Source organism: Atractosteus spatula (assembly GCF_055471065.1).
Source record: "Atractosteus spatula isolate fAtrSpa1 chromosome 10 unlocalized genomic scaffold, fAtrSpa1.hap1 SUPER_10_unloc_7, whole genome shotgun sequence".
In the NCBI taxonomy this organism is placed as follows: domain Eukaryota; kingdom Metazoa; phylum Chordata; class Actinopteri; order Semionotiformes; family Lepisosteidae; genus Atractosteus; species Atractosteus spatula.
In genome coordinates, this window is record NW_028296627.1 from 581,028 (window position 1) to 646,081 (window position 65,054).

At 40.8% G+C, this 65,054-nt stretch overlaps 5 non-coding genes and 1 pseudogene across 5 annotated transcripts; 4 read left to right on the forward strand and 2 right to left on the reverse strand.

Moving 5' to 3' along the window:
• Positions 1-6,608: 6,608 nt before the first annotated feature.
• On the reverse strand, positions 6,609-6,680 carry trnai-uau (transfer RNA isoleucine (anticodon UAU)). The gene has a single exon. It is a non-coding gene; the product is annotated as a tRNA-Ile (tRNA).
• A 3,265-nt stretch (positions 6,681-9,945) lies between these two features.
• On the forward strand, positions 9,946-10,033 carry trnac-gca (transfer RNA cysteine (anticodon GCA)). Its single transcript is given in 2 exon segments — positions 9,946-9,982; positions 9,998-10,033. It is a non-coding gene; the product is annotated as a tRNA-Cys (tRNA).
• Positions 10,034-13,590: 3,557 nt separating this feature from the next.
• Positions 13,591-13,672, forward strand: trnal-uaa (transfer RNA leucine (anticodon UAA)). The gene has a single exon. It is a non-coding gene; the product is annotated as a tRNA-Leu (tRNA).
• Positions 13,673-23,855: 10,183 nt separating this feature from the next.
• Positions 23,856-23,937, forward strand: trnas-gcu (transfer RNA serine (anticodon GCU)). Its single transcript has one exon. It is a non-coding gene; the product is annotated as a tRNA-Ser (tRNA).
• Positions 23,938-52,703: 28,766 nt separating this feature from the next.
• LOC148811759 (5S ribosomal RNA) lies at positions 52,704-52,822 on the reverse strand (annotated as a pseudogene).
• Positions 52,823-64,902: 12,080 nt separating this feature from the next.
• On the forward strand, positions 64,903-64,976 carry trnan-guu (transfer RNA asparagine (anticodon GUU)). The gene has a single exon. It is a non-coding gene; the product is annotated as a tRNA-Asn (tRNA).
• The last annotated feature ends 78 nt before the right edge of the window (positions 64,977-65,054 follow it).

Below are 65,054 nucleotides of genomic sequence, written 5' to 3' on the forward strand. Positions count from 1 at the left end.
TCCGCTGTGTTCTGCTTTAGACAAAGTGGGGAAAAGACTTCTTTCATCACACGTCTTGCACTGTTTACGGTGTTTGCAGTGCTCTTTCTTAAATGAAAACCAGGAATCGGCACCATATGAGGTGAGACTACATAATATTGGAACAAGTAGCCTCGCCATTCCATGCGTGACGTGAGCAAAGTGTAATTCCTGTCTTTATAGTGTGCTTGTTAGAGACTTAGCTGGCACCCAGAGCGCTTTAAATCCGGGAGTCAGCAGCCCAAGACAAGAGAGCTTCCTTCGTCTATGTTTTTTGCGTTAAGGGGGGAAACCATGCGTGTGCTGCAAACGATCTTAGTATCGAAGTGCCGTCCCACATAACCAATCCGAACAATCTGCTTTACAGAGGAGCACTGCCGGAGCTTTTCGTTGGCAAACTGAAGACCAGGCCGACCTCTTCTGTGACTCTTGAACACTGAATCTCAAGGTTGTGAATTCAAGCTCCACGCTGGCGGGAAATTCCATAGGTAATGATCACATTTTCTTGCATGCTAATCAAAAGAAATATTAAGAAACATTTCCCGATACCAGTTTTTTACAAAAGTAAAGGCACACGGCACATGTGTGCCACATCACGTCCGAGTTTAGTGACAACTACCTCAGAGATTGTAAGCTGGGTACTTTCAGATCAGATCACTTTTTTTATCAAAGATTTAAGCAAACCCGTGTAGTGGCAATGCTTGTTAATAAGACAGAATTAAGTGTTGCGGTGCTTTCCCAAATGAGGCCTCATCTCTCTGTTCATCTCTGTGGTGCGGCCACAGAGAAACTATTCATGCAGGCTGATTTAAAGATATTTTCTTTTGATAAGGGACAGCTCCCAAAGGGGGATGCACTTAGCTAAGCCTGGCTATCATGATCAATGGTCAACCATTGGTGCCTATCTGTCTAGGGAGTGCTAGATGGACATCTGGACTGCATTCCTAAGTGTCAGGAGTAAGTGACTCATATCTCACCTTGATCAACCAATCAGGCACTGGTAGGGCCGAGTAACCCACGTGGGACTCTGATGCCCATGGAACTTTCAGCCAATGAACGAGCTGAAGTTCCTCCAGGTAACAACAGGCAACACAGAGGGCCTGAGAGAATTCTGTGAACTTTTTCGGACAATTCAAAGGAGAATTCCAGGGCAGGACGGCCCAGGGGCAGAAGGCTCCCAAGGGAAGGACATTCTCGCAGCGCGCCTCCTGACCATCCTGAGACTCAGCCCGGACAACCACGGAACGGCCAGTGGGTTCGGGTGCCAGAACTTTCCTTTGTTCTAAGAGTCTAGAGCGGAGGTTGCCAGAGAGTAACCAGAGGATCCACCCGAGGTTAGCATCAGCAGTAAGCCTCGTGAACAGGTCGGAACTGTGGACAGCTGAATCACTATTCAGAACTAGCGCTTCATCAGGAACGAACCGGTCCTCTTCCTGACTTGCTGGGACCCACAGTCATCTTTTCTCCTGTGCACAAACTTTGGTAGTTAAAGCCAACACTAACTAGCCGGTCAGTGAGCGTCAGCAGCTCACCATCGCAAGCCGCACAGCACAGCCTGGCACGGAGCCAGAGAGCCCGCAGGAGATCTGAATCCCCACAGATTGGATGAGAATTCAACTTCAATGCATTACAGCTCGAGAATTCAATTGTTATCCCAACCAATTGATATCAATTTAATTCCTAAGAGTTATGTACTTGTTTTGAGTATCCAATGTAGAAGTTATAACCAAGTTCATTTACGAAACGGTCTAATTGAATGATATACTGAACGTATTTCCTCTTGATATATGTAACTCTTCGTAACTGATTGAATATTTACCTTTTGTATTCTGTTAACCCTCTCGATAAGATCTGTTAGGTTTACATGCATATTCTATGTATTAATAAATGTATCCTCGTGTATTAGTACCTGTGTGTGTGTGTTGTTTGAGTTATATCGCATGGTTGGATTCTAAAGCCATTAAAAGAATCATTTTGTGATTTACTGCTACAATTAATAATTGTCCCAGTAAATGCCAAAACCCTACAGAACTGGTGCCTTCAGAGAGCACACTAAATTTAATTTGGCGTCCCTGGGTGGGCGTGGCAAGACTGAAATGAGTCAACCAAGCGGAATAATTCATATAAAACGCTGTGGGTTTCATACACGACAATACAGTGTGCTGAAAGCCGAAAGACAAAAAGTTCCTCTTGCTCTTTAAGCAGTGCTTGAGTGTTTTGTGATCTTTTGCGATCTACCGGGTTGATTGCATACTTGATCTTGTGGTTTTCTGTGGTAAAACTGTGATTTCGTACTAGTTTAATGATGGTTGCTAAAACACACATTTCAAGGGTTTATTCATTGCGAATCTCCACCCGTCAGTCAGAAAGATGATCTTAATGCATACAGATGCACAGACCATGAAAATGACTGATATTAGGAGATTCGTGCAGAAAGCCTGGGAGTATGATGTCCAAAGTCGCTCTGAGCAAAAAGCTGTTAAAGCGACTGTATTCGCCGTCAGAGCTAGAAGGGTTAACTCCCTCCTGCTCGAAGGAGCACAGGCTCTTGAGCTGGCTAAGCCCCGTTCCAAAGCAGGCACACATGACCGCACCCAGCGTCCTAAGTGCCATGAGAACACCGGGGGAGGGAAAGGGCTAGATAAAGCTGAACAGAAGGATTCAGTAGCCGCCCGCCTGGCCAGGCTTGAACAAGTTTTATTAGGACAGAGACAACCGCTCCCCAAGGCTGCCGGAAGCGTGAATGAGCTGATACTCTCCACTGGAGGAGGCGGAGACCCGCCCCCTCTCCTTCCCTCAGTCTATCTGATTGAGCGGAAGGGTTCCTGCCTGGATGAGGTCAGCCACTCCCAAGCGAGTGCTGACTCCACCCCTGAAGTCACAGAGCAGGCAGTAAAACAGAGAGGAAAAGCAAGAAGCTTTTACCTCAAGACTGCCATGGGAGATGTCTTACACAGTGAGACACTGATTGACACTGAGGTTGAAAGGTGTTTGATGTCACACGGCAACCTCAAACGGATAGAAAAAGAAAAGGGCATGCGACTCAGAGTGGAACCTTTGGTGGATCACCAGAAAGGCAAAGTGTGGAAACAGGTCAAGGCTCCTAAGCCTTCTGTACAGAAGGAAAGGGGGGCCAAGAGGGAGACTGTACTCACACAGTGCCCACCGAACACAGAAGCCCATGTGAAGATTCCTTCTGTTCACTCTGGACAAGAAATAAAAATATTTTATAATAGACCTCTAAAGTTATCCGTATAATAGACCTCTAACCATATACGTATAATAGACCTCTAACCATATACGTATAATAGACCTCTAAAGTTATCCGTATAATAGACCTCTAACCATATACGTATAATAGTCCTCTAAAGTTATCCGGAACTCCAACCATATATGTATAATAGTCCTCTAAATTTATCCGTATAATAGAACTCCAACCATTTATGTATAATGAACATCTAATCATAGACGTATAACTGACGTATAACAATAGACGTATATTAGAATTTCATTCTAGACGAATTGCGGACCACATTTAGACGTCTAAGGTATGCATTTAATAGACGTATACTATATGTCTTTTGTTCACTGGGAATGGCAAGATCGTATTTGGAGTCCAGCATTTCTCATTTCTTATGCAGAGCCATCGACTCGGAAAGCACTGCCGAGCGCAATAAGGAATTGTGGCTTCAGATCGCTGTAACTTAGAGCTGCCTTGGTCTGTTCATGCTGCCTACAAGCTTTGAATTGCTGCCATTTTCTGCAAGCGTTCCATTCTGAGGTTTCATGAAATTCCTTACATTTGAGACAACACTAAAATATTTCATTTGGGTTACCTAATACATAGTGCAAACTGTATCTGCATGGGAATCCTTTGGCTCATGAAGCCGTTTGTTATTCTGTTGTGAGGTGTGAGGGGCAGAATGCAAATCGAGTTGGTGAATAGAAAATGAAACAGGAGTCACTTCTTGAGCTACGAATTCCAAAAAGTATGAAAACCCATGGATTTTAACAGTGCAGAATACTCACAAATTGCACTGAGTTGCTTGCTTACTTCTGCTGCTTTTACAGTCATTCACTGTCAGCTAGCACTGGAACAATTCAAGAGAGGTAAAAATGGAAGCTGTCAGGAGTGGGATTTGAGCCCACCCCTCCATTTGGAGACCAGAACACCCAAGCCAGCTTGAAAGATGCACATCGTTGAGTTTGGCACCTTAGACCACTCAGCCATCCTGACAAGCAAGAGCAAAAGCTGTGCTGAATGCACCAGTAGTTGACTAAACTGAATTTCTTCCCTGAAATGATTTGCTTGTGACGAGCCAAGTTGCCTTGAACGGATCTTGGAAATCAAATATACGGATGGATTCAGAGTGTGCTTTCCAAAGTTTGTGTAACATTTTCCTTTGCTAGGGCGCAGTTGTCTTCCCAATCTTGATTACCTAAAACCGGGTCCCATCAGTGTAAAACAGCTTTTCTTCCTGGGGAACAAAGGTTGTTTTCAATATTTCTAATTTTGGTTTCAAGATCGCAATTTAGTGTGATTTTAAGAAATTATTTAATGTCATACGTGATCTAATTTTCTGGAGCAAATGCGTTTTTCTATTGTAATCTCTTGTGAATGTGTGCATAGGTTTCATGGTTTCAATATAAGACTATAAAATGTCTTCTTTGTATTATTCTGTATTAATTTGTGAAAAGACAATAAAGTTCTTAACAAATCCCATATATTTGATTTCTGCATTCTGTTAAGGCTTTAACAGATAACTTTGCACTACAATTTTGAGACAGAGTAACAAGTAGAGACGTTTTGCAAGTTACTTGATAGGCTAGATAAAATAACATGGCGGTGAATAAGGAAGGCACAGTAGGTTTAAAAGACCAACAACTTAGCTCTTGGCCACCATCCCATTGCATTCAAAGTCTCAGCCTACTATACTATGTTGAATCAACGCTAGTAATATTACTGTTGTAATAGAGGAGACCTGGCGACCCTTAAGTTCAAGATTGTGGATTCAAGGGTTTTTTGTGTCCTTTCTGAACCCTCTAAGCTTTTAGTTGGACAGTGCAAGCAGGATGTGATAGTGTACAGTGAAACGGTGCCTTATGACCTTTGCCTGATTCAGCTTTCTTTCCATTTTGAGGAAGATCTGCTCACAAGTAAGTATTAAATACTTCAGCGTTTACTGTTCGAATACCACACTTTGTTAAAACACGGCTGCTTTTTAAGCTAATGTGTAGCGGTTTTTGAGCACGCATTGTATAGTTAATGCTGTTATTAATAAAACCTTAAATTCACATAATGGAATTTGGACAGCGCAAAGTAGTCTAGCCCCTGTACAACTGTACATGCCCGCTGATTAGAGCTTAAAACTACAGTAGCAGGAGTAGCAATAATGGCAACAACGAGTTCGGCATTTCTCATGTCTTCTGCATAGCCATCTTATTGGAATGCACTGCCCGAGATAAAAGAGGACTTGTGGCTTTGTTTTTACAGACTGCTGCGTTGCTCTGTTCATGCAGCCTACACGCTTTAAATTTATGACATTTACTGCAAGAGTTGATTTTCCAGGTTTTTTTTTAATTCCTCGCATTTGAGCAGGCACTAAAATATTTCATTCAGGTTCGCCAAATACATTGTGGAACCGGTATTTCCAACGGAATGCTGTCTTACATGAAACCTTTTTGTTATTTGGTTCTGAAGTTTGAAAATGAAAATGAAAAGGGGTGACTCCCTTCGTAGGCTTGAAAGAAGTCCAAGCAGCATAAAAACCCACAAATTCTCACAAATTGCATTGTGTTGCACCTTTCTTCTGCTGCTTTTATAATTCGGGCTTCAACATTTGAATGCATACCTTACTTCTGCTAATCACATTCAAGCATTCACTAAGCTTTTTCCTGTCCATTATGTTCTTGCTAAGCATTTTCTCCGTTTGCCTCCTATTGTGATTGCCAGCGAGCACAAGAGGACTGGAACAGTGTAAGACAGGGTAAAAATGTCGGGAGTGGGATTTGAACCCAAGCCTCTATTTGGAGAGCGGAACACAAAGCTTAAAAGACACAAACCTATGAATTCATTATTTTAAACCATACGACTATCCTGAAGAAATGTATGCTGAATGCACCAGTTGCATCTGATTTTCCGTAACTTTAGGACGATTGACACGACTGGACGAAAACAATTTGTGGCGTTTAGCATGACATAGTCTTGCAGGCGGACAATGTTTTGTCCCACTACTTATATAATTTTATCGTTTACTTGTTTAAAGAAAAAAAACACAGTCTTCTCGTTCCTAAGTCAGATTTTAAGTGCTTTCAAACCTTACTTCCAACCTAGACTGACAACTCACTCGATCTGTTTGTGATCAGACTGTGGAGTGGGTCTATACCAAATGCACGTTCCTTCCCAATGCTGATGCGATCATTTGGAAGATGGGTGTGAAGAGAGACAGGCTTTGTAGAATAAAAAACAGGGCAGAATATGCAAGAACCCTAATTACTGGCGACAGTTATGTTCTTCTTACTATAGAGACTCCTACATTGCGAGTTTTTTTAAGACTTTGAAACTAAAGGAGAGTGGTGACAAATGAAGCAGACACAGGTGGGGCTTGAACCCACAAACTTGGGTTTATAAAACCAACACCTTACCACTTGGCCACCATGCCTTGAAAGAGTTTTAACAAGGAGATACTGTAATGTTTCATAGCCGTTCAGGGACGCCAAATATGTAACGTTGTGGCTCTCTGAAGGCACCAGTTCTGTAGGGTTTGGGCATTTACTGAGACAATTATTAATTGTAGCAGTAAATCACAAAGTTGATTCTTTTGATGGCTTTAGAATCCAACCATGCGACATAACTCAAACAACGCACACACACAGGTACTAATACACGAGGATACATTTATTAATACATAGAATATGCATATAAACCTAACAGATCTTATCGAGAGGGTTATCAGAATACAAAAGGTATATATTCAATCAGTTACGAAGTGTTACACATATCAAGAGGACATACGTTCAGTATATCATTCATTTAGACCGTTTCATAAATGAACTTGGTTATAACTTCTACATTAGATACTCAAAACAAGTACATAACTCTTAGGAATTAAATTGATATCAACTGGTTGGGATAGCAATTGAATTCTCGAGCTGTAATGCATTGAAGTTGAATACTCATCCAATCTCTGGGGATTCAGATCTCCTGCAGGCACAAAGAAACAGTTGCAGGCTTGTTGCTGTCCAATCCGCGCTCTCTGGCTGTGTGCCAGGCTGTGCTGTGCAGCTTGCGACGGTGCGTTGCTGATGCTCACTGTCTGGCTAGTTAGTGTTGGCTTTAACTAGCAAAGTTTGTGCACAGGAGAAAAGATGACTGTGGGTCCCAGCAAGTCAGGAAGAGGACCGGTTCGTTCCTGATGAAGAGCTAGTTCTGAATAGTGATTCAGCTGTCCACAGTTCCGACCTGTTCACGAGGCCTGCTGCTGGTTACTCTCTGGCATCCTCCACTCTAGACTCTTAGAACAAAGGAAAGTTCTGGCACTCGGACACACTGGCCATTCCGTGGTTGTCCGGGCTGAGTCTCAGGATGGTCAGGAGGCGCGCTGCGAGAATGTCCTGCCCTTGGGAGCCTTCTGCTCCTGGGCCGTCCTGCCTTGGAATTCTCCACAGAATCCTCTCCAGAATCTTACTGAATCTCTCAGGCTCTCATTGAATCTGAACCTCTCAGGCCATCTGTGTTGCCTGTTTTTACCTGGAGGAACTTCAGCTCATTGATTGGCTGAAAGTTCCATGGGCATCAGAGTCCCACGTGGGTTACTCAGCCCTACCAGTCCCTGATTGGTTGATCAAGGTGAGATATGAGTCACTTACTCTTGACACTTAGGAATGCAGTCCAGATGTCCATTCGGCACTCCCTAGACTGATAGGCGCCAATGGATGACCATTGATCATGATAGCCAGGCTTAGCTAAATGCATCCCCCTTTGGGAGCTGTCCTAGGACCTTAAATCACCCTGCACTAATGGTCTCTCTGTGGCTGCACCACAGAGATGAACAGAGAAATGGGGCCTCATTTGGGAAGCTCAGAAACACTTAATTCTGCCTTATTATTAAGCCTCGCCGCTACAATACATAGCAGCGGTGTGACTCCAACAGATGCTCATGAAGAGACTGGAGCTTTAATCCAGCTCCTTAGAGAGCTCGGCCGCGTTACTCTCGACAGCGGCTCTTCAGCTCTTGTTGTTTGACCTAGTGGTGTTATGACGCATGGAAGCAACTGCAACTTCGTTTTCTGAGATGCTTTCTCTCACGAGGTGAAACCTCGACTTATTTGGCACTTCTGGATATAGTTCTTTTGTAGAGCAGGCTTTCACACCTCTGCTTATAGCGCCCTTCAAATCATTTTATTTTTATAGAAAGATGCATTCCAAAACAATATCTCCTGTTTTAAAAATGCTTTATGCGGCGTGTTTGATTAAACGGACAGTTTTCTTATTGTAGAATGCAGATCTGTGCAGCAATTGTACTGGATTTGACTGGGATTCTGAAATATTTATTGCAAAGGTATGACTTTCATGAACCTATAACAGACCTGAAACTCCCTAGCTTCCAATCTCTGATGTTACTGTCCTGAAACTCGGACGTGATGTTCTGCAGATATGCAGTGTCCCTTTACTCTCGTTGTTTTCAAAACGACCTCCGTTGTCAGGCGCAGTTGAAGTGGAATTGGCCTGACTGCACAGGAAAGTACAGAATGATAAAATGTTTCTACGGCTCAAAATGTCCCTTTAGACCCTCGTCACATCTCTGTTAAGAGCGGGCAGGTAGAGAGCTTTTACAGATGCTCATGATTTTTCACACGGGGTGTTACCTGTTGTAGTGTCTCCCCAGTGGGCAAAAGATGTACTGTAGAATATACAGTACATTGATTAAACGCATACCTTAGACATATAAATGTGGTCCGTAATGGGTCTAGAATGAAATTCTAATATACGTATATCATTATACGTCAATTAGACATCTCTGACTATACAGTATGTCCATTATACATAAATGGTTGGAGTTCTATTATACGGATACATTTAGAGGACTGTTATACCTATGTAGTTAAAGGTCTATTATACATCAAAGATAGGTCTTACAGGTGTAGAAACTAGTAAATCAAGCCAATGATTTGGTTTAGAAATTTATTCTGAAAATATACAATTATTCACACCTGAAAAATATGTAGTTCAAATTATGCATTTTATACAATATTGTAATAAACATGATAATCATCATAAAAAACACAACTAGTAAACTTCAGCTACAAATTATAGTAACATGGGAATATATTGTAACGCTTACGGCCGACAGGTACTGTGTAAGAGCCGGCGTACCAGAGCAGGTGACGTCACCGCCCTTCCCTGTGATAGCAGGACTACAGCTACTGGGCTGAAAAGAGATCTCTCTTTAGCTCACCGGGCTAGGTCGCTGCAGAGAGACGCGGAAGTCCCGGGTTCGAGCCTCAGTTGGGATGGGGCCGACCTAATGCGGCAAGGGCGCCCGCCTGAGCCCCTGTTGCGTTACAATATATAGTAATGACAAACACAAACTAATTACATTAACATCCTAATATTTAGCTCAAAACCACATTTCGATTCAAATATAAGTTTTAAAAATTACAACTTCTATATTTCCACGAAAATATTATTAATGTAGCACAAACACTACTTTCTAATAAAGACAGGATGAAACTGTTCTGTGTCTCATGGTGATCCTCCTCTCGATACTAATGAAATGTTTAATATGATCCCTCGAGAAAAAAAGGTGTCAATATCCGCCTGGAACGATTGATGCCCCATCAAACATTTTGTAATATCCCTGGAAGTTCGTACTGCAGAAACCTGATTCGTGGCTTAAATTCAAGATAAACAGTATTCCCACCTTCCCATCGATAGCTCAGTTGGCAGAGCAGAGGACTGCAGTAGAAATGGTAAGGCATCCTTAGATCGCTGGTTCGACTCCAGCTCGAAGGAAGGTGCTTTCGTGGACTTCAATCAAAGAGTTAAAATAGCGAATCTTTTTCACTCAGACGTTGATCAAAAGCTCAATAAACCACGAAGCAGAGGCTCTTGTTCCGAATTAAACTCCCGTCTGAATGTCTTGTTTTGGCCAAAATCTGATCTTTGAATTAAGGGACTACTCTGTCGGCTTTGTAATTCAAAAGTATATACAAATGTCACGTTTTTTTTTTTGTAGATATAAAGGTGTTCTCTGTTTTCAAAGGAAAGGATATGTACTTAATTGCCTTTATGATTTGGTATTGATTTTGTATCGTTATATTATTAAGTTTGTGTTTTTTGTGTTTTTAACGTATTGTGGACTTATTTTTGAAACAAATGCTTACAAAGGCAAACAAGGCACACATCTGTTTATACCAGCGGTGAATTGTACATTTATATTTACAAGCTACTCTGCACTTTTGGGAGTATAACAGGTTCGATATAAAGTGGGAAAAATATAAAAGGGGAAAATACCCCGGACTGCGTGTAAAGCCCTCGTTGTGACTGTTGTTTTATTGTTAAATACGGCGTACTGTGCACGAAATTTTGCAGAAACACAATCTGATATTTTAATAATTATTATTTTAATAATTTGATAAGTATGAGGCCCCGGATCCAAATATTCAGTTCTGTTTTTTTTTTAAAGTGATATCTTCCCTTCCTCTCGTGGAAATCACACGATGTGAGCAATTGTTTTTTGTTCTTTTTTTTCACGTTGCGATCCAAAGAGCCTCAGACGCCCAGTCTGACAGTAACCAAACCAGAATGGATTCTGCTGGGAGCCGGACTGAGCTCATTCTCTGTGCTAAAAACAGAATCAGCTCTTCCCCGAATACCATCTACAGCTGCTGGATGGTACTCTGCGTCCTGCTGCTCCAGCAATTATTTTGACGAAAGACAGATCACTTGTGCGCTTTTAACCTTCTCGCAGCTACAGGCGAGACTGACGCTGGCGATATGAAGGCACCCGCTGGTACACCTTCTCTAACTTTCACAATCGCGATAAACATTTTTTTAAAAGACCTTTGAAAAACTAGATATAGATAAAACTGGATAAAAAACATGAGCTTTATCGGTTTTTACATTAATCGATTTTGAATCAAATTTGATCTTTTTACATTGCATTTTACATTAAAAAAGCGTGCATACCTAATCCACCAACAGACAGAGCAATATTTTATGTTGCCTTCCGGAGCTTTCAGCGTGTGATGGATTTGTATGAGCGTCTGTATGATACCACTCCAGCATTGGCGCAGGTGCAAAATCCACTTTCACAAGACTTTTTCAGTGTCTTCTCCTCTCTCAAATGGACCGAAGCACAGGAGCCAATATAAAAGAAAACGACAGGTGTTTAAACAGAGAATGTCCCAATGTCTGCGACAACGGATTGTGATTTTGTATAAACGCAAATGGTTTATCAATTAAAAGCCAACATCATTCTTTTAATACCCTACCACACATGCGAGCTGTTGTGTGAAAGAAAATTCATCTGTGCATAGGAAGGCAGAATAAAATCCAGAACTGTATTGGTGATATCGATAAACAGGGCTCATGTTCACAATAAAACTTTATTGTATAAAACGTTAAAATTCGTAAATATTTGTTTTAATCATACAAAGTGTCTGTTAAACCATTCATGAAGGATTCTTAGACAAAAAAAACACACCATTATATGAGAAAATATATTTACTATATGTGCATTTAACTTACTTTTTAACAATTTTAGTTTCAAGGTCAATGAAAATTGTTGCCCTGCTTTTTTGTCATAAATACACAAGCTTGTTATGTCTTGTGTCAGAAATAAACTGCATGAAACAAAACGTAAGTGCGACAAAGAAAACAAACATTTGCGTTTATAATGCAATGTTATCTCGAGCCTTTAAAATTACTTTAAACGCAATTTGTTTTTCTCTGTAGCTCTAAGGCTTTGTTATTTAGGTGTGCTGTTTTTTTTTTTTACATGTTGTAAAAAAGTCGCTAAATCATACGAAACATAAAAACTCCAATTGTAAACAATTGACCATTCATATTCCTGAATTTTAAACCTATGGAGTATGTATACCTTGTCTTTGTATTTGTGCATATTACAGAGCTCCTTTTCAAAAGCTGTCAGTATAGATTAGTGCTTAGGTTTCCTGTTTTTTTACCCAGGTGGTCCAGATAAGACTCTTGGTATAGGAGCACGTCTGTGTTGCCTTCTGGATTTCAAATGAGCAGCTCAGTGCAGAAAAGAACTCTGTAGATCAGCATGTACATTTGCCTGGACAGTAGATTTTTCAGAAAGTGTAATTGGATTATAGCACGTGCCCCTGACGATGTTGTTGATACGTCATATGTGCTCTTTTTTGTATTATATGTATTTTTGTTGTTCAAATAAAAAAATATAAAAAAAAACTTTCAGGATGCTTGCTGCTGTAAAAATAAAATGACATCAAGGGCGCTGTACGCAGAGGTCTGAAACCTGCTCCACAGAAGAACTTTTTCCAGAGGTGTTAAAGAAAATAGATTTATTTTCATGACTGCAATGTATGGTGAAGCATAAAATCTAGCTGCATAAATTTCTATTACGTGTCATTTATGAAGGCGTTTCAAATAGCAGCCACTGAAGGATTAACGCTTTTGGAGCATGTATTATATTCTAAATACTCTTATTTAAATAAGCTTAAATTCGCATACTGTTATTTAGACATCGCAAACCAGTCCGACCTCATACAACATTCTGTGCCCGCTGAGTAGATCTTAAAGCAGCTACAGCCAGAGTAGCAGTAATGGCAACACAGTGCTTGGAGTTCAGCTTTTCTTATTTCTTCTGCAGAACTACTGGTATCGGAATATACTGATCCGCATAAGAAGCGCTACCGGTTTCAGATAGTTTTTATTGAGTGCTGCTCTAAACTTTACATTTGCTTAGACTTGTTTTCCCCATGAAAAAAGACATTTCCCTAATTACATTTAACTTTTTTTTTCCCTTATCATCAAGTAGAAATAAAACATATCATTCCATTTAAGAGCCACAGGCAAGATGGCTGGTGGTCCAAGGCGTTGCGTTCAGGTTGTAGTTTCCCCTAGAGATGTTTGTTCATATCCCACTTCTGACAAAGAAGTTAGAGTGGAAACGGTAACATCCTTAAGTAAAAAACATCTCACATTTCATGTGTTTAATGTTAAGTGTCTTGGTGGTTTATGGCTCTTCTCTCTTGCAGGGTGATGGCAAAATTCTTGAGAGAGGGAGTCTCCTACGTAAGGCTGCTCTTCGTCAAGAGTGGAGACAACAGGAACAGACTTCAAACCGACATTAATTACTGAGAGCAGGCGAAAACGTCTTTTGAAATGAGGAAATGTCTGCTGACAGTAAACAGAGCTCACGCTGAGCTGCGGACAAGCGCTCCTCGTTAGTACAGTGCTGAGTACCCCTGCTTGTTGCGCGGGAGACCGCGGGAGATCGGGGTACGTTTCTGTGACAGGACGCTTTTTTTTTAATAGATGAATCATATTCAAATGTTAAACAACTGAGCAGCATATTGCTGTAGACCAGGATGGCCGAATGGTTAAGGCGTTAGACTTAAGATCCAATGGACGAAGTCCACGTGGGTTCGATCCCCACTCCTGGTAGTGTTGTACTAAGTTTGAAGTGACAAAACATTTTGATGATTTACACTCTATTTAAATATAAATTCACTAAATTTCAGTTCAGTTCTCTTCACTCCCACTCCCTGGCATAACTGAACTCTCACTATCGCATACTGAAGGCTTTACATCCATTAGCTGTGATACAGCTCCCAATAAAGACGGAATCAAACAGTTTGTTCTGTCTCTCATGGTGATCCTCTTCTCGATCCAAATGAAATGTTTAATATGATGCCTCGAGAAAAAAAAAGGAGTGAATTTCCGCCTGTAATGATTGATGCCATCAAACATTTTGTAACATCCCCGGAAGTTTATACAGTAGAATCCTGGTTTGTGGCTTAAATTCAAGGTAAACAAGACTAAGGAAACGAGTTGGAAACTTGATGTCGAACTGGAATTTAATCACCCGGAATATTTCACTACATTGGGCAATATGTGCCAGAGAGGAGTACTTTAGATCCCTTCGATAGCTCAGTTGGTAGCGTGGCGGACTATATTAGAAACAGTTAGGAATCCTTAAGTCGCTGTTTTCACTCCAGCTCGAAGGAAGGTGCTTTTGTGAACTTTAATCAAAGAGTTAAAATAGCTAATCTTTTTCACTCAGACGTTGATCAAAAGCTCAATAAACGATGAAGCAGAGGCTCTTGTTCCGAATTCAGCTAACATCTAATTGTCTTGTTTTGGCCAAGATCTGATCTTTGAATTAAGAGACTACTCTGTCTGATTTGTAATTCAAAAGTAGATACAAATGTCACTGTTTTCAAAGGATAGGTACTTAATTGGCTTTATGATTTGGTATTGATTTTGTATCGTTATATTATTAAGTTTGTGCTTTCTGTGTTTTTTATCATATTGTGAACTTCTTTTTTAAACAAATGCTTACAAAGGCAAACACAGCACACATCTGTTTATACCAGCGATGAATTGTACATTTTTATTAAGTACAATCTACTGTATTTTTAGAAAAAAATGGCGTACTGTGCACGATATGTTGCAGAAACACAACCTGATATTTTCATAATTATTATTTTAATCATTTGACAAGTACGAGGTCCCGGATCCAAATCTTCAGTTCTGATTTTTTTTTTTGTGATATCTTCTCTTCCTCTCGTGGAAATCACAAGATGTGAGCAAATGTTTTTTGTTCTTTTTTTTTCATGTTGCGATCCAAAGAGCCTCAGACGCACAGTCTGACAGTAACCAAACCAGAATGGATTCTGCTGGGAGCCGGACTGAGCTCATTCTCACTCCCTGTGCTGAAAACAGAATGATCTCTTCCCCGAACATCGTCTACAGCTGCTAGATATTGCTCTGCGTCCTACTGCTCCAGCAATTCCTTTGACCAAAGACAGATCACTTGTGCGCTTTTAACCTTCTTGCAGCTACAGGCTCTTTGATGGTTCATGCTGATCATCCTGTGGATCCAAAAGAAAATTTTAAAGCTGATACATTTTCGATTGTAATTTGCATCTAGCTACAACGTCCCTGGAAAAGAGATTTTATTAGTTGCGTGCAATCGGTATCTTTTACTTGACGTATGGTAGTAGAAATAGTTTGAAAAATGTTTTCTTAAGAAGATTGTATTGCCAGGACCTGCCTTTAGCGCTCAGTAGCGATTTCGCTGTTGATATAGATGGAGAAGAAATGTAAGATGAATGGATGATCTAAGCTAAAATAGCCCTAACACCCCTCCTGTAACAGTGTTTGTATTCATAGCAAGTAATATTCTTTTTCAAACCCGACCGTTGCTTTTGCATTAAGTGTTATGTAACCATTAGCGGTTTCGGTAGCTTCTGAAGAGCGCACTTTTCCAAACTGAAGCCTATAAGAACATTATTCAAGATGCACCATGGCCCAGAATCGTGCATCGGGACAAGGATTAACATCAATTGAAAGTACTCCCAAATAAAAGATTTGACCGAAAAATTATAAGAGTAGGCAAGTATTAAAACAACACCATAACTTCTTGACATAACTTCCAAACTCTTTCCTGGTTCAAGCCATGTAAAATGACATCATTAGTGGTCATGCCGAGGTTGTGAGTTTAAGCCTCACCTGGAGCAGCCTGGTTTTCTGTCTTGACATGTAAACAGTGTTTTGTGTTATTTGCTAAATGGAGAGAGGATTCTGTGTTAATTGTGCTCCTCCTTGAAGAGGTCAAGATGAGATGTTCACGAGGCTGGTGGTAAATATCCTATCCAGGAATATTTTTTGTTCTTTATTGGGGAATATCGAATATCCGGGCTGTATATCGGGGCTGTAGGGGGTCAGATATATAGATGTAGTAAACACATTAGTGGAGACGGTGTGTCTGCTCTCTGTGAGAGAGACTGGCGGGAAGAATAATCTGTGGTCTGGGAAGAAGAGACCCTCGTTGGAAGAGCGGCGCTCCTCACAGGAGAGAATGAAAAAAATCTTTTTCAGGGACGCTGATTTTTCTCTTTGGGGGAGTTAAAAGCACTTGTGGCGAGTGACCTAGTGGTGCAACGGTGGCGTGTCTGACTCCAGATCAGAAAGTTGTGTGTTCAACTCACGTCGAGATCAGCTGATGTGTTTGCAGGTGCTGTGTTGCATGTGTTTGCCGAACCCGGAAATTACACCACGCAGTTGGGTTTTATCTGTACACCACTTAAGTAATCTGAATGAAATAACAGAGCAGTACAGAACACCCAGTCAGGAGCTTATGCAGCGAATCATCTTGACCACGACAAGAGAAAAGGCACACTGCACAAAAAGCCTGATTTAAATCACAAAACCCCGGGAGAAGTCGAATCGACAATCTTATAAAACGAAATCAGACGCGTTATCCATTAAACCACTAGCCCGTCACGTAAATGAATTGCACAATGGTGAGTTCTGCGCCGCTACTAGTAATACCCCACCCCCATCTTAAATTCTAAGTGAGAAACGTGTTTTCTACATTTTTGTCAGTTTTAAAACTAGGAGTATATGGCACTCTGCACAGTGTACGAAGTAAATTATTTTCGCAGTAATTAATTTATTTATTATATTTATTAATAAAATAATAAAATAAATTTACTTCGTACACTATGCAGAGTGCCGTATACTCCTAGTTGCGGCACACACGATATATACAGTAAAAAGCCTCAGGCACTGTGTTAGATGTGTTTTCGACGTTATATATGCGTTTATTAATGTCGTCAATTTTACGGTTGCAATTCGACGTTGATTATACGTCGCAACGACGTATATATACGTATAGCCGTAGTTTCGCTGTGAATATACGTATATTCGACGAATCACCGCCCACTGGGAATAGGTTTATTCCATGCTGAAAAGAGAAGAGAGAAAACATAACGTTTCAGCTGTGAAACCTTCTTCAGGTTTGTTTTCTCTCTTCTATTTTCAGCATGGAATAAACCTACAGTATTACTTGTTCCTTTGCAGATTCGAATGCTGACGTAGCTACCCACCTGAATATATTAAACGTGTCATCTATATGATTAACATAATGTTCTCCTGAATAAATACTCGAAAGAAGCCGCATCTCAGGTGTTAGAGATATTTGAAATTGGATCAGTGGATTTAGAGTCCAGACTGTGAACTGACAGCTGACACAGGTCTTTTATAGAACCGTTTTGATTTTCTCTACTTTGTCCCAGTAACGTCATTGTCCTGCTCGCAGCCGAGCCCGACACACGGTACCGTCTGGTTTCTGTCGCTGGGCGGGTCTGTGTGGGTTCTCGACACACGGTACCGTCTGGTTTCTGTCGCTGGGCGGGTCTGTGTGGGTTCTAATGCCCCAGTATTATGAGGGGGACACTGGACTGTGAACAGGCGCCGTCCTTTGGCTGAGACGTAAAACCGAGGTCCTGACTCTGTGGTCATTAAAAATCCCAGGTCGTCTCTCGAAAGAGTAGGGGTGTAACCCCGGCATCCTGGCCAAATTTCCCATTGACCCTTACCAGTCATGGCCTCCTAATAATCCCCATCTCTGAACTGGCTTCATCACTCTGCTCTCCTCCCCACTAATAGCTGATGTGTGGTGAGTGTTCTGGCGCACTAGGGGAGTCCCCATTACCTCTAAAGCGCTTTGAGTGGAGTGTCCAGAAAAGCGCTCTATATGTTTAAACAAATGTAATAAAAATATCATGTTTGATGAATGTAAAAACTGATAAAGCTAATGCTTTTTTCAGGGCTATATCTACTTTTTTTTAAAAAAGAGAAGTCTGTCGCGATTGTGAAATTTGGAGAACATGCACCAGCGGGTGCCTTCACATCTCCAGCTTCAGTCTCGCCTGTAGCTGCAAGAAGGTTAAAAGCACACAAGTGATCTGTCTTTGGTCAAAGGAATTGCTGGAGCAGTAGGACGCAGAGCAATATCTAGCAGCTGTAGACGATGTTCGGGGAAGAGATAATTCTGTTTTCAGCACAGGGAGTGAGGATGAGCTCAGTCCGGCTCCCAGCAGAATCCATCCTGGTTTGGTTACTGTTGACTGTGCGTCTGAGGCTCTTTGGATCGCAACGTGAAAAAAAAACAATTGTTCACATCGTGTGACTTCCACGAGAGGAAGGGAAGATATCATTTTTAAAAATATCAGGACTGAAGATTTGGATCCGGGGCCTCATACTTGTCAAATTATTAAAATAATAGTTATTAAAATATCAGATTGTGTTTCTGCAACATTTTGTGTCACAACGACGCCCTTACACGCAGTCTGGGGTATTTTTCCCTTTTATATTTTTGCCACTTTATATCGAACCTGTTATACTCCCAAAAGTGCACAGTAGATTGTACTTAATAAAAATGTACAATTCACCGCTGGTATAAACAGATGTGTGCCTTGTCTGCCTTTGTAAGCATTTGTTTAAAAAATAAGTTCACAATACGATAAAAACACAGAAAGCACAAACTTAATAATACAACGATACAAAATCAATACCAAATCATAAAGCCAATTAAGTAGCTATCCTTTGAAAACAGAGAAAACCTTTATATCTACAAAAAACTTGACATTTGTATGTATTTTTGAATTACAAAGCAGACAGAGTAGTCCCTTAATTGAAAGATCAGATCTTGGCCAAAACAAGACAATCAGACGTGAGCTGAATTCAGAACAGGAGCCTCTGCTTCATTTATTGAGCTTTTGATCAATGTCTGAATGAAACAGATTCGCTATTTTAACTATTTGATTAAAGTACCTTCCTTCGAGCCGGAGTCAAACTAGCAATTTAAGGATTCCCAGCTGTTCCCACTACAGTCCTTCACTCTACCAGCTGAGCTATCGAAGGGATGTCAGGTGCTGCTCTCTGTCACATACTGCCCAATGTTGTGCAATGTTCCGGATGATTTAAATCACAGATCGACATCGTTTCCCACTCGTTTCCTTAGTCTTTTTTACCTTGAATTTAACCGACGAACCAGGATTCTACTGTATAAACTTCCGGGGATATTACAAAATGTTTGATGAGGCATCAATCATTCCAGCCAGGCAGAAATGGACTCATTTTTTTTCTCGGGGGATCATATTAAACATTTCATTTGGATCGAGAAGAGGATCATGAGGAACAAAACTAAGTTTCAGTATGTGTTTATTAGAAGCTTTATCACAGCTAATGCATATAAGCCTTTAGTATGCGACAGTGAGAGTTAAGTTATGCCGGGGAGTGAAGAGAACTGAAATTTAGTAAATTCATATTTAAATAGATTGCAAATCTAAGTGTTCTGTCACTGCAAAATTACAGGAGTCTACCAGCTGCCAGACGTGCTTGTTTTGGGACTATTTCCAATAAGTATCACATTAGTAGTTGTGTGTCCTTTCTGGTATCTTTTAAACTGTGAGGGACAAACGAGACAGAGACACAGTAATAATCCTATTTTACAGTGTCCTGCATTTTAATTTACTGATCAGATAAATTGAAATGTTCTGATTCAGAACCCCTGCAGTTCGTACTAATTAGAACTCAACAATGCTCCTGAGTCCTGAGCACTACACTGAGTTCAGCTGGGCTCTGACTTTGTTCAGCATGACATGTTGTTGCATTTGAGCTCAGAGCTGGGGATGATCTCCATATTCTACCACACTAACTAGTCCGAAACTTAGAACACAGTACACACTTTCTAAGTGAAGTCAGGTTGTTAAAAAATTAAACCAGCGCCCTGTCACAGAAACGTACCCCGGTCTCCCGCGCAACAAGCGGGGGTACTCAGCACTGTACTAACGAGGAGCACTTGTCCGGAGCTCAGCGTGAGCTCTGTTTACTGTCAGCAGACATTTCCTCATTTCAAAAGACGTTTTCACCTGCTCTCAGCTTTTTATAGACGGTCATAAACGCTCAAGAAGTAATTCATTTCAGTTTGAAGCCTGTTTCTGTTGTCTCCGCTCTTGATGAAGAAAAGCCGTGCGTGTGAGACTCCCTCTCTGAAGACGTTTGCCGTCACCCTGCAAGAGAGAAGATCCATCAATCACCGAGGCAACCACTGAGACAATTAACATTAAACACGTGAAATGAGAGATGTTTTCTACCTAGGGATTTTATCGTTTCTACTCTAACTTCTTTGTCAGAAGTGGAATTTCAACAAACGCCTCAAGGAGAAACTGCAACCTGAATGCAACGCCTTAGACCACCAACCATCCTGCCTGGGGCTTTTATATGGAATTATATTTTATTTCTTTCTACTTGTTGATAAGAAAAAAGTGAAATCATGTAATTAGGGAAATGTCTTTTGTTCATAGGGAAAACTAGTACGAGCAAATGTAAAGTTTAGAGCAGCGCTCAATAAAAACGATCAGAAACCGAACGCGCTTCTTATGCGGATCAATATATTCCGATACCGCTGGTTCTGCAGAAGAATAGCCGAACTCCAAGCACTGTGTTGCCATTACGGCTACTCTGGCTGCAGCTGCTGTAAGACCTAGTCAGCCGGCACCGAAAGTTGTAGGAGGTCAGACTGGTTGGCGCTGTCTAAATAACAGTGTGCGAATTTAAGCTTATTTAAGACTATTTACAATGTAATACATGCTCCAAAAGCAAAAATCCTGCACTGGCTGCTATTTGAAACGCCTTCATCAAAGACGCGAATTAGAGATTTATGCAGCTGGCTTTTATGCTTCACAATACATTGCAATTAGGAAAATAAACCAATTAGAATTATGCAAAACAACGTCTGTTCTTAAAAATGATAGCTGTTTTACACTGACGTCGCTCTTTATGAGATAATCCAGATTGTGAAGACAACTGCACCCTAGCAGATCAAAATATTACACAAAGGCTTTAAAGCACACTCTGAATCGATCCGAAAATTTGATTTCCGCGAACCGTTTAGGCTCCAACAGGCAACGTGGCGCTTCTCCTGCAAAGCATTTACTTTACTGGTGCTTTTAACACACCGTTTTATTTAGCTTGTCAGGATGGCTGAGTGGTCTCAGGCGCCAGACTCTAGGACTCTTGTCTTTCCATTGCTTGGGTGTCCCGGTCCTCGGAACAGAGGGGTCGGTTCATATCCCACTCCTTACAGCTATTACCTTGCATGTTTTCCGACTGTTGTGCTCGCTAACACGGAAAAATGGAGAAACCAGTTTGCGGGCACATGATAGGCAGGGAAATGCTTCGTTAACTCTTCAATGTGATCAGCAGAAAGTCAAATTAGCTTCGATTTCTGCCTTAAGAATTGTTTGGGCTGCCTGTAATCGAGGAAAGATTTACTGCAAGGTATGCATTCAAATGTGAAAGACCGCAATAAAAAAAAACAGAAAAAGATTTATTAAAACATTGTTTATCTTGCAGTTTCTCCTGTATTTCACTAAATGTGGCATTGTGAATTCAACCTGTAGCCCTACGGAATGCAGTCACTCTCCCAGTGACAGCGGCAGGAGCCGAGACGATTACAGTATATCAGAGCTCGAACAGAGTTCGAAAATCGAGGCAAAGTGAAACATTTGTATTAAACTTTCCTATGTGCCTGGCCGTACTGAAGTATTTGTAGCTGTATTTCAGCTTCTGTCTATTTCTATACTTTACAGTAGATAGTGTTTAGCCAGAGAAGAGAGATACAAGCGCTATACCCCCACAGTAACCGTCGATTCCAATAACCTTAACTAAAGCAGGAAGATCAGTTTCTGCTGGACACAGCTGTTTTCTGAACTGCAAATCTCCAACACAGGCTGGGGGCGCTGTGTGTTCAGGCTGAGCGGTTATATGAGAAAAGACTCAGCGAGCTGCAGGCGCGGCTCATTACTCTGCGCTCCCCGTGAGGAATGCGCGCGTCCTCCCTCCTTTATTACCTTCATACACTCCTCTCAAACCACAGCAAACTCGGTGAACATTTACTGGGTCTTTCTTTCCGAGATCACAGGCAGAAACAATAAACACGCTGAAAACAGGAAGGTATTCCTGATCGTAGGCGAAGATGCGCAAAAATAAATCTCCTAAAATCCAATAAAGTCCTGTCACGTCCAGGTACTATTCTGGTGTATCTGAATAGTTATGGAAATGTTGTTACAAAAAAGAGACAAATTAACTTTTTTATTTCATTCGAGCTGTAAATTTGAAAATGTTTTATTTTCAATTATCTAAATAATACAAAACACAATCACTCATCGTAAGCGTCTGACCATTGATATTCCGGAATTATGAGCCCGTACACAGGCATTGCGAAATCACACGCTCACAAGCAATTCAACGAATATGATGCTTTTCAGGGGCTGAATATTAGACACGAGTCATCGTGCGGAGTTTTTTCCTCCTGTACCGCAGTCTTTGCTTCGGAACACCCCTCTTGCCGCATGTGCGCTTTATTTTCGATTTTCTGTATAGAACACCGAATATCTTGAAGAAGTCTGGCAAGCGAGGACTGCTGGATTATTGACGTATAAACATTGGTTCAAAATCAACATCCTCTGCTATTGCCGTTGCTTCTTTGATAGTTTCTTCAAATTCCTCATCTGACTTTCAATATCAAGGGATATTGTGCATAATACCATACTATCTGTAGCTTTCTTTTGATCGCCTGTTTTATTAAAATGCCAGCCTATTTTACAGTTATTTTAGATGTTTGGCAAGGTGTAATATCCTCCCTCGCATCCTCAGCTAAAATATTTTAAAAGTACAACAAAATTACATTATATTGAACAGCACTAGGTTAACATTTAGAATTCAAATTAAGGTAAATATACGAAAATATTAAAATATAACTCCGGCGATCTGTCGTTTTTGCTTGTCAAGTTCTCAGATAATTTTGCATTGTATTTTTAATTATTTTAGCTGAGGATGCAACAGGAGTATAAGTGAATTTTCCCGCCACACATTGGAACATAAATTTCCATGGGTGAATACTATCTGCTTGAAAGTTTCCCTTGTCGGTAATTATTGGAAATTCCCGGTAATGTTGACTCTACTGCAGTCTTTACCTCTGACCAACCCTCAATTGTTTACTACTGCAAATATCAAAATAGTTAAGGTTTTGCGGACAAATTAAATATCTGTGGTGATGATGTTTACTATGGGAGGAAGTGCGTCCCTGGGTGGGCTTAAAACACCCAACGTTGGGTTAAGAGCCGAACACGCCAACCAAATGCACCACAGAAACGCTTACCCGCCGCTTTTTGGCATTTACATACTTTTGGTGAACACAAAATTCGCTCACATTTCATCTTTCGTAAGATATATGATTTAAAAAAGTTCCACAAAGGAAATGAATACATGCATTAAACCAAATCAAGCCCTCTGTGAGTGTCCCAAATGATCTGTTCTGTAAAACAAGACAGGAAGAAAGGTTACGCTAGAATTTGAACGCAGGATTTCCTCTTTATTAAACAGGTGCTTTAACCAGCTAAACCACGGCGCCGGCAGAGCACTATGCTTACAGCCGCATGGACATACTGCTGCTCTGAGACATCTGCGTTCGGTGTGCGCTGAGCCTGCTCGCCGAGCAAGTTGCCTCCTTTTCATACACTAGCAGCCTTGATACTAAGAGACAGGATGAGAAATGGCTTTTATCTGGCACTTTTCATATCCAAGGAGATTAATGTGCTTTCCGTGTACAACAGGGTGTCCTCTATACTCGCCACTGAAGCACAGGACACGCCTGGTGGATTGACATCATTCAAGCAAAATAGTGAAATGGCAGGTGGAAGAGGAAAATGACCATCAAGAAGAAAGATGATCTTGAGCGCGCCAACTCATGTCCGAAGGGGCTGACTCCCTCGACAAGGTGGCCGAGTGGTTAAGACGATGGACTGCTAATCCATTGTGCTCTGCACGCGTGGGTTTGAATCCCATCCTTGTCGTCTCGAGCTTTTGACTTGTGATCCGTTTCTATGTCGGGTTTGTGCACTTTTGCTACTGTAGTAGAGCAGTAATATTTCTAGCATTGGCTGAACATGGCTTACAACAGTAGCTGACAGACAATAGTCTCTTAATATTTAAGACACCTGAAGAAGGCTCCACGGCCGAAACATTGTGTTCTCTTTCTTCTTTTTTTCAGCATGGAATAAACCTATTACTTGGTCTTAATATTTAGGTTACACTTATGTTTTGTACTGCTTTCACCTGATATTAATAGTAGTCCTGATGAACGGTTTTGGGACATGGTGCATCTTGAAAAATGTTCCTGTTAATTTCAATTTGGAAAAACTGCACTCACCAGAAGCTGAAACAGGTCGTGTTTACATAATGCGCAAAGCAATAGCAATGTTTGGAGTTGAATCTAGATATGAGTCCTTACCTGTTACAGGAGGCGTTTTAGGACTTTTTTTTTACCCCAGATAAAGCTATCAATTAATCTTACATTTCTACTATATCAGTATTAGCAACATTATCTTTACCTAGCACTAAATGTAGCTTTAAATAAGAGTAAATTTTAAAATATATGTAAAAGTAAATGCTATTCCATATATTGTAACTTTGTGGTATTTAGAATGTTTATCTGAGGATGCAAGGGAAAGTATTATACCTTGGGAAACATCCAAGACAAAGGTAAAAGAGGCTCATATTTTAATAAAATTTTCGATCAAAAGAAAACCACAATCTGTATGATATTATCATTAATATCCCAAGATATCGACGTTCAGTTGAAAGATTTGAAGAAACTCTCCAAGAAGCAACTCCAGTAGCGGAGTTTTGATTTGAACCGATGTTTGCACCTCAATAATCCATTAGTCCTCGAAAGAAACAAAGACAGGGATGTTTTGAGTGTCACCGTGATCGTCTTCTCAATCCAAAAGAAAGGTTTTCTATGATCCTGATCCCACTAGCAAAAGAGTCAATTTCTGCCTGCACTGATATCCCTTCAAACGTTTTGTAAGATCTCTGGTAGAATATACAGTAGAATCCAGGTCTATTTCTTCTACTAAAAGAGACTATGGGAGTGAGTATTTTGATGTCGAACTGGGATTTAAATAGACAGAAACACTACACTACATTGGGCTACGCGTATGACAAAACGTGGGCGTTCTGAGTTGACCTTTCCATAGCTCAGTTACTACAGCGTAAAACTTTCAAAGAACAGCGAGCGATTGTTATGTCGCTGTTTTGAATCCGGCTCGAAGGATGGTGTTTTCTTGTTCCTTAATTAAAATGTGAAAATATCGAATTTGTCTTTCACTTTTACGTTCACCGAACGCTCAGCAAACAGAGAAGCAGAGGCTCCTGTTCTGATCTATCCTCACGTCTGATTGTCTTGCTTTGACCTTTAAAATGTGCAGTTGACGGTTCACTCTTCCTAACACAATTAAAGACCTGCGGAAAAGACTCGCTATCGGGAGTTTAGGTCAGTGGTAGCGTGCACGTACTCTATGAAGCGTCGATTTCAATCGCCGGCGTCTCCACTCTGGATTCTTTTTAAACGCGATATCTTTCCTTCCTCTTGTGACTTCCCTCGTGTGTGAATTTCAGGGAGACACATAAACCCTTTGTCTGAAGAGACAAAAGAGACATTTTTTTAAACCAGACAAAATGAAAGACGTAGTAATTATAGACACGTACAAAACACGTGAATCTAATTGAGAACATGTGGACCGGGGCGATGTATTACTAGTAGCGGCTCTGAGCTCACTGTAATGCAGTTGAGTAAGAGGATAGTAGGGACAGTGGCGCAATAGATACCGTGTCTGATTCCGGATTAGAAGTTTTTAGGTTCGATTCCTGCCTGGCTCGTGAAGCTTTTAAACCACGCTACTCAACACTGTCACCTAGTGTGTGCGGTCCTACACAACCTTACTATCGACTGGATGAGTCTCCAGTTAATTCCGCCTGTTTCACCACCGTTATTGTTGGACCACAGCCACAGATATGAGAAGACATACTGTTCCGAACAACTGTCTTAAATAATCACGTTGAAAAAGGTGACTAAGTTTTTTTTTCTTTAGCGTAACCTTACATTTGCCTATAAAGTTTACACTACTTTCTGTAGCCACAAATACCCAATATTTCTGCTGTTTCCTGAGAAACACGAGTATAGAGTTAAACACAATAAATAATACCACAAATCTATTCAGTTAACACCCAGATGTGACAGGGGTAACTTGCACCCCCTTTAAATATGTATTTCTTTAATTTCAGTTCTCTTCCCTCCCCAAGATACCTGCAAATTCACTATCGCGTATTAAAGGCTGTACATGCATTACCTGTAATACAGCTACTAACAAAGATATCCATTAAAGTTAATTATTAATAAATAATACTATTATTCATAAAGACATGTATTCATAAGATTCATCATGAATAGTTGTGGTGTCTGGAAAGCAACTGTAGTTAAATATAGAAAAAAAGAGTTGTAGTTATTGAGGTAATTTCAGGTAGAATGCAAGAACTAAAGTTAACTAGTCCCACAGTAATGCGTGGGGTCCTATCAATAGAAAAAAAAAATATTTGTATCCTGAAAACACAACAACCACAAAAGGAGAAGTATTCTGGGAACCTAGGTAAATCCCTGTAGTAGTTGAACAACTATAAAAACAAACAAAAAACTTGAAAACATAAAGAAAAAGAACATTAAAAAGATATCTGGGAAACAACAAAAACACAGAATCTAACTGTGAGAGCTTTTTCAAATTTTTGGTACTGCATCGTGCTCCTCTCGTCTAAGAAGATATCTCTGTGATATCTTTCTAAGAAAATAATTGCCCGGTGATATCGACTCAGGTACTCAGTTGTTACGTGCTGTAATTCGATATATGCAAAGCATATGTATTCCCTCCAATTATCAATAAGGTATTAAACATTACATGCCACTTTTTCTCTAGCTCATGTTCATGTTGGATCAGTGAGAAAGGCATGCCTGGTTGTGCTTGAACCAGCACTTTACTTTAATTTTAGTCCCGACCTGACCACACTAAGCAATTGTACCATAGAGACTCCAACAGGTTGGTTTTCTCCATTTACAGTTTTTAGGAAAAAAATAATCTGCATTTTTAAGCAAGATTGTATCTCAAATTTCACAAATTGTAAGTATTTCTTGAAAAACGTTGTTTCAGAAAGAAACTGAGTAGACGGGAATAGTCCAGTCAGTAGAATATTGAACTTCTCATCTCAGGGTCCCTATTCAGGCGGCTGATTTTCTTGCAACTACTTACAGATGCAGCCATTCAAAGTGCGCGGCACAGACACCGCGGTACAGATACCGCAGGTATGATGACACGGGATACCGCGGTGCGTGATTGGTTGACCGACAGGGGCACTCGTGGTCCGTTGGTCTGTCGTAGAAAGACTTACTGTAAACGTCTTTACTGTGCCCGTTGTAGATATTGAATTTTACCACTGAAGGGAAATCTTAGTAGCTGAGCATAAAAAGAATAGGAGCATACTGTAACGCGTGTGAAGGCCATAAACGATATTAATTTTGGAACGTAAACATACAGTATATAGCTGGTCTTGGTACTTTAAAGAAAAAAATACACACCGGTATTCCATTTCTCCCTAAACATTGTAAGCTTCGAAGTCTTTAACTAACGTGATACCGGAGTCAACAAGCATACTTTTAGAATTTGATTAAAAGGGAATATAATATGGAATCGCGTATCTCAAGAAATTAATAACGATATAATTATATTCATGTTGCAAAAGAACTGCAACGGACATAAAAACTCCCTTGCTTTTAACAGAGCGTTCCATAATTTCTAACTACGAAAATGCCAGGTGAAAGGATTTGTAAACATATTTTGTTAAAGCAAGTCAGTTTTTTCCACAACACATAAAAGACATTTTTCCAAGAAAGTTTAGCCTTTGTCACTAATGAAACCACTAAATAAAGACATAAATATAGAAATCTTAAGATTTGTTCTATTTAATGTTGGTAGCAGGATGAACTGTCAGAGTGTATATGTTGTCGCAGAGTTGCTGCAAGATGTTAACAGTGAAAAAGGTATTTAGAAATGAGTTATTTCAAGATGAAAATTTTCAGAATAATTGCAAATCTAGCAGGATAGAGAAAGCACAGAAAACTGGCAGTTAGATTGATCAGATTAGTATGAAAAGTCATTTAGCAAAGGGAATTAGAAGAGTGACAAACTAGTATACTTTAGATCTTTTTTTCTGAACCAGGGACAATCTGATCATGTTTCCCTATAACAATAATAAAAAACTTTATTTGATATATCACCATTAAAGGTGGCATCTCAAAGCAATACAGTAGATGTAAAAACAGATAAAAGGACCACAGATTACAAAGTAAATGAATATAAGAAAGACAAGCAGTTAGAGGTGCTACCAAAATTAGAAAATGAAGCAGATACAGACACTAAGTCTTCTGAAAAGAAAGGTTCTGAGGTTAGATTTAAACTGGCCTTGGTGTGTGTGTGTTTGTGTCTGTCTGTCCTGTGATGGACTGGCGCTATGTCCAGGGTGTATTCTGCCTTGTGTCCGTCACTTACTGGGATAGGCTCCAAATCCTCTGTACTGGATAAAGAGATTAGAAATGGATGGAAGTAAAGGCACTGTGTGGATGGAACTATACACAGTGTTAGAAACCCACTATGAAATGGCAGCATCTGGCTTAAGGAAACAGCCTTTCCACCTCTCTTGCACATCAGTATCCATACCTAGTTATTTAAACAAATTGCCTCTAATTATAAACATCTTAATATGCTGGCTCTGTGGATCCGCATCAGCTATGTTTGCCCATTCCTTCAATTCATGTGCATCCAACACACAGTTCAACGCTAGCAACTACACAAAATCTAAAATATGAGCTCTACTTGCCACTTACAGTACCAACAGTACCAGCTAACTTTAGTAGTGACATTTTCATGGATCTTTTTAACAATAAAATTTACAACATCAGACTTCAGACACAATTAAACAGGCCTCAAAAAAGTCTGGTACAAACATTTTCAGCATGGAATAAACCGTTACTTTAATGGTATAAACCTTAAATGGATTCATATTCTCAATAAGATTTGGTGCTCAGTAACATGACTTAGAAAATGACAGAAGACATACGTATCATGCTTATCCTTCTATTTTTCATAATCGTAAACTCCTTAAGGCAGTTACATTTTCTCTGTTCTGACCTGGAGTTACAGAGAAATTTAAATTCTAATAAGAGATTTGTAATGAGGAAAGTCATACCAATCACTCATACAGTACCAGGATTTGCAATTACAATACAAATACTTTCTTTCTGTATGTGTTTATTTTGCAGTTTGAGTCTATGGCATTCCTTTGGGGGTCTATACTCCAAGGCATGACTTTTTTATGTATAAACATCAGTATTTACTGCTATTAATTACTGTACGATTTATAGTTGAAATCTGAGCCTAGATATAAAGTTAGATATAAAGTTAAAATCTCGACAAAGCAATGTAGGAAATACAGAGAAAATAAATCCTTTCTGACATCTAAAATCAGTTTCGATCAAGGTCTCTAAAACGAACAAGAAAAAGAAGATTTTCGGAGGGCAATTATGCTGTGTTTATATAGAATAAGTGATTTATGAGCAATCTAATTTCTTGTTCGTTTAAAACAGTGAAATGTCAGCTGTAAAAGATCGCACCAGAAACAGCACTCTCTCTGCCTGTCATAGACGTTCAGGAAAGGCTGAATGAAGTCATGTCAAGTACAATAATTCGGAGATCAATAATAACAGTTGTAGGACAGTATATAAGGAGGATAAGGATTTTGAAGTTGACTCGAAATCTGATAGGTAACCAGTGCAAGGACTTGAAAACAGGTGTAATGCATCCCTGATAGGATTCTTGCTGTCATATTCTGAACATATTGAAGATTGCTCAGTGTGGATTTAATTTCCTCAGTGAACAGGATGTGCATTTATTAATTCTAGAAAAAAACTAGATTTCTCTAGTTCTTAGTTTCTCTAGTTCCCTTTAAAATAAACTATTATTCCACAATGCGGAGTATTACATGGCCAGTATTTACACATGATATTTGTGATTTAAAGAAATTAACACAAGCAGCTTTTGGAGATTTAAGTGTTGGCTGAGTTATTGCAGGATAAAAGATTAGAGATGTTGGCAAGAAGAAGATAGTTTGGGGAAAGCTGAGGAATACACTTATAACAAGAACACTTCCTAATGGGGTTAGGCATACTTTTGATGAAGATGATGAAGTTAACAGACTATATGTTTACATAGATACTGAAATAAGGATTGTATTTTAGATTATGTGTAGTTGCTGGCATTGAACTGTGTGTTGGATGCACATGAATTGAAGGAATGGGCAAACATAGCTGATGCGGATCCACAGAGCCAGCATATTAAGATGTTTATAATTAGAGGCAATTTGTTTAAATAACTAGGTATGGATACTGATGTGCAAGAGAGGTGGAAAGGCTGTTTCCTTAAGCCAGCAGTATAAAATATTTTATTCTCAGTGAGATGCTGCCATTTCATAGTGGGTTTCTAACACTGTGTATAGTTCCATCCACACAGTGCCTTTACTTCCATTTCTAATCTCTTTATCCAGTACAGAGGATTTGGAGCCTATCCCAGTAAGCAACGGACACAAGGCAGAATACACCCTGGACATAGCGCCAGTCCATCACAGGACAGACAGACACAAACACACACACACCAGGGCCAGTTTTCCCATAAACCAATTAACTTACCAGTATGTTTTGGAGTGCGAGAGGGAGTCATATCACACATATGGAGAAAAACCATGTAACCCAGAGAGAACATGTAAACCCCACACACACAGGATGGCAGGAATTGAACCTAGGACCCCAGTGCTGCAAGATAGCAATGCTAACCACTTTGCCACCATTATAAATGGATGGATATCTTAGTTATCTTTCTAGTTCACAGGTTTGCATGCATAATTTAATTTTGAAAGCCACTAAGACATCAGGTACTACTGTTGTATTTATGAAAAAGAAACAAAACAAAAAACATACTAACAACTGTGCCATCCTACTCCTTAGCTAATACATTTTATTATTCATAAACAGTTAACATTGTTAGCAAAATATTTTGAATTATATTTAACCCTATTTTTTCTTTAGTTTTGTATTTAACTTATTATATGATAGTCAGACTTAATGTATATTTGAACAATGAAAATATATTTTTACAAGATTTTACATTAAGCACTTAAAATTAATATGGTTAATAATAGTAAACTGTAACATGCTGTAACAAGATCGGTTAAACTGCGAAGAAAATGCTTTCAGAGAAAATGTTTCAGGTGTGAAGAACATAGATCTCCAATGCAATTTCAACCAAACCTGTTCCCACACACCCTGCCCCCACTACCATTAGAATATACACAAAGCACTCAAATCTTTCGAGCTAATGATCAGGTGACCCGAGAGAGAGCGAGAGAAACACCAAGGGGTGCGGAACCAGGGAACTATTTACATGGAAAACGGGCGATCTCCCCAGACTGTCCGCCCGTTTCACTGTTACCTGGATACCTCTTTATTTAGAACTCACAAACACTGATTTTTAGTTTAGAAGGATTCAAGTAGGGTTTTAAATGAAAGGCAGCGACCTTAATCAAGCCCAAATCACAATTGAACCCATTCAGAGCCTACATTACATTTTAGCGTTTCATTCTGAGCAGAAGACCCTCACACCTGAAGAAGGGGGAGGTGTTTTTCGCTGGAAATCTCGCCTGCTTCTACTTTACAACCGGAGTGCTGGCTGTGACGAATTAAACCGGTTTTACAAGTTTCAATCACAGACCATGTGACATGGGAGTCAGGAAACTCCACCGGATTTGATAACGCTATAAAAACGCTATAAAATAATGTGACTTGGCACAGAACAAGTTTACAGCACAGTTCAATAATAAATGCTGACCATGACTTTAGAAGCATAAATTGCCTTACACTCAATTTAAACACAAGCTGTCTTTAGCCCTCTAAGCTGGTTCATACAGAAATGTAGAGATCCAGGCTCAGAACACACAGCTTCATTAGCGAATACATATGCAGGACAACTAGAGAAGACGTTTTACAGAGGATGGATTTTTAGAAACATCCCATCAGTGACATCACTGAAGTCAACTCCTAGGTACTGTAACTGTCGTGTGGATAGTTTCACAAGAATCAGACAAAGGTTTAAGCATCGCTTGTTCTAGATAAAACTGCATAAAAAAAACAACAACCCATAATGTACTTCTTTGCGGCTCTGTTTGCCCAAATCATATATTCACAACGTGAAATCTAGAAAATAATATTACGTAACCAAAATCCGCAATATGGAAACAGATCCTGTGTAATTGTTGATAGATGATGTACTCGTAACATTTTTTCAAGACGAACTACAACATTTAAAAAATGACTTGTATGTACTTGATATCTCTAATCAATCCACGGGTCCCAGCACGAAACGAAACTAAAACGCATACCGTTTCGCGCTTCTTATTAGTTGCTCAAAAGTAATTTGACCTTATGAAATGCATAATATAAACCTAGAAACATATACGTGAGCAGTACTTAAGCACTGTAGTATCGGTGTTAAGACATACCTCTCAAATACTGTAAATCAAGTTAAAAATATCTCAAGACAGATTCTGGTCATAATGAAACCATGTTTTGTGTATGTTTTCTTTAAAGTACCGAGACCAGCCATATACTGTATGTTTATGTTCCAAAATTAATATCGTTTATGGCCTTCTCACGCGTTGCAGTATGCTCCTATTCTTTTTATGCTCAGCTACTAAGATTTCCCTTCAGTGGTAAAATTAGATATGAATAGTCAATACTTAAACGGGCACAGTTAAGACATTAAATATACATATACATACTGTATACAGTACAGTTTGCATACGGTAATATGTTTATGTTCCTAAATCAATCTCTTTTATGAGCATGTGAAAGGCATGGTGAATCACTGTACTTTGCATGATTGGAAACAAATGCGTGATTGCGAAATGCTGTGGTGTTACTTTTACAAAGATGGTCAATTAAAAAAAGAATGTTGACCAGGGCAATACTTTGAGTTTACACTTACAGCTTGTCCAAGGTCATTCATTATTAATACTATTAGTAATATCTTCGTTAAAGACTTTGATGGCCACAGCTCAAACATGAGAGGTTGAGCTTTATTAGCTCCACCTTGCGGAAATTCTGGATACTATTATTTTGCTTGTCGTATTATAGGAGAATTTACGGTAACTCGCGGTATTTACCGGTAGCTTGCGGTAGACTGCGTACAGCGTACCGCAAAATAATGCGGTATCGCCCGCGCATTTTGAATGGCTGCATCTGTATTCCATGCTGAAACGAGAAGGAAACACATTACATCAGAGGAGCCTTCTTTGGGTGTGATACAGAATAAACCTTTATTTGTTTCTTCCAAATTAATTTAAACCTCATCTCCAGCACCTAAACTCGTCAGTTGCTTTCAGTAGCTAAAGACACAGACCATACTGCTCCAGGTGAGGTTCAAAACCACAACCTCAGCATGACTTCGCTGTGCACTGCTGTATAAGCACTGCGCACAGACCAATTGCGCCACTGGAGCTGTATACCTCCCACTCCTCATACAGACTACCGCTGCAAGAAAATAGGGTTTTGGTTGTGGATCCATCTCCACATGGGGGAAAGGGACAGTAAAATAGCAAGGAAAACACAAGAGAAGAAACTGAAAGAATTGTGCTCACTGCAAAGTAGAAAGGAAAGAGGTGGCCGGATACATAAAACAGCTAGGTGGATAATTTATAACGACGATAACATTTTTTTTAACTAAGTAGCCTTAATGGCAATACAGTGTTAGGAGTTCGGCTTTTCTTATTTCTTCTGCAGAACCAGCGGTATCGGAATATACTGATCCGCATAAGAAGCGCTTTCGGTTTCTGATAGATTTTATTGAGCACTGCTCTAAACTTTACATTTGCTCGGGCTGCTTATACGCTGCACAAGCCGGAGCGCGTACGTTTGGTGTCCGAAATGGACTGGCAGTGGCAGGTCGACTTGGTGGACATGAGAAAACACCACGAGTTCAATGACGGTTTCTGTTACATCTTAACGTGTATAGACATGCTGTCTAAATACGCTTCGGCCATGCCGCTGAAAACCAAGTCTGGAGGGGCCTTGACAGGCGCCTTCCGAAATATACTGCAAGAGGGGCGTGCTCCTAAAAAGCTACAAACGGACGAGGGTAAATAATTTCTTAACAGGACCTTCCAAAATTTTCTCAAACGTGAGAATATTGAACATTTCGTTACGGCCAGCGATGTGAAGGCTAGCGTGGTCGAGAGGTTTAACAGAACTATTAAAACAAAAATGTGGAGGTACCTGAGACACAAAAACACCTTTCGATATATCGACGTCCCATCAGATCTTATTTACGCTTATAACCATAGTTACCACACGACTATTAATCGAACCCCGGCTTCTGTTACGTCCGACATCTCCCTTGAGGTGTGGAGAACGGTCTATGACGAACACTTTAAGAGAAAACCGTCAAAGTTTTCATTTAATGTGGGTGATCGCGTGCGGGTGTCCAAAATTAAGGGAGTGTTTGAGAAGGGATATGAACAGACCTTCCTTCACAGATGAAATTTTCAGAGCTCGGCTCTGAGACCCTATTACAAACTGCAGGACTACGCAGGCGACAACATTAAGGGCTCCTTCTATGCCGAAGAGCTACAGAAGATAAACCCCGCTGTTGAGAACGTCTACCGCATCCAAAAGATTTTAGCAGCCAGGGCTCGTGGCAAAAACAAACAGCTTTTGGTAAAGTGGCGCGGTTGGAGCAATAAATTCAATAGTTGGGTAAAGGCTTCCGAGGTCCGAGACATATAGAGGTGGTGAAAAATGAACCCCAATGGTTTCTATGTTACGCTGGCCAGTAATTCATCCTCAAAGATGTTTCCAAAGAACACCAACGCGTGCTACACAGAGCATCTGGCAAAGGCGATTGACCTGGACGGGAGCTGGGAAGTGGGGCTGGTCGAGCTGCACTATCCGCACACGCTAAACACGTTTGATGAAGATGAAGTTTTTCTGTTTGTCAGCGATGAGCTCAAGACTATCTGGACATGTACCTTACCGAGAGGGTACTACAGCAACATCGAGCAGCTCTTGCATGAAATGAAACGGGCTGCGGAAAAATCCAAGTTAACGGCTGTAAGCCTTAAATACAACCCCATTAGTCGGTCGGTAAGGATTGTTAGTGATAAACGGTTTGTTATACAGGTGCATAACTGCCTGGCGAGGATGTTGGGTTTCAAATCGGGTGTCGGGGGTGTAAAATCACCGCACCCCGTCGATATGACTGGCGGATTTAACACCATGTATATATACACCGATATCATAGAACACCAGTTAATAGGTGACGTCTACGCACCGCTTTTGTGTTGAGTGCCCTTCAGAGGCGTGGATGGTGAATTCGTCACAGTATTGTACGACAAACCCCATTACGTGCCGGTGAGCATCGACCATTTTAACAACATCACTATTGAAATAAAGACAGATCAAAACGAACACGTGTCATTTGCATTTGGAAAGGTCATCGTCAAGCTGCATTTCAGACCTGTGAAAGCGACAAACATCTGAAAGGATGACGTTCATCAAGAGCTACGGGGATCCTTCTTTGTATACGCACTACTACAAACAACAGGCTGGTTATGGATTACTAGGATTTTCAGGGCTACCGGTTCAGTACGGCGCGGGTATCAGGGGTATTTTCAGAGCGCTATTTAGAAAAGCCGTGCCTTTTCTGAAACTCAGGTTTGAAATAGCTAAGCCGCACATGGCATCGGCGGCTAAAAACATCGCCAAAGACGTGGTTAGCAACATTAAAAGCACGGTCATGTCTAAGGTGGCAGCACATCAGCAGGAAGGTTCGGGTCTAGCATACAGATGCAGCCATTCAAAATGCGTGCGTTATTTTGCGGCATACCCCGGTGGGCGTGTCGCGGCATCACGCAGTGTCACGCAGTGTGACGTGGTTAATCGCGCGTCATTTGACGCTCTGCCGGAAACTATCCGGCGTCACCTTGTAAAACCGCCAGGGGGAGCTTAACCTCTCATGTACAGCATTTGAGCCTTTAATTTTGAACAGTGTATTACAGCATGTTAATCTTCAGTCATTAAAATGTTGGTATATTTTATGAAAGCAAGATTGCTCAGTTGGACAAAAGTACACAACCTACCTTTATCAGAAATATTTATGCATCAAAGCCTTTACCGAAGATATTACTAATAGTATTAATAATGGATGACTTTGGACAAGCTGTATACTCAAAGTATAATTTCTTTAGCACATTTGTACAAGCACTTGGAATCTGTCCAAGCCATACTTTGTCAGGCATTTTGTTTTACTTCAACGGGCATAAAAACTTCCTTGCTTTTAACAGGGCGTTTCATAATTTCTAACTACGAAAATGATTTAAAATGCGACACCTATCATTCAACTAGAGCTTAAAATATCACAAGGAAAAATACACACCGGTATTCCATTTCTCCCTAAACATTGTAAGCTTCGAAGTCTTTAACTAACGTGATACCGGAGTCAACAAGCATACTTTTAGAATTTGATTAAAAGGGAATATAATATGGAATCGCGTATCTCAAGAATTTAATAACGGTATGATTATATCCGTGTACTGCGGCAGGGCTGTGTAGGGCTGTTTCGCCTGCCTGCTCATGTGAGCTGACTGTAGCCGACTGGTCTAGGTGCGTGCCTGCCAACGGGCAGGGTGTGTGCTCGAATCCAGCTGGTGCTGAACCTTCCAGTTTTATTTATTTATTTTTTAATCGCGTAACATATTACCGTATGCAAACTGTACTGTATACAGTATGTATATGTATATTTAATGTCTTAACTGTGCCCGTTTAGTTGAATTTAAAAAAATTATTTAACACGAACATTAAGCTGTTTACATCTTCCGCCTGAGAACAGTCACCCGTTGCTACCCAACGCAGAATGGTGATTGGCTGACACCATCTGACACCCCTCTGATTGGAGAAAAAAGACGTGCTAGTTTGCTATACATACTGTAACAGGAAGAGGATTTCTTTCTATTCAAAACGTGTATTTTAAAAGTTTAAGAAGTAAAAACCTTACAGCGTACACAGATTTCTAAACTGATCAGGATCGTTATCTTTGTTTTATGCATAATAATATTCACCGCTCTGTGCAGCAAATTAATAATAAACTTTATTTTATATAGCGTTTTAAACGAATAAGTAATTAGATTGCTCATAAACCTAATCACTTGCTTTTTCTTTTTATTTAGGCTCAGATTTCAACTATAGATCGTATTATTAATAACCATAATAACAACCAACCAACAAAAACAACCATATAAACATAATACCAACCAAAAACATAGATAACAACCACAATACAAAATCAAATATATCAAACCATTTTACTCTCGCAAAGTCCTCCAATTATCATAATCCCGCCCCTTATGCAAAACCAAACCTTCCTCCCATCCCAGTTTATCCTGTTTATCATAAACAAAATCCACCTCAATTTTCAACATAAAGCATTACACAAAATCAATACCTCAACACTCCATACTCAACAACGATAATTCACAAACAGCCAGAACATGTAACTACACATTCCCAACAGACCTAATTTCCATAGCCCCGCCCCTTATGCAAAACCAACATCCCTCCCCTGTTCTCTCTCTCCCCTGGCGGTTGTAATTGTTTTTATTTTCAAATAAATTTTAGCAAAGTCATGCATTTTAAAAATCTTAAGATTTTTATATTTATGTCTTTATTTAGTGGTTTCATTAGTGACAAAGGCTAAACTTTCTTGGAAAAATGTCTTTTATGTAAACCATGTTTGCTATTTATTCATTCAGGGCTAAAATATGTTCATTGTATTCTAATGAAAGAAGGGTTCCTTTCGCCGTAGTCGGGAGCCTAGCCTTTAACTAGTAAGTACTGTACTTACTGGGTTTTTGAGGTGGGGGGGAGAAAAATCGTTTTCCCAGCCTAACAGTATTGTTTTTAACCTGTAAATTTGCTGGACAGAGAGGTGAACATTATTACACAGAAGACAAAGATAGCGATTTACGTTGCATTGTGTATCGTGCTGCTTTAATACAGTTTTAAATAATTGGAAGTCTAAACAGTATCAGCTTTATTTATGGGTTTTAAATAAAGGTGATTTAAACGCGATTTAAATCAATATAAATGTTTATATTGTAACGCATAGGTGACTATTCATTGTTATTAAAATGACTTAAATTCGATCATGTTGTGATATTTAGAAATATACATTTGTTTGGTGCGAGTGAAGTTTTATTTAATCTCTGAGCCATACTGATTCTTCTGGAAGCCAGTTTCCGCCAGGGAGTAAAAAAAAACACACTATGGTATTCTCTCCAATGCAGTGCAGTTAAAAACATACCTCTGATGCTGCTCCTAAATGAATATCGTTTATGACCATCAGAAGCTTTATGCTCCTTTTCTTTTTTCCAGTGGATTGAACAGGGAGAGGCATTTCATGATGTACTTTTCACTGATGAAACAACAGTGGCTCTGGAACAGTTTTCAACCATGTCGTTTTATAAAAAGGGGAGATATGTACACGTTACTGAAGCTAAACGTTTAGCCTTTGTCACTAATGTAAACACTAAATAAAGACGTATAGAAATCCCTACGTTACAGACTGTATATGGCTGGTATTGGTAGTTTAAAGAAAAAATACACACCAGTATTCCACTTTCTCCCTAAACATTTTAAGCATCAGAGTCTTACATGTGGTTATTTATTGCATAATTTAATTTTGAAAGCCACTGAGACATCAGGTACTACTGTTGTATGGTACAAGTGTGGTACTTTTAGGGGTACCATGGTACAGAACACTAGTTATTTAAATATGATTGATAGATAAATAGGCCCACTTTATTCATCCTGAAGAAGATAGAAGACATCCTGATGTCTTAACACAGATACTACAGTGCTTAAGTACTACTCACGTATATGTTTCTAGGTTTATATTATGCATTTCATACGGTCAAATTACTTTTGAGCAACTAATAAGAAGCGCGAAACGGTATGCGTTTTAGTTTCGTTTCGTGCTGGGACCCGTGGATTGATTAGAGATATCAAGTACATACAAGTCATTTTTTAAATGTTGTAGTTCGTCTTGAAAAAATGTTACGAGTACATCATCTATCAACAATTACACAGGTTCTGTTTCCATATTGCGGATTTTGGTTACGTAATATTATGTTCTAGATTTCACGTTGTGAATATATGATTTGGGCAAACAGAGCCGCAAAGAAGTACATTATGGGTGGTTGTTTTTTTTTTGCAGTTTTATCTAGAACAAGCGATGCTTAAACCTTTGTCTGATTCTTGTGAAACTATCCACACGACAGTTACAGTACCTAGGAGTTGACTTCAGTGATGTCACTGATGGGATGTTTCTAAAAATCCATCCTCTGTAAAACGTCTTCTCTAGTTGTCCTGCATATGTATTCGCTAATGAAGCTGTGTGTTCTGAGCCTGGATCTCTACATTTGTGTATGAACCAGCTTAGAGGGCTAAAGACAGCTTGTGTTTAAATTGAGTGTAAGGCAATTTATGCTTCTAAAGTCATGGTCAGCATTTTTGTACTGTGCTGTAAACTTGTTCTGTGCCAAGTCACATTATTTTATAGCGTTTTTATAGCGTTATCAAATCCGGTGGCGCGGTGTTAGTTTCCTGACTCCCATGTCACATGGTCTGTGATTGAAACCTGTAATACCGGTTTAATTCGTCACAGCCAGCACTCCGGTTGTAAAGTAGAAGCAGGCGAGATTTCCAGCGAAAAACACCTCCCCCTTCTTCAGGTGTGAGGGTCTTCTGCTCAGAATGAAACGCTAAAATGTAATGTAGGCTCTGAATGGGTTCAATTGTGATTTGGGCTTGATTAAGGTCGCTGCCTTTCATCTAAAACCCTACTTGAATCCTTCTAAACTAAAAATCAGTGTTAGTGAGTTCTAAATAAAGAGGTATCCAGGTAACAGTGAAACGGGCGGACAGTCTGGGGAGATCGCCCGTTTTCCATGTAAATAGTTCCCTGGTTCCGCACCCCTTGGTGTTTCTCTCGCTCTCTCTCGGGTCACCTGATCATTAGCTCGAAAGATTTGAGTGCTTTGTGTATATTCTAATGGTAGTGGGGGCAGGGTGTGTGGGAACAGGTTTGGTTGAAATTGCATTGGAGATCTATGTTCTTCACACCTGAAACATTTTCTCTGAAAGCATTTTCTTCGCTGTTTAACCGATCTTGTTACAGCATGTTACAGTTTACTATTATTAACCATATTAATTTTAAGTGCTTAATGTAAAATCTTGTAAAAATATATTTTCATTGTTCAAATATACATTAAGTCTGACTATCATATAATAAGTTAAATACAAAACTAAAGAAAAAATAGGGTTAAATATAATTCAAAATATTTTGCTAACAATGTTAACTGTTTATGAATAATAAAATGTATTAGCTAAGGAGTAGGATGGCACAGTTGTTAGTATGTTTTTTGTTTTGTTTCTTTTTCATAAATACAACAGTAGTACCTGATGTCTCAGTGGCTTTCAAAATTAAATTATGCATGCAAACCTGTGAACTAGAAAGATAACTAAGCTATCCATCCATTTATAATGGTGGCAAAGTGGTTAGCATTGCTATTTTGCAGCACTGGGGTCCTAGGTTCAATTCCTGCCATCCTGTGTGTGTGGGGTTTACATGTTCTCTCTGGGTTACATGGTTTTTCTCCATATGTGTGATATGACTCCCTCTCGCACTCCAAAACATACTGGTAAGTTAATTAGTTTATGGGAAACCTGGCCCTGGTCTGTGTGTGTTTGTGTCTGTCTGTCCTGTGATGGACTGGCGCTATGTCCAGGGTGTATTCTGCCTTGTGTCCGTTGCTTACTGGGATAGGCTCCAAATCCTCTGTACTGGATAAAGAGATTAGAAATGGAAGTAAAGGCACTGTGTGGATGGAACTATACACAGTGTTAGAAACCCACTATGAAATGGCAGCATCTCACTGAGAATAAAATATTTTATACTGCTGGCTTAAGGAAACAGCCTTTCCACCTCTCTTGCACATCAGTATCCATACCTAGTTATTTAAACAAATTGCCTCTAATTATAAACATCTTAATATGCTGGCTCTGTGGATCCGCATCAGCTATGTTTGCCCATTCCTTCAATTCATGTGCATCCAACACACAGTTCAATGCCAGCAACTACACATAATCTAAAATACAATCCTTATTTCAGTATCTATGTAAACATATAGTCTGTTAACTTCATCATCTTCATCAAAAGTATGCCTAACCCCATTAGGAAGTGTTCTTGTTATAAGTGTATTCCTCAGCTTTCCCCAAACTATCTTCTTCTTGCCAACATCTCTAGTCTTTTATCTTGCAATAACTCAGCCAACACTTAAATCTCCAAAAGCTGCTTGTGTTAATTTCTTTAAATCACAAATATCATGTGTAAATACTGGCCATGTAATACTCTGCATTGTGGAATAATAGTTTATTTTAAAGGGAACTAGAGAAACTAAGAACTAGAGAAATCAAGAAAGGCTTTTTTTCTAGAATTAATAAATGCACATCCTGTTCACTGGGGAAATTAAATCCACACTGAGCAATCTTCAATATGTTCACAATATGACAGCAAGAATCCTATCAGGGATGCATTACACCTGTTTTCAAGTCCTTGCACTGGTTACCTATCAGATTTCGAGTCAACTTCAAAATCCTTATCCTCCTTATGTACTGTCCTACAACTGGTATTATTGATCTCCGAATTATTGTACTTGACATGACTTCATTCAGCCTTTCCTGAACGTCTATGACAGGCAGAGAGAGTGCTGTTTCTGGTGCGATCTTTTACAGCTGACATTTCACTGTTTTAAACGAACAAGAAATTAGATTGCTCATAAATCACTTATTCTATATAAACACAGCGTAATTGCCCTCCGAAAATCTTCTTTTTCTTGTTCGTTTTAGAGACCTTGATCGAAACTGATTTTAGATGTCAGAAAGGATTTATTTTCTCTGTATTTCCTACATTGCTTTGTCGAGATTTTAACTTTATATCTAGGCTCAGATTTCAACTATAAATCGTACAGTAATTAATAGCAGTAAATACTGATGTTTATACATAAAAAAGTCATGCCTTGGAGTATAGACCCCCAAAGGAATGCCATAGACTCAAACTGCAAAATAAACACATACAGAAAGAAAGTATTTGTATTGTAATTGCAAATCCTGGTACTGTATGAGTGATTGGTATGACTTTCCTCATTACAAATCTCTTATTAGAATTTAAATTTCTCTGTAACTCCAGGTCAGAACAGAGAAAATGTAACTGCCTTAAGGAGTTTACGATTATGAAAAATAGAAGGATAAGCATGATACGTATGTCTTCTGTCATTTTCTAAGTCATGTTACTGAGCACCAAATCTTATTGAGAATATGAATCCATTTAAGGTTTATACCATTAAAGTAACGGTTTATTCCATGCTGAAAATGTTTGTACCAGACTTTTTTGAGGCCTGTTTAATTGTGTCTGAAGTCTGATGTTGTAAATTTTATTGTTAAAAAGATCCATGAAAATGTCACTACTAAAGTTAGCTGGTACTGTTGGTACTGTAAGTGGCAAGTAGAGCTCATATTTTAGATTTTGTGTAGTTGCTAGCGTTGAACTGTGTGTTGGATGCACATGAATGAAGCGACGGACACAAGGCAGAATACACCCTGGACATAGCGCCAGTCCATCACAGGACAGACACAAACACACACACACCAGGGCCAGTTTAAATCTAACCTCAGAACCTTTCTTTTCAGAAGACTTAGTGTCTGTATCTGCTTCATTTTCTAATTTTGGTAGCACCTCTACCTGCTTGTCTTTCTTATATGCATTTACTTTGTAATCTGTGGTCCTTTTATCTGTTTTTACATCTACTGTATTGCTTTGAGATGCCACCTTTAATGGTGATATATCAAATAAAGTTTTTTATTATTGTTATAGGGAAACATGATCAGATTGTCCCTGGTTCAGAAAAAAAAGATCTAAAGTATACTAGTTTGTCACTCTTCTAATTCCCTTTGCTAAATGACTTTTCATACTAATCTGATCAATCTAACTGCCAGTTTTCTGTGCTTTCTCTATCCTGCTAGATTTGCAATTATTCTGAAAATTTTCATCTTGAAATAACTCATTTCTAAATACCTTTTTCACTGTTAACATCTTGCAGCAACTCTGCGACAAAATATACACTCTGACAGTTCATCCTGCTACCAACATTAAATAAAACAAATCTTAAGATTTCTATATTTATGTCTTTATTTAGTGGTTTCATTAGTGACAAAGGCTAAACTTTCTTGGAAAAATGTCTTTTATGTGTTGCGGAAAAAACTGACTTGCTTTAACAAAATATGTTTACAAATCCTTTCACCTGGCATTTTCGTAGTTAGAAATTATGGAACGCTCTATTAAAAGCAAGGGAGTTTTTATGTCCGTTGCAGTTCTTTTGCAACATGAATATAATTATATCGTTATTAATTTCTTGAGATACGCGATTCCATATTATATTCCCTTTTAATCAAATTCTAAAAGTATGCTTGTTGACTCCGGTATCGCGGTAGTTAAAGACTTCGATGCTTAAAATGTTTAGGGAGAAATGGAATACTGGTGTGTATGTTTTCTTTAAAGTACCGATACCAGCCATATACTGTATGTTTAAGTTCCAAAATTAATATCGTTTATGGACTTCACACGCGTTGCAGTATGCTCCTATTCTTTTTATGCTCAGGCACAAAGTAAAAGGGGATGCTTCATATTGCTTGACTAATTTTAAAAACTAAGTTAGAAATGCAGACGCTCCCTCGGTGCGCTGCTCTGGTGCGCCGGCTCTTACACAGTGCCTGTCTGCCGTAAGCGTTACAATATACATACCCAACACTGCTTGTACCCATCTGTCATGCAAATAAAACACCTTGAATTGAATTGAATTGAGGGGAGAGGGGGGGAATACTAAAGCCAATACTGGCTCAATACCCTCGATGGGCTTTGACGTGCTAATGCGTTGGTTTAAGAGTCCGGGTGTGGCAGGCTTCCAATGTCAACTCGACTCGATTGGAAGACAATGAACGTATTTTGTGATATTTAGAAATATAAATTTGTTTGGTGCGAGTGAGGTTTTATTTAATCTCTGACCAAGGGAAACGTTTCATTTTTTTCAAAGAAATGTTTGTTAAAAAATAAAGTCATAGTTCTATGGGATTCAATCACAGACCATGTGACATGGGAGTCACGAAACTACTGTAACACACAGCGCCACCAGATTTAATAACGCAATAAAAACGCTATAAAATAATGTGACTAGGCACAGAAAAAGTTTACAGCACAGTACGATAATAAATGCTGACCATGACTTTAGAAGCATAAATTACCTTACACTCAATTTAAACACAAGCTGTCTTTCTGTATGAACCTCTAAGCTGGTTCATACAGAAAATGTAGAAATGCATTAGCCTGATTATGATTAAAAAACACATAATTAAACACGCGTTTGCGATTTAAATCAGAACACGATTTAAATCAATATAAATGTTTATATTGTAACGCATACTGTCCAGCCTCCATTTCTCTATAAAAATTTACTCTGTTGCACACACACACACAATAGAAGGAGGAACCGCTGTCAGAAGGGAAGATATGTTCAAAATATCGCAAATATCGATCATGTTGCGATATTTTGAAATATAAAAGTCAATTGATTGTCCATAATATCGCTATTCTATTTTTTCGAAGAAATGTTTGTTAAAAGAAAAGTCCGGTACCAGCTGGATTTGAACACACAATCTACCAGTTGCTAGGCACGCACCTAGACCAGTCGGCTACAACACAGCTCGCATGAACAGGCAGGCGAAACAGCCCTACACAGCCCTGTCGCAGCACACGAATACCATTATTAAATTCCTTAGATACGCGATTCCATATTATATTCCCTTTTAATCAAATTCTAAAAGTATGCTTGTTGACTCCGGTATCACGTTAGTTAAAGACTTCAAAGCTTAAAATGTTTAGGGAGAAATGGAATACTGGTGTGTATTTTTTTCTTTAAAGTACCAAGACCAGCTATATACTGTATGTTTATGTTCCAAAATTAATATCGTTTATGGCCTTCACACGCGTTACAGTATGCTCCTATTCTTTTTATGCTCAGCTACTAAGATTTCCCTTCATTGGTAAATTCAATATCTACAACGGGCACAGCAAAGACGTTTTTACTGTAAGTCTTTCTACGACAGACCAACGGACCACGAGTGCCCCTGTCGGTCAACCAATCGCTTACTGCGGTGCCACGCGTCATCTTGCGTCATACTGAGCGACGTCACCTGCGGTACGTGTCTGTGACGCACACTTTGAATGGCTGCATCTGTACATCCGCAGGGGTGTCAAGAGAAAAAGACAGACGTCATCATCTCACCGTCGGGGGCCTCCGAAACCTGATAAAAGAACGGCTAAGCGCAGACAGTCAACTCATAAAAGCTTCAGGTCGACCAAGAAGGGCGTGACACACTGCAATCAACGAGACACGAAACGAGACATTTTAAATATGGCTTTTGTTCACGGCAGGTCTGCAGAATGCGCCAAGTCGGAGCTGGACATACTTCAATTAGCGCCTACCCAAACAAGCATCGAGAAAAGCTTTTACATAGAAGTTCCACCCCTCACGGCCCTAACAGAAAACGCACCTCTGGAGTTCTACGTCGCAGGCAACGGAGAAGATTATTTAGATTTAAACAACACCCTGCTCTATTTGACCTGTAAAATAATGGAAGCAGACGGTCGGGACATTGATGCGGCAGCCCGTGTGAGTCTGGTGAATTACCCCATCGCAGCCATCTTCAGCCAGGTTGACATCACTGTAGGAGACCGATTGATCAGCCAGAGTAACAACTGCTATTCTTACAGAGCCTTTATAGAGTCTGTCCTGAACTACAGTGAAGAGACGCTGAAGATGCAGTATTCAACAGGGCTCTTTTCCAAAGACACAGCCAGGGAACACGAGTCCACAATTTTGGATGGTCCCAATCAAGGGTTCCGAAAAAGAGCATCATACACGACGCAAAGCCGAAAACTGGAGCTCCTGGGTCACATTCACGCAGACCTGTTTTTTCAGGACAAACTACTACTGAATGGCGTAGACCTGAAAATAAAACTCACGCGCAACAGAGATGCTTTCTGCTTAATGAACAACGTCAGAGAACACAAACTGAGCGTATTCTCTGCATCTTTGTTTGTGAAAAGAGTCAGAGTGTCACCCGGGGTCAGACTGGGACACGCCGAAGCACTCCTGACGGCCAACGCTAAATACCCCATAGACCGCGTACAGATGAAAGTCTTCAGTCTGCCTGCAGGGAGCCATGTGTGTAACCAAGAAAACCTCTTTCTCGGACAGTTACCCAAAGTGGTAATTTTGGGGTTTGTGGACAACGCGGCATTCAGCGGCAGTTTTACACAAAACCCCTTCAATTTTAAACACTACAACATTAACTTTCTGGCTCTCTACGCGAAATGAACAAATCCCCACTAAACCGCTTCAACCAGACTTCCAGAATGGACATTGCGTCCGTGAATATTTTAATCTGGTGGTAACATCCGGGAAGCGTCTGAAAGACAAACCACTTCTGGTGGACCGTGAGGAGTACGCACGCGGTTACACATTGTTCGCTTTCAACCTCAGCCCCGACGACGAGTGCACAGGGCATTATTCACTTATCAAAATGGGTAATCTGAGAGCTGAAATACTCTTCGCGCTACCGCTACCCACTACAGTTACCGGGGTAAAGTTAGCTTGAAGTTCGAAAACGATTTTGGCACGCCTGTAGTGCTTTCACGAAATCTCTTAGAGTTACAAAAACACTTGCTTTGTGTATAAAATACATTGTGGATGATTTCTCAGCCTTTACTTTTTCGGTTTTATGACATTTTTTTGACCAAGCACGAATATTCTTTTGTCCATATCTCCGCAATGGAAGCACAGAACGCCTTCAAACCAAAAGCATTTTAAAGACCACGACTTGTGGATATTTCCACACCCTTTACATCAAACTATCAGTGAGCTAATTATCTTTTTTTAAACCTCCGGTTTTTCATCGATGCGTAATTACGCACGAACTGGAACCCGGGGGACCGGTGTGTGCACACGTTCACAACGCGAGAAATACTGTTCAATACGGCTTCATGCGAAAAACCCGTATATGACCATAGGAAGCAGAACAGCGCAGTCTCCCATTACCCAGACTGTAAGCACGGGAATAAAGCTTTGTTTGATTTCTGAAACCCTTCCTTTACATCCTGTTTTCATTCAGGTAAGGGTCAACTATATTCACAATACTACTGACAGCAGGAAGATTAAAATATTATTTTCTCAGCAGCTTATTAAAAACAGCTCCCATGATGTTCAAACCGACGTTTTACACAGAACACTGACACAGCTTTGTGTTCTGAATCTCTTTTTCTCGTGCTTTTATTTAATGTGGCACAATGCACTGGGATAGGGGTATTCTGTTCACAAACCAATAGCATTTAAACCACAGCACCCACAATGCTGCAAGTGTTTTGCACACTAAGCAGGTCCTCTGACTTTTCCCAGCTTTGTTTTGGGTTGTGGAACCTTTCTTTATATTTTTTAGGATTTTCTGAAGATAACACTACAAGTAATACACTGGGATAGGTGGGTCGTCTTCATGGCTCAATAGGATTTCAAATACAGCACCCACACTGCTGTACCCAAGTGTTTTACACACCAGACAGGCCCCCGAACCTCGTACAACCTTGCTGTGGCTGTGGCCCCTTTCTTAAATTTTTTATGATTTTCTGAAGATTACACTACAGCTAATACACTGGGATAGGTGGGTCGTCTTCATGGCTCAATAGCATTTCAAATACAGCACCCACACTGCTGTACCCAAGTGTTTACACACCAGACAGGCCCCCGAACCTCGTACAACCTTGCTGTGGCTGTGGCCCCTTTCTTTATTTTGTAATGATTTTCTGAAAATAACACTACAGGTAATATAGTGCCATAGGTGGGTCGACTTCATGGCTCAATAGCATTTCAAATACAACAGCCACACTGCTGAAACCAAGTGTTTTACACACCAGACAGGCCCCCTAACTTTATATAACCTTGCTGTTGCTGTGGCCCCTTTCTTTATTTTTTTATGATTTTCTGAAGATAACACTACAGGTAATATAGTGCCATAGGTGGGTCGACTTCATGGCTCAATAGCATTTCAAATACAACAGCCACACTGCTGAAACCAAGTGTTTTACACACCACACAGGTCCCTTAACCTTATACAACCTTTCTGTGGTTTTGGCCCCTTTATTTATTTTTTTAATAAGAATTTTAGTTTTTCAATATGGCACCATTAGACAGGCGGTAAATGGGGATTGGGGGGTGCTATTCATGAGTCAATAGCTCTTCAAGCACAACAGCCACAGTGCTGCAACCAGGTGTTTTACACCAGACATTTCCCCTAACCTTATACAACCTCGCTTTGAGTTGTGGAACATTTCTTTATTTTTTAATGTTTTTTTTACTGTAATCAAGTGTTGTGCTCACTAGGCAGGCCTCCTGACCTTTCACAGTCATGCTTTGTTGTGTGCAACTTTAATTATCTTTTTAGGATTTTTTGAACATGGCAACTTCCACCGAGACGGGTGGGGGGTGTGGGGGTGCTCTTCAATAGCTTTTTCATCTATACACACAAACGGATGTAACCAAGACACTCAGAACCTGTCACGCAGGGGCTGACTGCTGAGGATAGGGATCCAATGCAGTGCCCTTGGTAGGGTTGGCGCGAGACGCAGGCGTAGTCGGAGTAAACAGGCAGGGGCCCGAGTCCAGGAAGGCGTAGTACAGGCATAGGCACAGAATCGACAGGCGAAGGCGTAGTCGAGGGACTGGCAGGGGTCGGAGTCCGGGAAGGCGTAGAAGTTGCGTCGGTAGGCAGAGGCGTAAACGAAGAGACAGGCTGGGGTCAGGATCCGAGAAAGCGTAAAACAGGCGAAGGTACAAAATCGAGTGGCTAAAGCGGTTGTCGGAAAAGCGGGGTCGAGGTCCAGGGGAGAAGTCATAGTAAGGCAAAGGCGTAGTTAGTAGGTAAGCTCCGGGAGAGAATCTCAATCGTGAGCAATGACCGGGGGACAGATGAGGGTTTAAGTAGAGGACTGATTGACATGTGCACGTTTGGTATGGGGAGAGCTCAAGGGAATGCGGGAGCGCTTGCCTGCGTGAGGGAGATTCATGACAGAACCAACAGAATCAACCTGAACTCATAGAAAAACAAGAATGCCCCCGAGACACCTGCATCCCCCTCCTGGACCACTCTGGTATCAACACCCCCAAACCCATCCATACCAGCTAACAAGACTCAGAATCGGTGCAACCCTCCAACCTGGACCAAGAGCAGGATGGGACAAGACCCTGCACCACACTACGTACACAGGTTTGTATTTTTGGGTGAAGATGAAAATGTCTAACATAGATTGTTTTGGTTCTAGCAAACAATAAAAATAGTTGTTAAAATCCAAACACACATAATGAGATCACTCTCTGTCAGTATGTGTAACATTCTGGGTCTGGGCTCCTCTGTATTTGGGCTAAAGAGAGTTCAACAACATTATTAAATGCACTGACATCATAATCTGACAAGATCCATTGTTTTGGGGAGACTTGACCACCCACTGTCCCCCTGGTATCGTGAAGCTCATTGTCCTTTAGCTTTCCAAAACCAGAATCACTTGGGACTCCGGGGGGATCGATGTATGCAAAATATGAATTCCTTATGCAAGAAATTGTATATGGTCAATATAGCGATCACATCTTATCAGCAGATGGTAATCTCCAAGGAACAAGTAATAGGTTTATTCCATGCTGAAAAATGATCAAATGATTGATGAACCCAAGTGATTTGAAAGAAATGTTAAACAACTCAAAGCGAGGTTGTATAAGGTTAGGGGAGCTGTCTGGTGTGTAAAACACCTGGTTGCAGCACTGTGGCTGTTGTGCTTGAAGAGCTATTGACAGGTGAAGAGCACCCCCTATCCCCATGTACAGCCTGTCTAATGGTGCCATATTGAAAAACTCATAAAAAAATAAAGATGAATAGATGAAAAAGCTATTGAAGAGCACCCCCACACCCCCCACCCGTCTGGGTGGAAGTTGCCATGTTCAAAAAATCCTAAAAAGATAATTAAAGTTGCACACAACAAAGCATGACTGTGAAAGGTCAGGAGGCCTGCCTAGTGAGCACAACACTTGATTACAGTAAAAAAAACATTAAAAAATAAAGAAATGTTCCACAACTCAAAGCGAGGTTGTATAAGGTTAGGGGAAATGTCTGGTGTAAAACACCTGGTTGCAGCACTGTGGCTGTTGTGCTTGAAGAGCTATTGACTCATGAATAGCACCCCCCAATCCCCATTTACCGCCTGTCTAATGGTGCCATATTGAAAAACTAAAATTCTTATTAAAAAAATAAATAAAGGGGCCAAAACCACAGAAAGGTTGTATAAGGTTAAGGGACCTGTGTGGTGTGTAAAACACTTGGTTTCAGCAGTGTGGCTGTTGTATTTGAAATGCTATTGAGCCATGAAGTCGACCCACCTATGGCACTATATTACCTGTAGTGTTATCTTCAGAAAATCATAAAAAAATAAAGAAAGGGGCCACAGCAACAGCAAGGTTATATAAAGTTAGGGGGCCTGTCTGGTGTGTAAAACACTTGGTTTCAGCAGTGTGGCTGTTGTATTTGAAATGCTATTGAGCCATGAATTCGACCCACCTATGGCACTATATTACCTGTAGTGTTATCTTCAGAAAATCATTACAAAATAAAGGAAGGGGCCACAGCCACAGCAAGGTTGTACGAGGTTCGGGGGCCTGTCTGGTGTGTAAAACACTTGGGTACAGCAGTGTGGGTGCTGTATTTGAAATGCTATTGAGCCATGAAGACGACCCACCTATCCCAGTGTATTAGCTGTAGTGTAATCTTCAGAAAATCATAAAAAATTTAAGAAAGGGGCCACAGCCACAGCAAGGTTGTACGAGGTTCGGGGGCCTGTCTGGTGTGTAAAACACTTGGTTTCAGCAGTGTGGCTGCTGTATTTGAAATGCTATTGAGCCATGAAGATGACCCACCTATCCCAGTGTATTACTTGTAGTGTTATCTTCAGAAAATCCTAAAAAATATAAAGAAAGGTTCCACAACCCAAAACAAAGCTGGGAAAAGTCAGAGGACCTGCTTAGTGTGCAAAACACTTGCAGCATTGTGGGTGCTGTGGTTTAAATGCTATTGGTTTGTGAACAGAATACCCCTATCCCAGTGCATTGTGCCATATTAAATAAAAGCATGAGAAAAAGAGATTCAGAATGCAAAGCTGTGTCAGTGTTCTGTGTAAAAAATCGGTTTGAACATCATGGGAGCTGTTTTTAATAAGCTGCTGAGTAAAGAATATTTTAATCTTCCTGCTGTCAGTAGTATTTTCAATATAGTTGACCCTTACCTGAATGAAAACAGGGCGTAAAGGAAGGGTTTCAGAAATCAAACAAAGCTTTATTCCCGTGCTTACAGTCTGGGTAATGGGAGACTGCGCTGTTCTGCTTCCTATGGTCATATACGGGTTTTTCGCATGAAGCCGTATTGAACAGTATTTCTCGCGTTGTGAACGTGTGCACACACCGGTCCCCCGGGTTCCAGTTCGTGCGTAATTACGCATCGATGAAAAACCGGAGGTTTAAAAAAAGATAATTAGCTCACTGATAGTTTGATGTAAAGGGTGTGGAAATATCCACAAGTCGTGGTCTTTAAAATGCATTTGGTTTGACGGCGTTCTGTGCTTCCATTGCGGAGATATGGACAAAAGAATATTCGTGCTTGGTCAAAAAAATGTCATAAAAACGAAAAACTAAAGGCTGAGAAAGCATCCACAATGTATTTTATACACAAAACAAGCATTCTCGCAACTCTAAGAGGTTTCGTGAAAGCGCTACAGGCGTGCCAAAATCGTTTTCGAACTTCGAGCTAACTTTATGTGCTCAAGGGGGTGTGGCCGTAAGCGAGAGCAAGGCTCGCTGGCACCCTTCTTATAGAGAGGACAGCTCCGTCACCTCTTTTACGACGCTGCTTTTTTTCCCTTGCGTTTTTCTCTTCTTCCCACGTTCTCTCTCTTCACTGCCTTCGTCCCCGCTCTATTTCACTTCAGCCTTTCACTCTTGCTTCCTTCCAATGAGGACGGAGCTGCGGGAGAAAGGGCGCTATAGAGGATCGCTGTGGAGAGCTGCTGCTGTGCTTTGACATCTGAGCTCTGTGGAAAACGATCTCAATACAATTCTGAAAAACGCGACTCCCCGAACGCCAGCCAAACAAGTCTCCACAGCCGAAGCGCTGTGTCTCTTTTCAGCTGGCGATAAACCTTTCCTCCATCCTTTGCGGACTTGTAAAACTGTTCATGATCAGAATAAAAAACGCTCAGGCTAATACAAAAGCACCCGTGTCTCGCCAAAGCTCACAAATGAACAGACGGACAGGCCGCACTGCACGTGTGAACAGGGGAATGAGCGAGCGAGCGGGGATAGGGCGCCTCCTGCGCTTAAAGGCTTACAGCACCTGGCATTCCCAGGCGGTCTCCCATCCAAGTACTAACCAGGCCCATCCCTGTTTAGCTTCAGAGATCAGACGAGATCAGGCGTGCTCAAGGGGGTGTGGCCATAAGCGAGAGCAAGGCTCGCTGGCACCCTTCTTATAGAGAGGACAGCTCCGTCACCTCTTTTACGACGCTGCTTTTTTTCCCTTGCGTTTTTCTCTTCTTCCCACGTTCTCTCTCTTCACTGCCTTCGTCCCCGCTCTATTTCACTTCAGCCTTTCACTTGTAGCGGCAATGGTTGTTAATAAGACAGAATTAAGTGTTGCTGTGCTTTTTCTAATGAGGCCCCATCTCTCTGTTCATCTCTGTGATGCAGCCACAGAGAAACTATTCATGCAGGCTGATTTAAAGATGTTTTCTTTTGATAAGGGACAGCTCCCAAATGGGGATGCACTTAGCTAAGCCTAGCTATCATGATCAATGGTCATCCATTGGCGCCTATCTGTCTAGGGTGTGCCAGATGGACATCTGGACTGCATTCCTAAGTGTCAGGAGTAAGTGACTCACATCTCACCTTGATCAACCAATCAGGGACTGGTAGGGCCGAGTAACCCACGTGGGACTCTGATGCCCATGGAACTTTCAGCCAATGAACGAGCTGAAGTTCCTCCAGCTAAAAACAGGCAACACAGAGGGCCTGAGAGACTATTTCCTGGACTTTTCTAAAGGGAATTCAAAGGAGAATTCCAGGGCAGGACGGCCCAGGAGCAAAAGGCTCCCAAGGGCAGGACATTCTCGCAGCGCGCCTCCTGACCATCCTAAGACTCAGCCCGGACAACCACGGAACGGCCAGTGTGTCCGAGTGCCAGAACTTTCCTTTGTTCTAAGAATCTAGAGCGGAGGTTGCCAGAGAGTAACCAGAGGATCCACCTGAGGTAAGCACCAGCAGCAAGCCTTGTGAACAGGTCGGAACTGTGGACAGCTGAATCACTATTCAGAACTAGCGCTTCATCAGGAATGAACCGGTCCTCTTCCTGACTTGCTGGGACCCACAGTCATCTTTTCTCCTGTGCACAAACTTTGCTAGTTAAAGCCAACACTAACTAGCCGGTCAGTGATCATCTGCAGCACAGCACAGCCTGGCACAGAGCCAGAGAGCCCGCAGGAGATCTGAATCCCCAGAGATTGGATGAGTATTCAACTTCAATGCATTACAGCTTGAGAATTCAATTGTTATCCCAACCAGTTGATATCAATTTAATTCCTAAGAGTTATGTACTTTTTTTTAGTATCTAATGTAGAAGTTGTAACCAAGTTCACTTTATGAAACGATCTAAATGAATGATATACTGAACGTATGTCCTCTCGATATATGTAACTCTTTGTAACTGATTGTATATATACCTTTTGTATTCTGATAACCCTCTCAATAAGATCTGTTAGGTTTATATGCATATTTTATGTATTAATAAATGTATCCTCGTGTATTAGTACCCGTGTGTGTGTGCGTTGTTTGAGTTATATCGCATGGTTGGATTCTAAGGCCATCAAAAGAATCATTTTGTGATTTACGGCTACAATTAATAAATGTCCCCGTACATGCCCAAACCCTACAGAACTGGTGCCTTCAGAGAGCACACTACATTTATTGGCATCCCTGGACGGGCTATGGTAAGACTGAAATGAGTCAACCAAGCGGAATAATTCAATATAAAACACCACGGGTTTCATACTCAACAATACAGTGTGCTGAAAGCCGAAAGGAAAAAAGTTCCCCTTGCTCTTTAAGCAGTGCTTGATTGTTTTGTGATCTTTTGCGATCTACTGGGTTGATTGCATAGTTGATCTTGTGGTTTTCTGTGGTAGAACTGTGATTTCGTACTTAAAAGTAATACTCTTTAAGTTTAACGATGGTTGCTAAGAGGTCTGAATTCAAGTCGCTATTAAGCACTCTCTCTAGCAGCGACAGGTCTGACCACGATCTCCGTCATATCTCCGTCAGCGGAGAAGCTAGGAGAATAAACCTCCATTCTCTGAGAGAGCTAGCGAAGGACATGTAGAGATTTGACCCTGCAGTGTCAGAGAATAATATCGAGAGTTATATTCAAGACCTCAGGTATACCCTGCAGTACCTGCCAAACGCTACAGAACAGGAAAAAGTATTTCTGGTCAGGAAAACTAGCAGCAGAGCTGTACATGAGTGGATGGCTAGGCAGATGAAGAAAGTCTGTGATGACTTTGAAGAGCTGTGTCAAGCACTTATCAGAATACAGTGCGTTTATTGACCCGACTGCCGCGATAGCCGCCGCCCTTAACATTAAGCACGAGAGAGCAGAGTCCCCTCGCGAATATTACGAGAGACTTAGATGAACTTATTTTGCAGGGCGAAATGATGAGGGTTGTGAAGAGAACACACATTTCAAGGGTTTATTCATTGCGAATCTCCACCCGTCAGTCAGAAAGATGATCTTAATGCATACAGATGCACAGACCATGAAAATGACTGATATTAAGAGATTCGTGCAGAAAGCCTGGGAGTATGATGTCCAAAGTCGCTCTGAGCAAAAAGCTGTTAAAGCGACTGTGTTCGACGTCAGAGCCAGCAGGGTTAATTCCCCCCTGCTCGAAGGAGCACAGGCTCCTGAGCTGGCTAAGCCCCGTTCCAAAGCAGGCACACAGGACTGCACCCAGCGTCCTAAGTTCCATGAGAACACCGGGGAAGGGAAAGGGCTAGATAAAGCTGAACAAAAGGATTCAGTAGCCGCCCGCCTGGCCAGGCTTGAACAAGTTTTATTAGGACATAGACAACCGCTCCCCAAGGCTGCCGGAAGCGTGAATGAGCTGATACTCTCCACTGGAGGAGGCGGAGACCCGCCCCCTCTCCCTCCCTCAGTCTATCTGATTGAGTGGAAGGGTTCCTGCCTGGATGAGGTCAGCCACTTGCAAGCGAGTGCTGACTCCACCCCTGAAGTCACAGAGCAGGCAGTAAAACAGAGAGGAAAAGCAGGAAGCTTTTACCTCAAGGCTGCCATGGGAGATGTCTTACACAGTGAGACATTGATTGACACTGAGGTTGAAAGGTGTTTGATGTCATACAGCAAGCTCAAACGGGTAGAAAAAGAAAAGGGCATGCGACTCAGAGAGGAACCTTTGGTGGATCACCAGAAAGGCAAGGTGTGGAAACAGGTCAAGGTTCCTAAGCCTTCTGTACAGAAGGAAGGGGGGCCAAGAGGCAGACTGTGCTCACACAGTGCCTACCGAACACTGAAGCCTATGTGGAGATTCCTTCTGTTCCCTCTGGACAAGAAATAAAAATATTTTCTTGTTCCCTTGATATACAGGGAAGTCATGTCCCGGCTGAGGTCACAACAGCCTCCATGCCACAGGAGCGGTGCTCCAAGCAGCCGCCTGATCCACCAGGTAAAGCACACCCCTTTTACATCCCTAAAGAGGAGCAGATCTCCCCACCTGGCGATGAAAAGGAGCTTTCCCTGTGCACCCTGGCACCCAAGAGGGGTCAGGACCACCACCCTGCAGTGGTGGAAGGGATCCAGATGGCAGGAGAGCAGGTTGGTGATGTAGCCCTCACCCTTAGCCCTGAGAGGTCCTCTATTAGTGAGGATCTGCTTGAGCAGCTGTCACGGGGCCACCGCCAGGTGCCCCTGGTGCAACATTCACAGGTTAGAGAGGAGGTCCAGCTGGACGCTGAGACTACTGCGCTGTGGACACACCTGATCCCAGATGCCGATTCCCTCTGCTGTGACCCAGGGAACCTGCAGTCAGGTAACATTATTTTTCACAACTACCAGATAGTGAGTGAGACTGACCTGATTGTTCCTGCCTCAACGGCAGGGTTTCCAACACACCCAGTCCCCCGGAAGGGACAGGGAATGAAAGCCGAGCCGGTTTTCTTACAGCCACCAGCTCAGTCTGTCCAACCAGTCCACCAGTCTGAGTCTGACCAACAGTGGTTCAGCCAGACTGGAGCTGGATGGTCAAGCCACCCGCCTGTTAGTGCAGAACACGGCAAAGAGGGGTATCAGAATCCCCGCCCGCACTGACATGGGCCTGGTGGGTGATAGTGAGTTCAAAGACAGTGAACTAGCTATCCCACTGCTGGGGCAGCTCCCTGAACCCCTAGCGAGGGAAGGGGGGAGCGAGCAGGTGCCCTACACCCACGCCCAGCGAACGATTGTAAACATGCCGATAGAGGGATTCCTCAATCAGGAAGTGTACAGGGTTGACCTGATCAGTGAGAATAGGGTAACAATTCCAGATCACTCAGGTGCTCCAGATGATCACTCATCCGAGGGTCAGGCATGCTCCACCGCTGCACCACCCCCTGCAGGGTTCCTAGAGCACAGGCATGAACAAATTGAAAAAGCAGATGCCCTGGAAATGGAGGAGGAGCATCAACAGCTGCGTCAGATCCCCCCAGATTTCCAGGATGTTGGTGCCCAAGATGCCACATGGCATACTGAGAAAGACATGCTGCGCCAGCTTAGAAAGGCGACAGTCACTCAGAAGGAGATGACTGAGATCAGCCACCCTAAAAGACTTTTAGGAGGAGACTCAGCCCGGACAACCACGGAACGGCCAGTGTGTTCGAGTGCCAGAACTTTGCTTTGATCTAAGAGTTGAGAGCGGAGGTTGCCAGAGAGTAACCAGAGGATCCACCCGAGGTTAGCATCAGCAGCAAGCCTCGTGAACAGTTCGGAACTGTGGACAGCTGAATCACTATTCGGAACTAGCACTTCATCAGGAACGAACCGGTCCTCTTCCTGACTTGCTGGGACCCACAGTCATCTTTTCTCCTGAGCACAACTTTGCTAGTTAAAGCCAACACTAACTAGCCGGTCAGTGAGCATCAGCAGCGCACCGTTGCAAGCCGCACAGCGTGGCACCAAGCCAGAGAGCGCGGATTGGACAGCAACAGCCTGCAACTGTTTCTTTGTGCCCGCAGGAGATCTGAATCCCCAGAGATTGGATGAGTATTCAACTTCAATGCATTACAGCTCGAGAATTCAATTGTTATCCCAACCAGTTGATATCAATTTAATTCCTAAGAGTTATGTACTTGTTTTCAGTATCTAATGTAGAAGTTATAACCAAGTTCATTTACGAAACGGTCTAAATGAATGATATACTGAACGTATGTCCTCTTGATATATGTAACACTTCGTAACTGATTGAATATATACCTTTTGTATTCTGTTAACCCTCTAGATAAGATCTGCTAGGTTTATATGCATATTCTATGTATTAATAAATGTATCCTCGTGTATTAGTACCTGTGTGTGTGCGCTGTTTGAGTTATATCGCATGGTTGGATTCTAAAGCCATTAAAAGAATCAGTTTTGTGATTTACTGCTACAATTAATAATTGTCCCAGTAAATGCCCAAACCCTACAGAACTCGTGCCTTCAGAGAGCACGCTACAATCAATATCAGCAGTGTTATCACTACCGAACGCTAAATATATATCCTGGTAATAATTCATGAGTTGTTCGTTAGAAAATTGTTTAAGTTTTTTTTTAATATATTTTCAATACCAGACAAAAAGTCGAAAGTTTCAATTTCATGCAACTGATGAAATCTCTCTTCGATGGAAGTTATAAGTACAGTACATCCAAAATACTGCGGAATCAATCAAATTTACATGTTTCTTGTGGATCCAGAAGATCATTTTGAGACTCAAAACATGCCTGTCTTTTCTTTTTTCGAGGACGAAGGAGTAGCAGCAGGAGTAGCAGTAATGGCAAGAACGTGTTTAGAGTTCAGCACTTCTCATTTTTAAAGCAGAGCCTCGACTCAGAAAGCACCGCCCGCGATAACAGAAATTGCAGAATTGGTCTGTTCATGCTGCCTTCACGCTTTGAATTGCTGGCATTTTCTGCAAGTTCCTTTTTGAGGGTTCATGAAATTCCTCACATTTGAGCCAACACTAAAATATTTCATTCGGGGTCGCCTAATTCATAGTGCAAACCGAATCTACAGGGGAATGCTGTGGCACATGAAGCCATTTATTATTCTGTTGTGAGGTGTGAGGGGCGGAATGCAAATCGAGTTGGTGAATAGAAAATGAAACAGGAGTCACTTCTTGAGCTACGAATTCCAAAAAGTATGAAAACCTGTGCATTTTAACAGTGCAGAATACTCACAAATTGCACTGAGTTGCTTGCTTTCTTCTGCTGCTTTTATATTTCAGTCATTCACTGTCAGCTAGCACTGGAACAATTCAAGAGAGGTAAAAACAGAAGCTGTCAGGAGTGGGATTTGAACCCACGCCTCCATTTGGAGACTAGAACACCCAAGCCAGCTGGAAAGACACACATCCTTGAGGCTGGCACCTTAGACCACTCGGCCACCCTGATAAGCAAAAGCAAGTGGTGTGCTGAATGCACCAGTAGTTGACTAAACTGAGATTCTTCCCTGAAATTATTTGCTTGCGAAGAGCCAAGTTGCCTTGAATGGATCTTGGAAATCAAATATACGGATGGATTGTTATTCGGTTGTGAGTTTTGAGGGGCGTATTATAAATTGAGTTGGTGAAAAGGCGCTTTTTGTTAGTCTGTCGGGAGGCTGCACAAGGTGTTTAGAGGGAGAACTTCTAAAAGACAGGCTCTCTATGTTTAACATCAAGGCAGATTTTTTTTTTCTCAATGGAAATGCTCTTTGGCGCTTTCAGCTTTACGTACTGTAGGGAACAACGTCTGCCGAGATCACTTTTGAGCCAGTGCACATGGTAAAGTGCCACCAATTACATTTAATATTGGCTGTGGTAGCGAGCTGCTTTTGTTTGTGAAGCTTTTACTTCTTTAAGCTGAATCATCGGCAGGAGTAGCTTATTAAATCTTTGCTCATAGCGCTCCATCAGAAATACATTGGAGGCATTGGAGACCCACTTGGTGTTACCACACCCTGCCAATCCCTGATTGGTTGATCAAGGTGAGATGTGAGTCACTTACTCCTGACACTTAGGAATGTAGTCCAGATGTCCATTCGGCACTCCCTAGACAGATAGGCGCCAATGGATGACCATTGATCATGATAGCTAGGCTTAGCTAAGTGCATCTCCGTTTGGGAGCTGTACCTTATCAAAAGAAAACATCTTTAAATCAGCCTGCATGAATAGCTTCTCTGTGGCTGCACCACAGAGAGGGAGAGTGAGATGGGGCCTCATTTAGGAAAGCATAGCAACGCTTAATTCTGTCTTATTTATAAGCATTGCCGCTACAGCTGTAAAGTTATTTGGCAAGCATGGACCTCTGAGAAGGAGTCTGAATCCATCAAGAAGACAGGAATTCTAATATCGCACTGCCGTCTTGTGTACAAAATATTTGTTCAGCTCTAACGTCTGTGTGCGTTGACAAGGCATCTCAAAAGGACGTATTAAATAAGAAAATGATCCTTTCTGTTACCATTCCTGTGGATGGAGCGTTGTTTCACCCTTTTACGTTCTACAATATTTACAGACAAGGTTTTATCACTGGAGTTGTACAGAACAAGTGTGCATCAGTCCATGAAAATCATCAGTACTGCTGTTTTTCTATGTATAGTTTAATCAAGAGCACTTAAAAGATGCAAACGATGGATTGTGTTCTGGGAGCACCTGCACATCTCTAAGTCGCTTCCACAGCCTTCTATGTTGTGGATGTAGCTCAGTGGTAGAGTGTATGCTTTGCATACTGTATATGAGGTCCTGTGTTTGATCCCTGGCATTTTCAAGTGCTTTATGGTACTGTGCTCACATTGCAGTCTTCTGTTAAGTGAGAACTCTTTGCTTGTGTTCATAGAGAGCCAGGTTTACACAATTAAACTACAGTGTTCTCTGCAGTTTTAAATGTACCACCAAAGCATTTAGTTCTGTTAAGTACCAAAGAATGTGAACTAATTTAAAGTCACATTCAGGAAATCCAGAGAACGTCTTCACACTTGTCGTGGCTGTTGCAGAAAAACCTCACCCGGGATGTTGAATCTCACCCGGGATTTCTTGAGAGATCATTCACCAAGCGAGTCCTCCCTCTGGACTCCGCACTGAGCTGAAAGCTGCACGAATTCCTCACTGCGTGTCCTGTACTGTGTAGCACAGTGACAAGAACGCCTTGAGTTTTTTTCCGTATGTGAAGGAAAATGCAAAAGAGCATGAAAAGTATTGATGGTATAAAATATCCATGGTACAACTCAAGAAAGAACTGACGGACAAAACAATGCCATTTGATGATTACAAGAGAAACACAACCGTCCGAACATGGGCTTGGATCCTGAACGCTTGCCTTAAAAGACAAAGCAAAGGATATAACCTGTAAATGTCTTCATGTCTTACAGTTTATGAAATAACACAATTTCATCCTTTCTTAATAATTTCTTACTATTGATAGATGCTTTTTTGAATTTTAACAGAATCACAATTACAGACATTTGGGGTTAAACTGTTATTCACATACTCTAACGAAGAGAAAAGTTAGTGTCTTCCGGTGTGTGAGCCCATTTCTCAAAAAATAAAAAAATAAGTTATAAATATTGAATTGTTCTGTTTTGTAGGCTTGCATAGTCTTATTCATATTTCAGTTAAACATTTTCTTCTGTAGTAATTTCATTTGATATTATATTAATCCTGATTTACAATTTTTGGACATGGTTCATCTTAAATAATTTGTAATTAGTTTGTGTTTTGGAAAATCGCGCCCAGAAGCTACTAAAACTGGTAATGTTTGCATAATATGTAATGTAATAGTAGCATTTTGGGTGGGAAAACAAAAGGCATTTCTTGGTATGAATCCCAGCACTTCATAAGCGGCGTTCGAGGATTTCTCGCTTCAGATAAAGCTGTCAATACATCATAGATTTTTACTCAATCAATATCAGCAGTGTTATCGCTACCGAATGCTAAATATAGATCCTGGCAATACTTCGTGAGATCTTTGTAAGAAAATCCAAAAAACTACAGAAGCAATCAACGTTTCTTTTGGATCGAGAAGAGGATAATTATGAGACTCAAAATATGCCTGTCTTTTCTTTTTTCGAGGACAAATGAATTATTGAGGTGTAAAGATGGGTTCAAAACTAAAATCATCTGCTATTGCTGCTGTTTCTTTGATAGTTTCTTCAAATCCTTTAATTGATCATTGATATCGAGGAATAATATTATACAAATTGTGGTTTTCTGTTAATTGCCAATTTTATTGTAATTACATCTTCGTTTACAGATGTCTTGCATGTATCACAAGGTATAATAGTCGCCGTGTGTCCTCAGTTAAAATGTTTTAAAAAGTACGACAAAAGTTCAATATGCTTAACATCATTTATGGTTATATCTATATTAAAATGAAGGTAAATATACCAAGATATTAAAAAACAATTTTACAGTTCCAACCTAATTATGCTTGTGAAGTTTTCCAATAAATCCGAACTGTAATTTTGAAATATTATTGCTGAGAATGCAAAGAGAATACAAAGATCAAATTCAATGAGTGAAAATACAAAAGTAGTTCACTAAACTGAGTTTCTTCCCTGAAATGATTTGATTTGCTTGCAAAGCACTAAGCAGCTTTGAACAGATCGCGGGAATCAAATATACAGATGGGTTCAGAGTGTGCTTTCCAACTTTTGTGTAACATTTTCCTTTGATAGGGCAGAGTTGTCTTTACAATCTGGGTTACATAAAAAGGAGTGACGTCAGTACAAAACAGCTTTCCTTCTTGGGGAACAACGGTTGTGTTCCATATTTCTATTTTGGTTTCAAGATAGCAATTTAGTGTGAAACATAAAAGCCAGCTGGATAAATCTCTTACACGTCATTTACAATGGCCTTTCAACTAATAGCCCGTGCAGGGATCAAACCTCAGCTAATGGTACGAGTTGCGTAAGGCTCTGCAACATGCAGATAAGAAACTAACCTCTGCTTCTTCATTTTATACACAGTGAGCTATATTTGCGAGCCTACTACCCCCTGCGGGCTCTGTATTTAATTGTGGTACAAGACCGGCTGTGGAGATGAAGTGAGACGGGTTTGTACATTAAAAGGCTCATAGCGTCCTTGGGAGGGCTCAAACCACCACCCTTTTGGTTAACACCCGAGCCACAAAGACTCATGTATATCTTAACACTCCTCGGTCTCAGTGAAAGTGATACACTCCGCAAAATTTCCGGAGATTAATTTGTTTTTAAAGGAAAATCACCAACAGCAGCCGAGATCTACTGGAGTTTTTCATTCTATACTGCGATTTCTGAAGGGTACCCTGTGAAAATACGAGTTTTGACGAGAAGGGATGGACATATAAGGTCAGAAGGCTTGGGGAATTGAACTTTAAGGTGAAGACTGCGGGTTCAGCAGCAGCAGAACCTGATCAGTATCAATTGACTCCGATATACTTTGAAAATTAACTTCGGGATTTAGAGTCAGACGTGCTACCGTCGCACCATGGGGTACTTAATTAAAAAAAATAGAAAAACAGTCAGTGTTCCTGGATCTGTTATCGAGAACAACACCTGGACAAGAGCTGCGCAGAAAGAATAAAATGTGGTCTGGGATGAAGAGACTCTCTTTGGAAGAGCGGTGCTCTTCACAGGAGAATTTTTTTGTGAAACTGATTTGTCTCCTTTGGGGAATTCAACTTAGCTGATAGTAGTGACCTCGTGGCGCAAATGTAGCATGTCTGACTCCACATCAGAAGGCTCTGTGTTCAAATTATGTCGAGGTCTGCTTTTAGTTTTTCAGGTTCTGCTCGTCCTGAACACGGAATTCACACCATGTAGTTGAGTTCTATCTGTACACCACATAGATAATCTAAACAAAACAGAGCCCTACTGGACATGCAGTTAGGATCTCACAGAGCGAATACCCTTGAACACAAGACAGAAGGCACAGTTCACATCTGCGAAACATCACATCCGTCTTTAGAGACAGCTACATCAGAGAATGGAATCCCGGAAGTTTCAAATAACTTCTTTTAATACAGGTTCAAGCAAACCTGAAAGTTAGGGAGTTTCCGGACACTTTTGTTTTATTAAAAAGTGTCTGAAGCCTGAAAATGTCATTTGAAAAAAAATTCATTAGACATTAGCAGGTACTTTTTGTAACGATTTGCTATTTCATGCTGGAAAACAGGAAACAGACCCAACGTTTGCTTTCAGGTACGGTTCATTACATAATAGACATCTACTACTGAGAAGCTTGAATACAATTTACACGAGCCAGGTAGAAGTCGAACCTACAATCTTATGATCCGACATCAGATGCGTTATTTATTAAACCGCTGGTATTTCACATAACCTGAATTCCCCCATAGTGTGCTCAGTGCCGCTACTAGTAATACACGACGCCCTCTAAAATTTCTAAATGAGAAACATGTGTTTTCTGAATTTTTATGAGTTTTAAAATATAATGTCTTTAAATCAGACAAAGGGTTTATGTTTCGCACTGAAATTCCGATTGATTGAGAATTCAAAGAAAGACTGTTTTCTTCCACAACACCGTATAATTATCGCATCCACCAGACTCTCCAACTTCTCCAGACCTTGCTGGGTGAGCATTTGCTTCGATAAATTAGGTCACGTATCATGTTAAATCACTTCTTCTCAACACAACATTTCCTGGTGCACGTTTTCTCTATGAAAAAAAGACATTTTTCCCTTGCACGATTTCTCGTTTTTTATCAAAGCGTACAGAAAGAAAAAAGAAGAAGAAATAGTGTTGCAAAAGAACTCTGTCGCCCTTGGGAGATGTCAAACGCATTGGACATGAAAAATTCCAGATAAAAGCCAGTTCTCTTCGTTTCTCAGTGTCGGGGCTGCTACTGTATGTAAAAGAGGCAATTTGCTCTGAGAGCAGGTTCAGCGCTTTCTGAACGCAGATGTCTCAGAGCGGTGTGTCCAAGTATCTGTAAAAGGTGATGGTCGTCCTGTCACCATAGCTTAGTTGGTTAAAGCGCTTCTCAATTAAACAAAAGAACCTATGTTCAAATCCCAGCCGTGTATTTCTTCCTATCTTGTAGTACAGAACGTACCATTTTGGGCACTCACAAAGGGCTTGATTTCGTTAAATGCATGTGTTCTGGAAATTCTGGAAAACTTGTTTTTGATTAAATTCACACAGCTTGCGAAACATGAAATTCAGTTCTTGGTTATCAGTGCGGAAGAAATATTACCGGCTGGCAAAAAGAACGGTAAGAGATTTTTTTTTGATTCGAGAAAAAACTCCACCAGTCAGTTTCTGTGGCGCAATCGGTTAGCGCGTTCGGCTGTTAACCGAAAAGTTGGTGGTTCAAGTCCACCCAGGGACGGGTTTCTTTTGTGATGTAAACATTGTTTTCGCATAGGTCGATTGGATTTCTCAGCTAAACCATAGCCATTTTAATATT